This window comes from Uloborus diversus, chromosome 3 (genome assembly GCF_026930045.1).
Source record: "Uloborus diversus isolate 005 chromosome 3, Udiv.v.3.1, whole genome shotgun sequence".
Lineage (NCBI taxonomy): Eukaryota > Metazoa > Arthropoda > Arachnida > Araneae > Uloboridae > Uloborus > Uloborus diversus.
In genome coordinates, this window is record NC_072733.1 from 125,803,306 (window position 1) to 125,868,911 (window position 65,606).

The 65,606-nt window shown below is 32.4% G+C and overlaps 1 protein-coding gene across 1 annotated transcript; it reads left to right on the plus strand.

The window, feature by feature from the left end:
* The first annotated feature begins 29,114 nt into the window (after positions 1-29,114).
* LOC129218390 (flavin-containing monooxygenase 5-like) lies at positions 29,115-58,803 on the plus strand. Its single transcript, XM_054852637.1, has 4 exons — positions 29,115-29,215; positions 53,468-53,643; positions 55,323-55,801; positions 57,457-58,803. Exons 2-4 carry the CDS (start codon positions 53,481-53,483, stop codon positions 58,450-58,452), a joined length of 1,638 nt encoding a protein of 545 aa, XP_054708612.1. The 5' UTR covers positions 29,115-29,215; positions 53,468-53,480; the 3' UTR covers positions 58,453-58,803.
* Positions 58,804-65,606: the final 6,803 nt, after the last annotated feature.

Below are 65,606 nucleotides of genomic sequence, written 5' to 3' on the forward strand. Positions count from 1 at the left end.
TAAAAATAATAAAGTTCGAAATATGTGAATAAACCAAAGTTCAAAAAATATTTCAAGTGTAAATATGCATAAAAACAATTGAACTCCTAAATGAATAAAAATAGTTAAAGTTGGAAAAATGATATAATCGTGTATACTTGTAAATAAATAAAAGATACAAAAATAGTTTAAGATTCAAGTGGTTAAGAAAGAGAACATGAAAAAAATAATCATACTCTAAAATATACGAAAAAGAAATCATAATCGTGAAAACATATTCTAAGTGCGAAATGATTGAAATTAGTTAAAGACTAAAAAGTGAGAAAATGGTTAAAGAGTAAAAATGAGAGAAAATAATTGAAAAATGCTAAAATAGTGAAAAATAATCAAAGTACTAAATGACGGGGGAAAACGCTAAAGCTCAAAATACCTGAAATAATGACAAACTTCAAAATAATTGAAAACAAACTAATTCTGAAAACTATGAAGTTCGAAAGACGCGAAAATAATTTAAGTTGTAAAAATAATAAAGTTCGAAATACGTGAAAACAAACTAATTCTGAAAACTGTGAAGTTCGAAAGGCGGAAAAATAAATTAAGCTGTAAAAATGAAAAAAGATGGAAATACGTGAATAAATCAAAGTTTGGGTGTTCGATTCCCGGCCGCGACATTCTGTAAAAATAAAAATAATTAAATTCGTAGAAATAAAAAAAAAAATAAAAATCAACCTCTCAATAGATGGCGCCATGAACGTTAAACACCGCATAAGTTAAAGCATAGCAACAGGTGTTGCCAACCGAAAACTAAAAACTCTGGTTGTCATACCCTAAACAGGTTGCCACTCGAAAACCATTGTATAAGGTTACGGAAAAATATTCTAAGTCCAAAAACTTTTCACGGTAAAAACGACAAAGTCTAAAAATATCCCTGTAACCTTTCACGGTAAAAACGCGAGCAAAAACGAGGAAGGGCGAAAACGTAGCCGAGCGAAAACGAGGAAGGGCGAAATCACGGGAAAAAACCCTCGTCACCTTCTTCAAGATTCATGCGCAACCCCAAGGTCAACCCCAAGGTCGGGAGGAGGTGGAGGGGGGTCGGCAGGGGGTGGAGGGGCAGCCCAAGGTCATCCCCAAGGTCGGAGGGGGAGTGGGAGGGGGCTATGAGCCGCAGAGCCGCCTCCTGGCGCAGAACTGTCCTTTTCCCACTACTTCAACTACCCTCGCTTTTTTGGTTGAGTTTCTCTGAGAAAAGATAAAAACACAAGCGTGGCAGCTATCATTGAATCAGTAGAGCCATTTGTTAAGCCACCCACCACCAATCTTTTTGTAAATTAAAGATGAATGATTTCTTATGCACGCATTGGCATAGGACGAGTCAGACATATAATAAAAAGACATATGCCTCAAATATTTCAGGTGTCTTCAGAAAAAACTTCTTTTATGTAAAGCAGTGGTTTTTAATGGATACGCTGATGCATTACCAACTAACATTGGGAGGAAACAAAAAGTGATTTTCGAAAATGTCTGAGGCTACTGCTTTTTGAAGAAAATGTAGTGGGAACGAGTGTATAGACTAACTTTTTGAGGAATTCTGAGAACAAATCAAGATTAATTCAAATTATGATGAAATACTTCCAATTTGGAGGAACGACTGTTGTATAACTGGGTAGGGAACGCTTATGCATTAATTTGTTCAATTGCAATCAAAACGTCTCAGAACAGCTCCAGAACAGTCGTAGTAACAGGTACTACAGATCTCATCTCGTTAAAATTGAAGGAAGAATGTTTGGGACATCACTATACTTTTTAAACTCAAATCAATTTAGTACAAAGAAAAATGTTTCAATACGAGAGAGAAAGTACGAGAAACCTTGGAATGATTCTCTTATTTTGCTCCACGCAGCCACAGGATGCGACTCCGACTCCACGTCAGCTATCTTAAGAAAGGGAAAATCTTGAGCTTTGAAGTAGCTGCGGGAAAATCTCAAACTGCTTTCTCTGATCTCACAGCTCAGTAGTTTTCAGCTTGATCCATACAGAAAAGGTCACTCAGACTGTAGAAGTCTTGCTGAAACATCTTTTTGGTGGGAGTAACACTTAATTCTCTATATATCTTACGATGCATCCGCTATGATAATTCAGTAACCATAACATCATCTTCAAAATGTAAAGCTTGGAAACTCTTCCATCCACAAGGGCAGTTGTGTCACAGCATCCATTTTATGTTTATCCAAAAGTACAATAGCGGTTTAAGAAAAACATGAATCCGATTAAATGGGGATGTGTTATGAAAGAAGATGAGTGTTATGAAAGAAGAGATCACAACGCTTTTGTCACTTTCCGAAGCTTCCAAAGGAATTCCGCATTTAATTTTTTGTGACAACAAATTAACAGTAATTATGTGAGACTGTAATGTAGATGCCAAAGAAAACGCAGACCTTTAATGTTCCAAGTTTTGCATGCATTGTTTAGGTGAAACATGTAAAATTTCAATTTCTGTGCAGTTTCGACGATTAGGATGATTATATTGAATGTTGCTTTTTTTTTCTAGATATTTACTGACATTAGCATTTTCTTCTTTATATATTTTATATGCTTTTCAAGAAGACATTATTTGTCAGTTTTTAAAATACTAAATAAATGGTGTTCTGCATTTTTTTTTTTAAATTTATTATAAGGTCTTTTTTTCTTCTTTGATCATATGCTCATTCCAAAGCTAGAAATAGCAAGATTTCTTTTAGAAAAGGAATAAAAGCTATTTGATTATTCAATAAATGGAATATATCAATCATTTTGCAGTTCATATTTTAAAAAGAATACCATAAAAATTCTTTATTTTAGTATCCTATTTGTTCTGCTGCATATTACGTAGAAAATATAAATTTTAGCTTTTGGTGAAAAACAAATATTTGAACTTCTTTATTGGTTACTTTAGGGTATATATCGAAACAGTACTACTTTTAGAGCATACAGTTTTTTTTAAAACTGAAAAAACTTCATTTTTGACCGAGTTATAAGGAAAACAAAAAGTACTAGGCGGCCATCTATGATCCGCCATTTTGGATGGAAGCTTACATGGGACCTTTGGGGACTTTTTAGGATTTACTCTACGTGCTATGAGAAACTACTTCTGAAAATATTTCTTAATTATAAATTTGTGGTGCAAAATATCCTAAATTTACTGGGTTAATTTGAACAGCTCCCATATCCGCAAGAATAAATATTAGTGTAGGCTTATCATTTATGTGTTAAAAGAGATGTAGAGATTTATAGTTATTGTTTTGCGGCAATCCGTTTGTAAATTTATTGTCAATTACAAAATTACTAATTATTTATTTTATTATTTTTTATTTTTTTAATTCGTTAATTACTAAATAGTTGGCTTAAAATTTAGTGGTATATAATATTTGCACAGAAAATAAAGACAAAATATTTTCCTTTAGCTAAAGACTGAAGTTAAGAGTAATTTTAAAATTCATCATCATGTTCTGTATGAAGCTTAAACGTAGTATATAACAAGAATACGCTTTACATAATGCAATATTCTTTGTATTGTTTAATATATTCTTAAGATTTTTCTCGCCGATCTATTGATTAGAACATGCTATGAAACTTTAAAATTTGAAGGTGAGCAAAGTTCTGTAATTGAGAAAAATTTTTTTTTCTTAATGACAGCTACTGTGCAATTCAAACTGACAGTATAGGTTAAAAGCCCTTGAATGTAATTAGTATATATGTATATGCTTCATTATAATGAGTTTTTCGGAGAAATATAATGCTCGTCTTGCATTTTTCAATCGTGTTCACATATGCCCCAAGCTTGTTCACATCTGCCCCCCTACAGGGGCACATGTGAACAATTGAAGACGTTTTTTAAAAATTCCATAAAGTACAGAAATAACTTTTTAAAAAATTTGAAAAAAATCCATGGCACAAAGAAAAGACTATTGAATCATGGGGACTCTTTTTGTGTGAGAAATTGAAAATATTTTCTGAGAAATTAAGAAATGAAAAACAAATATTCACATGTGCCCCCTTTTCCCGTACTGTGGGGCCGATTTTGACCTTTTGCCCCACATGCCTGGAAAGGGATATCTATCCCCTGAACCTTCATTCCGCTACAAATAGCCTCCCTCGCATTTTTAAACGTCTTTTAGGTTAAGAAGAGTTGACCTTTTTGTCGCGGCGCGGGGGTACATTTTTCCCGTGCAGGAAATAAGTTCAGACCCCCGAGCAGTTGCATCTCATAAAATAGAGAGTTAGAAATAAACACATTTTGGCGGGAAAGTTTCCCTCCGCTTGTTTTGAGTAAGCGACACTTGGAATTTTCTGTGACACCCGCAGTGGGTCAAAAGGGGTTAGCTTCTTTCGGACATTTCAAACATTTTCCCCCTTTCCGAGTCATAGCTGTAGGATATAACTTCTGAAGTTCTGACATTTTCGAGCCCATAAAATAGAAGACTTGGGAATAACAAAATTCCATTCTGACACTTTGCGACACTCCGTACCCCATAAAGCATAGGGTTTTCCTGGAAGCTGGATCTCCAGATGTTGAACTATGATCCCCAGAGAATGTGCCCCGATCAGGGAACTTTATCCCCCAGTATAAAACAAGGAGTTAAGATTTTTTGAGAGGAGAAGAGATAGTTTTGGAAGGTAGAGGAGACAGAGTTTTGAGGGGAGAAGATCTTTCGAGAGCTCGGCGTTTCTCCGAGACGTTTGTCCGGAGTCATGATAGAAACGCGCTGTGCCTTTGGATGACTTAATGGAGAAAGGACCGAAATCTTGGTACGTACAATACTAGCTCCCACTTCCCACAACTTAATTTAAACCAGTAGGTTAAAGTTTAATTCCTTTGGAGAGCAGAATCATGATGTACTTAATTATTGAAATCTTTAATGTTTTGAATATAAATTTTTAACTCCTAACTAAATATCTAAGCTTAGTTTAGAACTGTATATGTACTATTTTATTTAATAAACTTTCAAGGTGCAAAAATGAATCCAACTATTATTCCTACAGTCCAAAAGTCCACCAAATCATAACACAACGCATTGTACGAACTCCACTATGGGGTATCGGCCCAGCAGTAAATGATGCCGTGACCATTCCGAACGGTTATTGACGACGCGAAATTTATGTTAGTGAACGGCAACAGTAAATGATGCCGTGCAAATTTGAATGTTTATTGATTACGCGATTTTTAATTTAGTCAAAGGCAACATTAAATGATACCGTGACTTTTTCTATTTTGCTAGAGAAATTACTTTGTTTGCATTCATTATAGTTGGATTCATCTTATCACTTTATACTTGTAATATTATATCACTTTTAAATAAGACTCAATTATTTTCTCGGATTTTAAATGGTGTCTATTTCTTTACGTAGTCATGTCTAAAAACAATTTAAGGCTCTTGAAATTTTTTTTTGTTTGAATTTATACTTGCTGATTTTTTTGTGAAATGAAATTATTATTTATCGCTTTAATTTTTCTCTATTATGACGGATCGATATTGAAAATGTATTTTATTTTTGTTCTTTTGAGAAAATTTATTGCGTTATTATTTGTTTATTGAAATATTTTGCCAAAGAAAAAAAAAATTGTAATCATGCAAAATACAAACTCCGAAAATCCTACCGCTGGTGCTAATTCCCTCCCCATTATTTCAAAACTAGCCACCTTTCAGTCCCTTATCCCACAATTCGATAACTCTTCTGCTGTCACACCCCGATATTTTGTACAATTAGTTGATAGTCTTACCACCGCATCCAATTGTTCCGATGAAGAGAAATTGTTTGTTATAAAATCACGAATCCGAGGTGACGCATTAAACCACTTGATAAACTGCCCGGATCTATCTTCTGAGCTTAATTATGATAATTTCGAAACTAAATTCTTAGATTTTTTTGAAATTAAATCCAGTTTAACATCACGACAACAGCTATTTTCATCGTGTAAAATGTACGAAAAGGAGCCAGCTAAGCACTTTGCTGCTAGGGTAGCAACCGCCACATTGAAATTTTTTGGCGACATCGCGTTAGAAAACGATGACGTTAAGAAAATTTATAATAACACAAAATTGTCCAAATTCATTGACGGCTTACGCCCAGAATTCAAACAATCAGTCTTAATGAAAAATCCCACGGAATTCCAGGAAGCGGTCGACTTCGTGGAATTACTACAGTTGAACAGAATTGAAAATGAACACGCAGTAAATAACACAAAAACTCAGACAACAACCTCGCCGACTAACAGCGATTTTGCTACCATCCTGTCCGAACATGCGCGGGCCACGCACGAAATGATCTCATCCTTAACTAAAGATATCCAGGATTTAAAAATATCTTCAAACTTTCGTGAATATCGAAATCAATATCAACCCAGAACAAATAACTTTAGAACTCCACCTAATTATAGGCAAAATTTTTCAGGCAATTACAGATCAGAAAATACACACGGGCAAAATAATTCCCGAAACTTCAGACCTCCACCCACATACGAACAAAACTATGCGCGACATTGCGAAATTTGCAATAGGACGAATCATTACACTAGCGAATGTTATTTCCGAAATCGCACAAGAAATGACATCCCCGTCCTCCCCCCGCAGAATCAGTTCTCCAGCAGATCCCCTTACAACAACTCTTATCTCCCGCGCCAAAGTTTCCATCCTCACTTTCAGTCCCAGACCGAGAATAACAGAGATCAGCAGTGCGCTTTTCCTCCATTTCACCCCTCTACAAATCATCGTCCTTTAAACTAGAAGTGGGGCTCGCAGGAACAAGAGAAAAAAATGAAACGGTTAGCGATCCCCAAACCGAGAAATATAAGCCGTTTCCATGCGTCTTGAATACCCAGAAAATTGACCCAAATATTTCAAATTTTTATTTACCCGTATTACTAATGAAATTTGCAGGCCTCGACACTGTTTGTCTTGCTGATAGTGGAGCTAGTGTCAGCCTCCTTGATGATTTCGTGTACAAGAAAATTAAAAATGATCCTTTAATTAAACCTGTTAGTAAGGACATTTTGATAAAAACCATTTCAGGCGAATCTTTAAAATTTGAGTGTTGTGTTTCCGTACCAATAACAATAGGTGATAAGCATTTTCGACACAATTTTTTTGTTACAAAAAATTTTCCGTCCCAATACAGGGCTATTTTGGGCTATGATTTTCTAAAATTACACAAATTTCACCTTAATTTTCACAATGACACGCTTGCATCCAATACTGTTTCAACGAGACTTTATGATGCTAATTCCACTTCATTTAATAATTTGCCTTCGTCCACAGCCACTTTCAGGAAAAAGCACACGCTGCAACCACATGAAACCAAAATTATTGATTTATCTGTCGATATCCCCGCTAAAGTAGGAGACGACATTTTGTTAACTCCAATTTTACGTAATCCGTTTTTAGAGTTACATTCAGCGGTTGCGAAAATTTCAAAGGATAAAACTGTTTCGGTTGTTATTTCAAACCTTTCTTCGGAGGAAATATCCCTCAACAAAAATACAAAAATGGCAAACATTAATTCGGACATTGAAATACGGGATATGAAAAAAATTAAACAACTAAGGAAGGATGAGTTTAAGGAATCGGATTTTAATTTATCGCATTTAGATAACGAAACAAAAACCAAACTTCTCCAACTGATGTATAAATATGCAGATATTTTTAGTACCAGAATCTACACTATGGGCAGATCAAATATAGAAACTCCAAATCTACACGTAGACCCATGCAAATTACCTTCCACACGCCCTTATTCCGTACCTGAATCTCTTCGATCGGAATTAAAACGGCAATTGAATGAATTAGAAGAATGTGGGGTAATTGAACGTTCATCTTCCCATATAAGTTTCCCACTGATAATGATAAAGAAAAAAAATGAGAGTAATGACTCTGCAAAACAAAAATGGCGATTGGTTGTAGATTTTAGGGAACTGAACAAAAATTTGCGATACCAAAAACATAATTTACTTCTTATTCACACACTTTTGGAAAATTTGAAAGGTTCACCACTATACACATCACTCGATCTCTCAAACAGTTTTTGGCAAATACCTTTAAAACCCGAAGATAGGGACATGACTTCTTTTAGCACAATTTATGGCACATATCGTCATCGCTCTCTACCGCAAGGTATTAATGCCGCACCAGAAATTTTCCAAAGCTATTCCGACAAATTACTATCTCCAATTTCTGACCTCAATATTGCTAATTACATTGATGATTTTTGCTTAGGCGCCGATTCTGTTGATCAAATGCTTTTCAAATTAGATAAATTGTTCTCCCGACTTCGAGAATTCGGATTGACCCTTAATCCTCAAAAATGTCAGTGGATTTTACCTTCCATTAAATTTTTGGACATCAACTGGACCAATATAGCATTTCCCCAACCGATGAAAATCTACGGAAAATACAAGATTTTCCTGTTCCAAACACTGTTCGCAAAGTACGCAGATGGATTGGATTAGTAAATTATTATCGGAAATTCATTCCACATTTTAGTGCTCTTACAGCTCCTTTAACTAATTTAATTCGAAAAGGATCCAAACTGAAATGGACTGAAGAAGCACAATCCGCCTTTGACAAATTAAAATTAAAATTGTCACAACCACCAATTTTGATTCACCCTGACTACAGCAAAACTTTCGTGCTTTCTACTGATGCGTCGGATAACTGCATATCTGCCATGCTAGGTCAGAGAGATAATAGTAACATCATCCACCCGATAGCATATTTTTCTCGTAAACTTACGCCTGCTCAACAGAAGTATCCCATTTTTGAAAAAGAATTCTTCGCTGTCAAAGAATCAGTTAAATCATTCAAGTACTACCTTTTCGGCCGTCCATTTATAATACGCTGCGACAATGAATCAGTTACAAAAGTCTCTAAATTAGAATCACCTGGTAACCGCGTTACACGTTGGCTTCTATATCTGTCAGAATTTATCTACCGCTTTGAACCCATTAAAGGAATAGACAATCAAGTGGCAGATATATTCTCCCGAGACTTTCATGTTAATAGTGTCTCCGTTGATTTCCCTACTAAAGAGCAAATTTCAATTGCTCAACGAGCTGATCAAGACCTTGCCCCCATTTTTGAAAAGCTAGAAAAAGGAGAGCTAGTAGATAAATATTTCATTCAAGACAAGACACTAATGCACATTAGACACATTCCACGGTCAGGTAATCAAACTCAAACCAACCAAATAGTAATTCCAGCAATATATAAGCCGCACGTTTTGTCCGTCGCCCATGGCCCCCATTTCGCACATAAAAAGACTTATGCTCGTCTACAGGATAAATTTTTTTGGAAAGGCATGAATACAGACTGCGAACATTTTGTACAAACTTGTAAAGAGTGTTTTCCATTTAAATCCCCAGCTCGCTACCCTCCCGTCCCTTTAGAAAGAGGTAAAACTTGTTCTCGCGTAATGGAATATGTCTCTTGTGATTTTTTAGGCCCGTTTGCAAGGACAAGGAAAGGCAATATTTATATTGTAACATTCTTAGACCACTTCACTAAATTTGTTAAATTATATGCCGTACCCGACCAACTTGCAACAACAACAGCGGAGAAATTTTTAGATTTTGCCTGTTTGTTTGGTTTTCCCCAATTTTTTCTCACCGATAAGGGCCCTAATTTCACCAGTGATCTTTTCAAAAATATCTGCTCCCGATTAGGAGTAACTAAACTGTTCACAACCGCGCAACACCCTGCCAGTAACGGAATGACAGAAGTCCTGAATAAAAATCTCAAAAAAACACTAAGCATTCTTTCCAGGGAAAATTCCCAATGGGACGACTATATAAACTATTATGAGCTTGCATACAATTCTAGCTATCACAGTGTCACAAAGGAGAAACCCAGCTTCCTGTTGTTAGGATACGATCTAGATTTTCCCAGCTTTGTCTTTGATACCCCAGGGAGACCCTCCTATGCATCTTACGAAGATTTTGTCGCTAATAAGACCCGAAACCTCCAACTAGCATTCTCTAAAGTTTCCCAAAATCTTACTTCCGCCGCTGAGACGCAGGAAAATTACAGACTGAAATTTGCAAAATCACGCGAATTTTATCCAGGGCAATTGGTGTACCTTTATTCAAAAGACCTTGATCGAAAACAAAGCACGCCTAAACGCCGAAACTACTCAGGGCCTTTTCGCATACAAATAAAACATAACGCCGTCAATTACACCATACTCGACCCGAACAACGTCAGATCAAAGCCCCAAAAAGTACATGTCGATAGACTTATACCTTACGTAGACCGAAGATCAGAATTGGAATATCTAAAACAGGTCATGCCGGAAGACCAACAAACAATGCCTAATGCAAATACAAATTTTGAAAAATCGCGTGCAATTTTTGAAGACGAAGAAAATAATGATGAAAATGTTCCGCTAGCTGTTTTACTTCAACTTTGGAATCAAACGTCTTCAAAAGAAATTCCTTTACGATCCGAAAGTTCAGAAAGCGGCTCCTTTTCCGACAGCACAGAAATTTCTGACCTCCCCCACCCCCAAGCGAGAGTCGAATCGGAACCCCTCCAGCAAACGCATAGGTACTATCTGCGATCAGCTGTTCGGGAGAGCACTGACCCCGCGTAGCTAAGAAACGAAAGCTCCTATTACGCATCTTTTCTCTCGAAAAAAAAAGGAAAGAAAAAAAATCTAATTCAAATGAGAACGAAAAAAAAAAAAAAAGAAAAGAAAATTTGAGAGAAAAAAAATTCTGGGATTTTTTTTATAAAAGAGGTTAATAAGAGAATAAAACAAATTATGGGTAAATGAATGTATAGAAAAAAAAAGGAAAATGAATGAAAAAAAAAGAGAATAAAGAGTAGGAAAGTATGCAAATAAGGTGGAAAAAAAGAGGTTCGAAAGGAATTCGAACAAAAAAGTTAATAATGTGTAGGAAAAGTATAGGAATACAGAAAATCTGAGTGTAATAGGAACGAAAAGAAAAGGAATAAGAAACGATCTGAAAGTGTTAGGAATAAGATGAAGGAATGCTATAGGAATAAAGAATAGATAAAAGAGGTAATGAATTGAAGGAAAAAAAAAGTTTATACAGTATGAGAAATGTAGGAATAAGGAAAGAATCAGAAAAATTATAGAAGTTAAGTGTAGGAAAAGTATTGAGATAAAGGAAGGAAGAGAAAGGGTTTATAAATAAATAAACTTTCAAAAAAAATAAAGAGAGAAAGAATCTTTAAAAAAAAAGAAAAGATTGACATGAAGGAGAGAATAAAAAAGAAAAGGAATAGGACAGTTAAAAAGTACAGGAAACTGTGAAGATAAATAATGAATAGGATTGTGAAAGGAGTAAAACGTAGGAAAAAATTAACGAGAAAAAAGGACAGAGGAATGCAGGCAAATAAGGGAACCTTAAAAAGAAAGGTATAGCCACAAAGAAAATGGGAAAATATGACGATCATTCTAGATGTCGTCCAATTTATTTTTCCCTTTGTGTTTTCCCCACCCTTCATTCTTTCCTCCCCCCCCCCGTTAAGTTTCTAAATTATTCGGCTGTGTTGTTAACCAAAAACTGATCACTTTTGGTATGTTGTTAATTGCCTCATATTTTCGGTAACGTTCTTTCATTGAAGTTTTGTTTACTTTTTTTTTAAATATATTTATTCTGCGTATCACAAAGTTTTGTGGGGCTTAGCAGAAAAAATTTAAGGAAAGGAGAAAAAAAAATGAATTTTTTTTTTTTCTTTCCCTTATTAGTTAATTTTATGTTACTCCGACATTTCCCTTCCCTCCTATTACTTTGTAGTTTTCCTCTGAACTTGAACAGTCATAACTGTGCTATGAAAAAAAAAAGGAAAGAAAAAAAAGATAAGGCTCTTAGAGGTATAGACACCACGTACAATTTTTTTTCCTACATTTGTTTCTTTACGTTTAAAATTTCTGTTCTCCAAATCTAGATATTATGCAGAATGATAAAAGAACCAAAAATATTATAGTCTAATATTTTGATATTTTATGAATTTATATGGAATTATAATTTAAAATTTTCTAGAAACTAGAAATTTTATTTAATTACTTTTATGTGTTTTGGGAGCTATTAGTATTTGTATGTATCAATGTTTTTTGTGTCCCTGAAGTATTTTATTTGGTTTTCCGTCGACGACGCCAAGCATTTCAGTCATTATGCTGTTTATACGCTGGTGGCTGTAGAAAGCCACTTATGAGACACAAATTGCGTACATGATTTGACGTCACTAAACCGCTACAGAGACTTTCCAACAAATTTTAATGGCTCCAACTTTCAAAGAAATCGTTGCAAGATTCCATTTGATATCTGTGCATCTGCAAAGTCAGCGCCTCTACAACGAGCAACGCATTTCTCGTGAAACTGGAAAGAAAATCATGACAGCGAATCGCCATTCCCGCATCATGACGTCCATTTTACCAGCCTCAACTCATATGCGGGAGTAAACAGCAAAGCGGCAATCCTGGGACATATCAAGTCAAAGACGGCTGCTGAGGACCCCTCGTTCTTCTAGGAATCCCGAGTTCTCCTCATCGCTGCCATCCCCCCAGGGTCCCCTCACTGGAGAAAGGGAAACCGAAACTAACTCGCTGAGTTCTTCGCGCTCGTGTGTTCTGCGTTTTATGACATCTACATGAGCCTGAACTGCTCAAACCCAATATCTTGTTTGGTGGTTTCTGAACGTGAACCAGAGCATATCAAGATGCGCGAATTTCGAGTCTCCAATATTTCCGTTTATGACTCTGTGCCGTTTACTACAATCCTCCGCGTGTGCCATTCCATAAAATATTATGCTCTTGTAAGTTCACTTATCAAGATGAAGGATATCAGAATCTACAACATATAGTGTTATTTAATTGTTCGTCAACATGGAGGAGAAACTGCGATTTTTCCACAATGCAAAAGAAAAAAAAATGTTTTCCACGTATGCAACGTAACGTTGTGTGTGTTTCACAATACAAAGGAAAACAGTGCTGTTTACATAAACATAAAGAGAAAAGTGCTTTACGAGTCGGATATTCGAAGCAAAGTGCGTATTGTGTGTATACGTGAGAAATACGTTTTCTCACTTCATGAGATACAAAGTTCTCTCACGAACTAGTTCCTACAAATACGGTGTTATGTGTGCGTGCCTTTAATTAATATGGAAAAAAACTATAACCTTTTATTAACCTTCAGAGACTATGTTCACTCCATACACTTTACAGGAAGTGTAAAACAAACTCTGTGGTGTGTGTGCCTATCAACATGGAAAAAAAAACTATTACATCTTTTTCTTCACTTACAAATTTTTTTTCTGTACATGTACTCTTTCTGCAATTAAAAAAAAAAAAAACTTTAAATTTTTTTTCTTGTGATATGTGAATATCAGTCGATTACGGACATCCAGAAGAAACCAACGTGATTAAGATCCCAAATGTATTCTATACATGTATTAATGCATATTTCAGAATACATGCAAGATTTTTTTTAATTATGGCTAAATTTGATGAAAATTTGAATGTATGATACGTCGCTCTTGTTATGATTATTATTCCATTACAATTCACTGTATATTTTATTTATTTTTTTTTTTTTTACATTACTGTAGTTTGTGTATATATGTTACCAAAGAGAGAAAAAAATACTTCACTCATTCTAACATTTTTTTTTCTTTTCTCTGGTTTACACTTTGAACTTGAAATTTTTTTGAAAAATTATATTTTATGCATATTTATTCAATTAATAAGTTTGCCTTTACATCTGCTCTCCAGTTTTTCTTTTCCCGGAGGAGGGGCAGGATTGTGGGGCCGATTTTGACCTTCTGCCCCACATGCCTGGAAAGGGATATCTATCCCCTGAACCTTCATTCCGCTACAAATAGCCTCCCTCGCATTTTTAAACGTCTTTTAGGTTAAGAAGAGTTGACCTTTTTGTCGCGGCGCGGGGGTACATTTTTCCCGTGCAGGAAATAAGTTCAGACCCCCGAGCAGTTGCATCTCATAAAATAGAAAGTTAGAAATAAACACATTTTGGCGGGAAAGTTTCCCTCCGCTTGTTTTGAGTAAGCGAGAATTTTCTGTGACACCCGCAGTGGGTCAAAAGGGGTTAGCTTCTTTCGGACATTTCAAACATTTTCCCCCTTTCCGAGTCATAGCTGTAGGATATAACTTCTGAAGTTCTGACATTTTCGAGCCCATAAAATAGAAGACTTGGGAATAACAAAATTCCATTCTGACACTTTGCGACACTCCGTACCCCATAAAGCATAGGGTTTTCCTGGAAGCTGGATCTCCAGATGTTGAACTATGATCCCCAGAGAATGTGCCCCGATCAGGGAACTTTATCCCCCAGTATAAAACAAGGAGTTAAGATTTTTTGAGAGGAGAAGAGATAGTTTTGGAAGGTAGAGGAGACAGAGTTTTGAGGGGAGAAGATCTTTCGAGAGCTCGGCGTTTCTCCGAGACGTTTGTCCGGAGTCATGATAGAAACGCGCTGTGCCTTTGGATGACTTAATGGAGAAAGGACCGAAATCTTGGTACGTACAATACTAGCTCCCACTTCCCACAACTTAATTTAAACCAGTAGATTAAAGTTTAATTCCTTTGGAGAGCAGAATCATGATGTACTTAATTATTGAAATCTTTAATGTTTTGAATATAAATTTTTAACTCCTAACTAAATATCTAAGCTTAGTTTAGAACTGTATATGTACTATTTTATTTAATAAACTTTCAAGGTGCAAAAATGAATCCAACTATTATTCCTACAGTCCAAAAGTCCACCAAATCATAACACAACGCATTGTACGAACTCCACTATGGGGTATCGGCCCAGCAGTACGTAACAGAGTTGACTTATCTTAAAAATGCTTTGTATTACACATCTACTAAATTTACCGCAATTTGCTTTTGAATGCTCCACATGCAGGATCGGTCAACATAACAACATACGTCATTAGGATTTAGTCACTCCGCATTTCAGTCGTGCGACCTAAAAAAAGTTGAAGTAGTGGTTTTAGTCCTTGCGAGATATTCAATCAGAATTTCTTTAGACTTGGAGGATATTTTATTCATCTTTTGAAGTACACCTTGTATTTTTTTCAAGTCATTTCCATCAAAAATAGTGGAGTAAGAAGCTGCTGTCCATGGGCGGTCGCCATCAGAGCTTGTTGCTGATAGGCATTACTGAAGCCACATGTTTTATGTGTAGGGGAGAGTGTTGTACCTTGGGATACTGCTAATTTTTAAGAGTCTATTTTTAGCAGCCATATTTTTGTAATCTCTAATAGTAACCTTCATCGCTAAATGGTGCCATAGTAAAAATCAGCATCAAATGAGTAAAATTGACAATTCTGTGAGAGGAAGAAAATTTTATGACTCCAAAAGTAAATATTTTCTTCATTTATATATATATATTTTTTTTTTTTTCGTAAATTTAATCAATAGGCCAGTGCCATTAGCTTTGAAAATGGTAAAAAGTCGAAAAAATTTAGAACAGGATAAAACCAGTTAGAAAGGTAAGAAAATCTAACAACATTAATAGGAAAAATAAATTACGGGTGAGCTGAGTTCGGGAAGGGGGGTGTAAGGGGGTTTAAGGAGGGAAACGGTTTATCACGATTTCCGGAAAAACTAGGAGTCTTATCGAAAAAAAACTAAATTACAAAGTTGTTGGCAATAAAAAGATCTACAACTTTTGTACTTGCACTTTTTTCTATAACCTCTAAATATATGCGAAAAATTCAAAAAACCGACTTTTTGCTTTTTTTATTTTTATCTCCCACAACAAAAATTTTTTTTCACTAAATTTAATGAAAGTTACCTTATTATGTCCCAAATACAGTGTAATTTTTTGGATTTAAAATATTCATTTTTTCTCCTTATTTTGATTCAATATTAAAAAAGCATCAGAGTTTTCAATCAAAAAATCTCACGTCAAAATATCTGATTTTTTTAAAAAATCGAAGCAAGTTTTTTTCGTTAGAATCTTTACTTTTTGATGGTATAAAAAACAATGCACAATATTATGGAAGCTTTTCGCAAAAAATGAAGAAAATAAAAAAACTCGAATTTGAAAAAAAAAGAAAAAAAAAAAGTCATAACTATGCAAACATTTTAAGCTCTTTATTAAAATGTACACTTTTATTACTCGAAAAATGAAATTTTCCATGTTACATTGACACAAACTGAAAATAAAAATATACTACAATAATTAAAAATCAAGCTGCAGCATGCGTTTGTTTTACCCTTCTCGTCCACCATTAGACGGTGACTGCAGTGCTCCCTATAGTTTTTTGGAGTTACGAATAGCAAACCACACTGTAGGATGGTATAAATGAGCTACTTCAGCAATTTTGAACTGTGTTACCTTGAATATTATGAAAAATAATCAGTTTTCCAATTGTGTTTGCTGTTAATTTAATAAATAGCTTAAAATTTTACGTAGTGATGATTTTTTTTTTCAACTCGTGTTTTTTTTTTTTTCTTCATTTTTTGCGAAAAGCTTCCGTAGTATTGTATATTGTTTTTTATACCATCAAAAAGTAGAGATTCCAACGAAAAAAACTTGCTCCGATTTTTAAAAAAAATCAAATATTTTGACGTCAGATTTTTTGATTGAAAATTCTGATGCTTCTTTACTACTGAATCAAAATAAGGAGAAAAAATAAATATTTTAAATCCAAAAAATTACACTGTATTTGGAACATAATAAGGTAAATTTTCATTAAATTTAGTGAAAAAAATTTTTTTTTTTGTGGGAGATAAAAATAAAAAACCAAAATGTCGGTTTTTTGAATTTTTCGCATATATTTTGAGGTTATAGAAAAAAAGTGCGAATACAAAAGTTGTAGATCTTTTTATTACCGACAACTTTGTGATTTAGTTTTTTTCGATAGGACTCCTAGTTTTTCCGGAAATCGTGATAAACCGTTTCCCGTTCCCCCCCCCCCTTAAACCCCCTACATCCCCCTTCCCGAACTCAGCTCGCACGTAATTTATTTTTCCTATTAATATTATTAGATTTTCTTACCTTTCGAACTGGTTTTATCATGTTCTAAATTTTTTTTGGTCTCAAACATTATTGGCACTGGCCTACAACTGAATTTTATTGTTTTAAAAGAGAAGTACTTTAAGCATTTTGCTTATGAAAAAATAATGATAGTGCATCTAGATTGACCATCTTCTGGTTTTTCTTAAACCATGTGGTGATTGTACCTTCGGACAGCCAAACATTTTGTACCTTAGGACACGTTCCAAGGTACAACATGTGCATGGTTATTAACAATTAAGATATCTTTAGGAACATGGAACAATGTTCTTATCTTATGTATTCTCTTAAACATTTAATTTTAGATATTAATTCATAATTCATTATCATAATTATTCATAATTTAATTCACTACCATGTATTTTTTTTTCTGATGCAAAATTGTTTCAAGTATATGGCTGTTTCCTGAATCATGAAGACTTTCCCATAGTACAACAGGATGTGTCCTAAGGTACATTGGAACAGATTGTTGTATCATGGGACAGCTTGGAACTTTTACTTCAAATGGCTGGCAATATTTATTTTTCAAACTGTCTGAATTTTAAAAATATATTGTATAGAAGTATGTTGGAGTATTTTGATTCGACTTTTATATGAATCAAATTTAAAATCTAATTGACGTTAAGAATCAAAATCTGAAGGTACAACACTCCCACTACATCTCAAAGTAAACACTCTCCCTAATCTACGATATTTCCTTCTCGTAAATAACATATTTCCTAAGAATATGAACGTAATTGTGATCAAAAATTTAAAAAATGCATGTTTTTGAGATGTTAGATTACTATGTCATGTTTTTCAAATCTTTTTTTCATATTAAAAAAATATTATTAATATCATCCCAGAGTTAGGTTTATATAGAGTATAATTAAATAAAGAATATACGCACTAATGTTCAGAAAGATTGGTCAAAAACTCTCTGAGCTAGAATGCTCACCAGTTGAAAAGAAGTTGTTTTGAGGAAAACGCGTTTGAAGAAAGCTGCTGTGAACGTTTTCGTATCTCCACCGTCACGTAAGTGCTAATTAGCATAGGAACTAATTGGAATTTTTCACTGAAATTTCGGCAACATATTCTTGAGCAGTTTTACTAACAATTTATGACATTAAAAAAAGTGAATTTTTCGTGACTCGTCTATGGTTTCCCCCCTTGATTGTGAAGAAAATGACCCTTTTTTTTGTTACAATTGCGTGTATTACAGCCATTAAATGGCTGTAACCAGTTATGGTATAAGTGGCTTAAATGTCTTATAGCCACAAAAATAGTCGAAATGGAATAATTCTTTTATGCGAAACTTACTAATTATATTTGTCTGGAGATTTTCCCATATCTGTGTTCTCATCAATCGTTGCAAAAAAGGTGAGATTACAACAGCTCCGAAAGATGATTACATATTCTTTTTTTGTATTTTGTTTACCCCTTCTTTATGTCACAACACAGTCAAAACTTGCGTCTCAAGTGCACCGTTATGTAACTAATTCTACATACCGAAAGAAACAAAGAACCCACAATAGCACCATTGACATTCAAGTCATCCAACTGTTACTGGATGCGCGCTTAAGTATTTCTAATCCCCTGGTAAAACAGTTTTTTTCCAAATTTGTGTGCGCTGTGGACTGTTACGATCTGTTTCCGATATCAACTGAAGCATTAGAATTCAAATGAACAGGAAGAAAAATGTACGTGGAGAAAAAACGAAGTTAAGGTCTCTTAATGGGTTTGAATCAAACTCTTCGGTTTCTGGAGAATCATTTCGCCCAGTATTATAGAAATGCAAAATTTAAAATTCTTTTAAAATGTCATGTAATAAAAAACATTCTGCTACAGTCAAATTTCGATGACTCGAAGCGCCAAGGGATCGGTTTAAACCTTCGAGTTATTAGTAATTTGAGTTAGGGGCAGTTCCCCTAGCCTTCTCCAGAGTTTGGGACCAAAAGAAAACTTCGAGATAAAGGAATATTCAAGTTATAAGGCTTTGAGTTATCGTCAGTCAGTTTATTTTTTTCCTAAAGTCCTAATATATACCCATTACATGCATAACCACACGCAAATATATAAACGTACACGGAGGAGAATCACAAGTGAAATCTTATTCGACGAAATGATTGTTGTAAAATTGCTTTTAACTCTTTTGAAATGCACATTCACATTTCTTAAATGACTTTCACCTCACATTCCCCAAGTTTCAAAAGGAACTCGAAATGTTGTTATAGGGTTATACTTTAGTACGGAAACTCACCACCGGGATTTGAACCTAGGTTGTCCGCACGTTTTGGGCGAATACTAACCACTATACTATGGGTACTTGCTTTGCGGGGTGAAATTTTTTGTTTTGCATTCGCTCACTCGTTTCAACAAAGTAATATCTCAAAAAATGTGATTTTTCAGGAGAGCGATTTAAAAAATTAAAAGCAAGGTATCATGAAGTACAATTATATTTCAGGCCAGACTGAACTTTTTGTTTGGCATAAAATCTTTTTCAAGAAAATCTGACGCTTCTTCTCTGTTTCATGAATAGAAGTGTAAAAAGTGTCGGTTCAAAAAGTTGCGCATTATTTATGACGTTCTTGCACTAAATTTCAAAGATTCTGTTTGAAATATCTCAAAATATGTCAATATTGTTACTAGTTGTTCTCCTTGCAATACCAACAATACCGACATAAACGCAAGTAGGGTAGACCGACCAATGAGTGAACACCAGCCAGTGAATGAACAGTGCGTCATTTTTTTAAAAAAAATAAGCTTCCAAAATTTTTTTTCTGAATAAATTCACTACAAAAGTGTTCTTTATTGATATTCTAAGCTATCTGACACCTGATTAGTTACTTTGGATAAGTATTTTTTTCCTGGAAAAAATTTGAAATTTTTACTGCCGTGAATCGTTCTTTCTCTCTTTCAAAATAATAAGGCTGGTTTCGTGCTAGCAATTATTTTGATACATATTATTTTTATCGATAAATTTTATTTTTAACTCTACGAAAGAAAAATTAAGTATACATATTAAGGCTATGGATTTGAATTGTTTCAGTCAATGCAGAAGGCGAAGATTTTCAGGTAGAGGGGTGTTCAGTCACTGGGCACGAAAAATTGCGAAAACCCAGTGAATGAACAATGGCAAAATTTCTTTTGATTTAAAAAGACATTTGAAGTTTCTTTGATATATTTTCATTTTCGTACTTTTTTGTAATGCAGATAGTTTTATATGCTTATTTATTTACGTATTTCATTATACATTTTATAATTTCTTTATTTTTCTCTTTGCAAACAATGCACTTTTTACTGAGTTTTATCTTTTATCTATCTATATCTCTATATTAACCTACCTCTACCTACATCTATCTTTCTATATCTTTATCTCTCTTGATAGATGGACAGGTAGATAGAGAGATAGAGAAATAGAAATATACATACAAAGAGAGAGAATAGATAGGTAGATATGTATGTATGTTTGTATATAGATAAATAGATAGAGGAAGATATAGAGATAGATATATAAAAAATAAGAGGTAAATAAATATATAGGTAGATAAATATAGAGATAGAATAGGTAGGTAGATAGATAGATCGATATATTTATTGATAGATAAATAGATAGGTAGTGGTTAATAGATAGATAGGTAGATAGATAGATAAATAGATTGGTTAGGATAATAGATTGGTAGATATTTAGATGTACAGACAGATAAATAGGTAGATAGTTAGGTAGATAGACAGATAGATAGATTGATATATAGATGGATAGATAAGTAGGTAAGTATATAAATAAGTAGATAGATAGATCGATAGATAAGTTGATAGATAGATAGATATATAGATAGACAAGATATATAAATAGATAGATAGCTATATAGATAGCTAGATACAGATAAGTAGATAGATAGAAAAATAGATAAGTACATTGATAAATAGGTAAATAGACATAGAGATAGACCGATAGATGTGTAGATAGAAAAATAGATAGAAAGGTATTTTGATAGATGGATAGAGACATAAAAAGATAGATATAGATAGATAGATAGATATAGATAGTTATATAAATAGATAGATAGATAAATAGATATAGATAGTTATATAGATAGATAGATCTCAAAGAAACTTAGTTTCTTTTTGAATCAAAATTTAACATGTTCATTCACTGGACCAATTTGTGTTCATTTACTGGTTCGAGGTGTTCATTCACTGGGTCGTTGTGCCATTTTTTCTTTAAACACCTAAAAAAGTCGGAAGCGGTACCATTTAAGTTCCCGCGATTTTTTAGAGATATTTACATAGATCAATTAAAATGTTTTAACTACTACGATCTGTATAGTATAGAATTTAAAATTACTAGGATTTTAAAAAAATGAAATTGTGCTTAACTGTTCATTCACTGGTCGGTCTACACTAGTACGTTCTTGATTAAAATATAAGAATGAAAAATGCTCTTTTTTTTCGTGTGTGCAATATTGTTTTCGGAATGAATAATTCTATCTTTCACTAAAGGACACAGATGTTCCATGCTTAATGGATCAAGCACAACCGAAAATGTGACATTCTTGTAAAGAACATTCCGAAAATACTTGAAAATGCAAATACGACACTTTTGCTCGCTAATGGCGAAATATTAAGTTATAGAAATGCAGGTCTTGTAGAGATATGCTATTCATTCATGGCAGTTCAAAAAATACCTAATACTTGAGATATGAAGTTTTTGAAAGGAGTAAACGTTTTAATGTTTTTTGTTTGTTGCAAAGTCTAGTAGAAAATCTTAAAAGTACAGAAAATGGAAATGTGTTAACTAACTGCTTTACTTCTAGTAATTAAATCTATCTTTCACTAAGCCAGACGTGAACATAATGTACTTTCCTAATGGTTCACTATAATTTGAATACATTATTTTTACTTTCTGCAATGCACATTTTTATGTCTCTATTTTATATTTTCTCCATTAGATCCGAACACATTGCACTTGGTTTAAACAGTGCCAGGTGCACCCGCACAGCTGTGCTTGTGCTATAAAGGTTAAAAAAAAGTCTTTAAGCTAATATAAATTAATTTTCATACTCCGAAATAGAAAAAAAGGTTTATGTTTGGGTGAATAAAATGTGTATACATAATTTTACCTAATATCCAAGCGTATTCCATGAAGTAATAAAAAACCCTGCTCTAACCGTCAAAACTTCCTCTTTCAAAGAAAACTGATCTAAACTGAATACTTTTTAAAACCATTCAAAAACACCGTAGCTAAGAGTTTAAAGTTACAGAATAAAATAATAACTTGCAACTATCCAATCTGAAAGTAGTTTAGCAATTAAAAAAAAAATAATAAATAAAATAAAAAATAACTTATTTTAGTGAAGTACTGAAAATATAAATAAATGAAACAAAGAAAAAAATCAATAAAACGAAAAACTATATTTATAAAAGCAAGCAAAAAAAAAAAAAAAGAGAGAGAGAGAGAGAGAGACACTAATAGTTAGTTCAAATGAATGATTTTCATTGGTCACTCAAGGAAGGATCAGAAGCGAGTGATGATCCCCCTACCCAAAGAATAATGAATTTAGTTCAAAAACTTCGTGCAGTTAGAACAAAATGAATATCCGTGCTTCACCTGATGTCAAAAGAATTTAATTCAAATATGTGCTGTAGTTACAATAAATGAAAATCATCCATCCTCTTCTCTTAAGAAGAAATATTTTCCTTAAAATACATACGCCTGTTGAATATCGATCAACTAAAAACTGCATATGTATTCTACGAAAAAAAAAATCGGGGCTTTTATTTACCTGTTTCATTCACTGCGACTCCAATTCCGGTGAAGGACAATTCCACAAAAATGACAGCTTTTACGAAAATATTTTTTTTTCACTAAGTTTATTGGCATAATTTTATAAACTATTAACTGCGACGCTTGGCGCTGCATGGTCTGCCTGGATATATTATTGTCAAGTGACGCATGTTCAACATTAAGACTTAAATAAACGAGGAGAAATTTAGGAAAAATTTCCCTTCACAATAATGCCAACACCTATTAAAACTTGATTAACTATTAAAACGTCATTGCAGTCAGGACATCGGTCCCTAAAAATTGTCTGTCGAATAAGGACATCAGCCCGTAAAAAAAAATGCGGACAGCAGTTTTAAAATAAAGTCAGCGCTCCTTTAAAATCCATATCCCTACCAAAATGTACTCCATACTACGTGGGTTACCTAAATTGTTACACCGTTCCTTGAAGAGAATGGACGTGAGGTCGCGTGACGCACGTCTAAAATTTTCTCTTCAATAAATAAGAAAAAATGTAGCCAAAATTATGACATTAAAATAAAGACAACATTCTTGAAATATCGTTAACACAACCTATGAATATTCGTTAGAAAGAAAGACAACAGATACCAATAAGGGGAACTCCGAAAATTCTCAGTACTAAATCAATATTAGTCTGAAGGGGGGGGGGGGAAACTCGTGAGTGTAAACAAAAATTCCTAAAACCCAGAAGTTGATTGAGGACAATGATTCATAAATAAAATCAACGGTTTAGTTAAAACTTACATCAAAATAAAGACAACAATTCCTGGAGAATCCTCTTAGAATGAGAACAATAGTCCCTAAAGCTCTCCTTTAGAAAAAGAAAAAAAAATCTCCTGAAAGTCCCCATTGGAATAAAGAAATCGGTCACTATATAAACCCCTGAGGGAATAAAGGTAACAATTTTCCGATAATGTCAATTTAAATGTCTCTACCTGGATAGGGAAAGTAGTTTAAAAAAAAAAAAGATTAACGAAAAACAGGAAACAAAATATTAGGATTGAAAAAACAGCACCAAAAAATTACTTTTCAACAAAAACAATTTTCCCAAATAAATCACTTTTGAATAAAGACGTCAGTTCTTCAAATCAACATCAACTTAAGACTATTTTTAAATAACATTAAAACAGTAAATTTTAGATCCCGATTATATTGAATAAAATAGTAATGAAAATTTCGATTATAAGTTCTAAATAAAATTTTTAGCGACTGTCTCTAACCTGCACAAACAAATAAATAGGCGTTAAATAGCAAAAAATAATCAAAAGACGAAAATTATGAGTACCCCATTATCGGAGAGGCCTAAAAACAGTTGACAGATTTATTTCTCCACACTTGAGCAAAAATGGCAACAACATGGCATTTATTCAGCTAAATTTACTTCATAAAAAATCGATATCCGGAGCAGCCGATTTCAAATGTCGAATTTAAAATTTATTTTCCCTTACTAAAAATGCTTATAACTTTTTTCCTGGTTAATTTAGGATAAAAGTTTTAGCGAACATTTTCAAGCTTCACAAACACATAAATAGACGTTAACTTAAAAAAAATTGAAAGAAGGAAATTTTACGTCCCTCATTATCAGAGAAGCATGAAAACAATTGAAGAATTTCATTTGTCCACACTTGAGCAAAAGTGACAATTATTCAAATGTCGAATTTAAAATTGATTTTTCCTTATGCAAACAACATTTTCTTCGTAAATTAAAGCTCTCCGTTCGTTCGAACCGGTAGAAAATTTTCTAAGGAAGTACTTTTCCCGCGCTTCCCAAGGAAACTAAAATCGAGACGATACGATAATTATTTGGAGTAGAAAGATCCATTTTCGGGTTCTAAAAAATTTCAAATTGAAAAATAACTACAGTCGGACCTCCATATATAGAAGTAGCAAATTTCCAGAAAAAAATTCGATACATAGAAACGATCTTATTTTGTCATAAAAATCCCCGAAAATATTAAAATTAAAGCTTATTTTCGTGTGTGAAACCCAATTTCTAATTTATAGAAGCATCGGTTTAAATGAAAGTTTATAATTAAAAAAATAACAGGAATTACATTTTTGCCCTTTCATACATCTTCATTCTTCGATAATTCAACTTGATCCGCAACATTAGGGGATTTTCGTTTTTACAATGTAATCGAGAGAAAAGTAAAAATTCAATCTACTTAACATGAATGATTTTTACTGAAGCAAAAAAGACTAGGAATGATAACCAATAAACAAAAGTTTTAAATTGACCCTGATTTTACAGTGTTATTGGTTACAACTAAGATTTGAAATAAACTTGAGGGAATTTAAGAACTCAAGGATTTATCAACGAACTATCTTACACACCCCTCAATTTCAGATTCTTTATGAGTTTCGTAGCAACCTTTAGTGTGAACATAATTTTCTCCCCTAACCTTCATTTTTCATGAAGCAAACAATCTACAGTGAAAAAAAAAATCCACGATTGTCTCGGAAAAAAAAATCGATATATAGAGATTTTTTCGGTACATAGAAACAATTTTTCTAGGTAATGAACATCGAAATTTGCGAGGATTTCGATATATGGAAAATTTTGATTTGTGGAAGTTCGATACATGGAGGTTCGACTGTATACATCGATTTTTTTTAAAACGCTCTTTAAACCTTCCTGGCATTAACCAACACAAACTGAAAATTTCAACGAAATTGGTGTATTAGCTTCCGAGTTTACCCCGGACATACGCATTTGGAGTTTGTGTTTTACTTAGATAAAGATTAAATTGATTTATTTCTAAGGGGGGGGGGGGGGTCAAAAATTTTAAACTATCTATATCAAGTGACACTTACGTCCCTTTCAACACAACGTTTGTTTAGCGTGAAGAATTTTGTTTTATATTCGGAGCAATATATTATCATTGTACAGTGTGCTTATTAAGTCTTGCGCCGTTAAAGAAAATCTATTTTGAAAAAAAATATTTAAGATTTATACACAACTCTTTTTTATCCCCCTCCCCCCCGCAGAACTTTTGGTTTTAACATACATTGTCAATTATAATATTACTGTTTATATTTATATAAGGACTGTTATGATCAAATTCTATTCCCCCAAAAGGGAAATTTTGATTGAATAGGTCTCGGCGCGAAGTCTAAAATCTTCTAAATCTTCTGACAAGTAACCCTATCCAAGTGTGAAACACCGACTGGAATAAAACTTTGCACATCAATAGGATTTACCCCTAAATACTGGATAATTTGGAGATTAGAGAGTACAATATTTTTCTTTATTTTAAATTTTAATTTAAAAAATTCAAATAATGACTGAAAAATAGAAACACAAACTGAACAAACTAAGGTTGACGTTTTTCAGGGTTTTTCTTAAAATACTATTTATAGGGGTAAACCAGCCTTCGCGATGTCGCCCTGTCCCGGTGAATGATCCAGAAGCTTAAATCTATCGTAAGAAAGTCAGGTTGCATATCAATAGAAAGCTCTATTTTTTAGCTTTTCAATGTTTTTTGAATTTTAATTCTGCTATAATTAGGAGAAGTTACAGTTATTTACACTGCCGTGTGCAGGTAAAGGCTGGTAACGGCAAATTTTTCATTTTTCAGTTTTTTGCATTTTTGCTATCTATTGCACGTTATCTTTATTGTACAAGCTCGCGTTTTTGGTTTCCGCTGAAAATAAAAAGGCGGGAGAAAAAGTCTAATTCCAACATTTTCCTATTGTTGGTATTAAATCCAGCTCACATTTCTTCAAATACATCGAAAACTCTTTTCTGCAGATACTGTTGTTTACCAGCACACGGCAGTACACAAACTTTAACGTGTAAGAACACACTTTTCTTTCTTTTTTAGCACATTCAGTTTTTTTTACAGGCCTATTTAGAACAATTTTTAAAATGGAATCTAAAAATTAACAGGGTTTCTTATCTTGTAGTAACATGTGTCCTTCATGCCAAATTTCATTGAAATCGGAAACGGTGAGTTTAAGAAGGTGACTTATCTGACATGAAATTGTTCATAGGCAACTATGAGCAATTTCATAGCCGCGCGACAGAGTAAGATTGCGAGGGACGGTTTACCCTATAAATAGTAATTTCAAAAAAAAAAATCCTAAAACAAGTCAACTTAGTTATTTTAAATTTTTTAATCATAGTTTGAATTTTCGTAATTGAAATTTAAAATGAAAGAATAAATTGTATATCCTCTAATATCCCAATTATTCAATATTTAAAAGTAATTTTCACCCCGTTAAAGGTGTCCGTTGCCGGAAAAACCCAACATAGGATCAATATTTTTAAGTGTTCTATAGATGCGCAAAGTTTTATTCCAATCGGTGCTTCACACTTGGCATACCTGTAAGAACTATGAAAATTGCACACGTAGAAATATATTAGAGCGTTGTGAAAGAAACTTTTTACGATAAGTATCAAAATAAACGAGCTGATGTGTGCATCACATGACTTCCTTTTGCGTCAATTGAATGGTAATAGCGCCTTAGAGTAAGGAAGGAAACATTTTAAATATTTTCACCCTAGTTGGTTGCGAACCGAAGCAAAAAAAAAAAAAAACGTTTTACACAGATTAATTTTCCCAATATTGGCAATTTTAATGTGATTCAGCGGTTGATTCTCTAAATATCGCCAATAGTGGCAAAATTGAAACAAGAGTTAAAAAAAAAAGAAAATCGACAAATTTGTCACCAAGTTGGCGACAAAATTTGGTGACCAAAAGCCTGGTGATATATCGCCAAGTGTACTCCAAATTATAACACCACTTGAGTTTGCATTGAAATTAACAATGATTTTTCTTCAAAAAAGTGTAAAAGACCACTTTTGGAACATTCGAATGGGGGGAGGGGACCAACCAAAAGGGAAGTTGAACAATTAGACCCCACTAGAAGTCTACTTACCAAATTTCAACTTTCTACGGCATACTGTTTTTGAGTTATGATATATGCACGTGTGGTCGGGTCGGGGGGGAAGGAATATTCATTTGGGGGTGAGTAAAAGGAAAATTAAGGTCGATTTTTGAGTGAAATTTTTTTTCGTGAATACAATATTTCCGTTACTATGTAAAAGGGAGTAAAAAGAATGTTTAAATATGATGTAGTTTTGTTTTGAATAAATTTTCTTCATCACTGCAACACTTTATAAATATTCTATGTTTTCAAAAGGGTAAAAACGAACAACTCGATGAAATATTGCATTTAAAAAAAAGTTTCATTTCCACCTTTTACAAATTATGGTCAAACGAAAAGTTCTTGATATTGTACATTGTATGCACGCATTGCATAACTTCCGTTGTACATTAAAATTCATTAAAAAGCATGAAATTGCGTTTTAGAAGCGTAACTCACGTTTATTAGCAGAACTTTTTTTTCTGTTTTAACAGTCATTTTGGGTACACAACTATGATCTTTAAAGTGTAGCAAATATTTGAAACAATTGTAAATATTTTGAAAAATAGAAGAAGCACTTAGTAGAAGTTTCCGTTAATAAGCAAATACTGGTAAAATATGTTTCTGCATTCCTTGCAATACGAATGTTTCGGAAATGGGTTTTCGTTTTATCCTTAAAAATGCAAATCATGAAAATAACACAACTGTTGCTGAAATTTAAAGAATTTTTAAATAATTACATTTTTCGCTAAAAATCACCTGGTCGTTATAGAAAATTGTGTACAAAAAGAGATAAATAAATAAGTCAAAATAAACATTTTATGCTCCTAATTTCTCATAGCGCTTTTCGTAAATGCCTTGAGAGCAATAAAATTCCTTTTTCCACTATAAAAAAAAATAAATAAAAATAATAAAATGAACAAAAATTGCAAAATCTTTTACCTTTTCAATAACTTAGAGAATATTTATCAAAAATGTATACTTAACATTCAAATCACCAACGTTTTACATCAATTCCAAAACCTTAAATTTTAGAAACAGAATCAAACTTTTAGAATTTGCATAAAACACAAGTTTATATTTAGGAGAAAGCATTTTCAATTTGTATGTTCGTCACAGCTATTGTTCGTGATTTATAATAGATATGAGTGTACAACATTTTAAAAACATAGTTTGGAAATAAATTTTCTCTGCCTTAAATGTAAATAGAGAAATGATCTAAATAAAACATAATTGTTTTATCATTTCCAAGACTATAAATTTTTGAGAAAAGAAACACATAAAGAAAAAAAAAGAAAAGAAAACTTAGACTGAAATTAGTTTTTGTTTTATACTACACGTGATCCAGACTAGTTCTGGAAAATGCCGCAAGACGTCGCTGCCTTGACCGATTCCAAATAGGTTAGAAAAGAAAATCCGCGCGTCTGCTCCGAAAGAGCGACTTTCATAAAACTCTGATGTTCTTTCAACAACTTGAAGATCAACAATGGCTCTGGGATTGGCTTTATCATCTGCCTAATTTAAAGGAAATCGCTCTTGTAAGTAGGAATTTACTTTTATTTTTCTTGTATTTAAAAAGGATCTGTTTTAGTTCTTGATTTTGTTTCCTATTTTCCCATTCGTTTATATTCCGTTATATTTAATTCACAACAAAATTGAACTTAAAAAAAAATCTTTGAGATTTTCCAATAATTGTTCCAATTCATTTGTTCACTGATTTTATTTATTTATTTTTATTCATTTGTTCACTGATTTTATTTATTATTTTTTCCCGTTACTTAAGTTCCTCAAGATTTGTAATCGGAATTTTTTTATTGATTCTTCTTCATAATAAGGTGGAAAAGATGGAACAATTTTAATTATTCTATGGCTCTTCGCAACTTTTTCTACGAGCAATCTATCTGTAACAAAATTTACTCGTCTCGTGGTTTTTACGTGTGTATCGTATATTTAAAAACTTATTTTGATATTTCATCGTTTAAATAGCAGAAAGTCATTTTTTAAAGTATATAAATTGACAGCTCTTTACTTTAAAAGCCCTGCCATACTCAACCATACCTTCAATTTCAATCAGGAAAGAGTTTCACAGGTAGCGTGTTGTTTGTAGTTCATAAAATTGAAAAAAGAAAAAAAAAACAAGTATAATATAAAGAAATTTGACTTCATTGTTAAAGAGTACGAAGTAGTGCTTGAACCTTGTTTCGAGATTCATCGTGCTAGGCGTATGTTCTAACATAATTTGTATAGATTCAGAATACATATTTTGACCTTGAACTATTTTTAATGTTTCGTTAGAAGCGACGCTATAAAAATATTAAGCGATCAGAGGGCTTGTAAGTGAAAAGTGTAAGGTTTTTTTTTTTTAACTGTGCTTTTTCATAGGATAACTTCGGGGAGGGGGGGGGGGCAGGCGTTGATGCAGTAACATACTTCATTTTAGAAAACTATCAAAATTTAATATGAACATATTAATACATTCATTAGTTAAATTAGAATCAATAAATATTTTGATATTTATGAATGAGCCAAAAATGCACATATCTATGAAATAAATTGGACAATAAACGCCCCAAACATGAGTCAAATAATTAAAAATGCACAACATTTTTTTTTATCTTAAACGTACTTTTTTGTATAAAATCATTTTTAGTGGTTTTAATCATGTAGTCAGCGTTAAAGTTTCAGATAGACCGTTCATATTCAAATTATAATCTTTAGACATTTGTAGACATTGAGCAGTATGGAATATGGAGTTATAATTAGTTATGTTACCAAAAGTATTTTGTGTCTGAGATTTTTTCAAATTTCCCCTAAACAAAGTTCGTTAAAAAAAAAAAAAGAAGCGGATAAGAGTAATTCCTATGATTAATTTATTTGGGATTGGGGGGGGGGGGTGACATATTTTGTGAAAGCTGTTTTTTTTTTGTATGTAATTTTATTTATTTATTTATTTATTTATTTATTTTTTTTTGCACAATGTAGATGAACTTTTTCTTTTCTTTAACTGTTTTTTTTCGTTAGAAATTAAGGAGTTTATTCTTATTTATTTATTCTAAATAATGGTGTAATTTTTATGGTTGAATTTATTCTAAATGATATAGTTTTTATCATTGAATAGTAGCGTTTAAAAAGACACTAACATTTAAATAGTGGCTATGATTTTTTAGGTGTGCTAAATTTTTTCACTTCCAAAAATAGAAATCTGGTTCAATGCGGACATATTATTAATATATGTTAAATTATGCACATCAAAAAATATTTTATTTTTCTATTTATGAATAATGCACTAAACAAATTTTCGTGACTTGTTTTTTTTTTTTGTTTGTCAGTCAAAGGAAGTGTATTGGTATTGCTATTATTACTATCGATAGATAAGAGAGACATAATAAGTACATATAGTAGCTTGGAGATGCTTAGACAATCAAATGAAAACTATTTTGTATATAAGAGTTGTCAAGTGCCTACTTTAATTGATTTTAAGAGAGTAGAAAGAGAGAAACTATTGAAAATCTAGGAGTAATTACATTTTGTAATATATATTAACTAAGTTAATTAGGTTAAAGAAGTTGCGTGTTTTGTTAGTTTGGTTTTGTTTGATCCTAAACATTAGAACAAAAGTCCGAAACTTTTTTCATTAGAGGGTACATTTAAGGGCGGGTCTCACTTATTTTTATTCATTAACTTTAAGGTGAATTAATTATAGGGAACCATAATTTATTTTATAAGAGATACTCTTAATATTTTTAAGTAAAATAAATAATAAACAATGCATAATAAATCCAAATGTATGAATAAAATTAATTAAAAATGTGAATCTCAAAATCAATACGATTTTCATTTACTATACGCATTTCATTAACCACTGTCTCGTAATAAGGAGGTAGGATGATATTCCTGTTAGTGAAGTACTATTTCTTTTCAGAGGGAGTTCGGTGAAAAGGAAAGGTATTATTGCCACAGACATAAGTTGCAACACTTTCTCATTACCGCTGAGAAGGTAAACCAACTCAATTTAGGACCAATAACCCTTCCCCCTTAAAGCGAAATCTCCAAGTAGTAAACAACCTCGAGCTCAAACATAATCTTACCACAACCGTATTGTGTGGGAAATTAGGTTAGCTAAGATTTAACACGAAAAGAATAAGATATCGGTCGTATTTCGCTTTGTCTGATGTAGCTTGCATCAATGTTGGATGCCATTTCTACTTTTGTGAAACTAGTAATTAAAAATGAGCAAACTCCTGCACAACGTTTTTTTAAACTGAAATATTTTAATCGACGCCATTCAACGACGGGCACACGTAAGAGGATCGGCGGGCGCAATGGTGCCCGCGATCTTAGAGTTGGGGATCCCAGCATTAGAGCAACGTGAATAAATAAACATAAAATTCGATTAATTCGTTTTATAGAGTAAAGTCTTCCAATATGGCGGTATCTCCATAAATTGGATTCATTTGCTCTTTTTATTTCATTTTATTTATTTAATTTAATTTGTTATTATTTTTTCCTTGCATTCGACATCTACGATGAATCTTGGACCTAGTTTTCAAAGAGTTAATGCATTTTCTTGAGACCAGAAATAGTTGTCTAAGTAATTGCGGAGATTAAGTACAGGTAAACGGCAGTATGTGCAGAAATGTTTTCAAAATATTTGAAGAAACTCGTTTAGGATTCAATATACTAACACTAGGAAAATGTTGGAAATAAACGATTTTTTTTCGCGTCTTTTTTCTTTAACGGAAACCAAATAAGCAAGCTTGTACAGTGAAGCTAACGTACAATCGATGGCAAAAAAAGGGGAAAAAAATGCAGTTACTGCCCTATACCTGTCCACGGTGTTTCTGTTTGCTCATTTCACTGATCAGAAATCTGTTTACAGTGCTGCAGTAATCAGATTGCACCGTTCTTATACGTTGAAAAGTATAACTTAATAAGTTATTATTTATCAATGTTAAGGGTGCTCTTCACTGAGAGTCTGAAAGATTCGGATCTAATGTTAACCTACCAGGAAAGTTGGAGCTTGTTTTACGAATTCCTGTGAAGTTTTCGGATCAATTTTTTTTTCTGAGTATTTTTCAAGACTATGTCTGTGTATTTTAGTTTTTACTTTTTTGATGTGTCCATTCTCCGATTTTTTAAAATTCGAGAAAAAATGAATTTCTTCGAAAACGAGGTACTGTTGGACATTTCGCTCTGTAAAACATCTAGAACTCGTGCTATCGAAATTTTAAGAACGCCCTAACACGCAAAATATTTCCAGCTCTCTTTTGAGATCTTGTTTGAAATAAAGCGACCATTTTTTAAACAAATATCGGGTTCTAACTATTGAAAAAAATTTCAAAATACGTTCACTCTTTGCATTCACTCCTCCCCTCATAGTAAAAGCCCCTTTTTTGAGGGAAGAGCGCTAATGGGGTGTAAGATTTATTACCCTCTCATTAGTTTCCCTCAATGACCTTCGCTGGACGTTCTCCTCTTTTTTCCTAAGGCTTTCTTGAAGAATCAAGTGCTTTTGAAAGTGATTTCATGTAGATGCGTGCTATTAGCTGTTAAATTAGCAACATCTGCTTTTTTTTTTTTTTTTTTTTCAAATTTGTGGTTTGAAAAGAAATAGATTGGAAAGGAATATTTCTGAGTCAAATTGTTTATTAACTATATAATGAACATTGTTACAATGCTTTCGAATGCGAAAAGTTGACATTTTTCCCTTCCAGCAGAAAAATATTTTTATATATAGATTAAATCGTATTCCAGATACTAGGTATTTTGCATCGTTTTACATGTGTTTTATGTTACTACAAATGTACACACATAAAGTGCTTTTCACAGCTCAACAAACGTTTTTGAAAATTATTTGTGTCTTTAAGAGCCAGACTCGTCAAATTTCATTAGAAGGTAGATACACATTGAACATGTAATTCATAATATACAGTAAAATTCATCGAATTTCAGAATCGGGACTAGAAATTTATTTGGTTGAAACAAGTATTCCGTTGCATTAGTATACGTTGTAATAGGATTTTACTGTATTTCTCTTTAGAAAACTTCCTAAGGAAGAAAACGATGCATAATTTGACCCCAAATAGAATCGTGAAAAGTTTCTTATGGGGTCGCAATAATACTCCTTATTTTAAGACATGTACGATATTATACAGTTTTTAAAACATTACGTGAGAATGTGGATGAAATTAAAAACAAAATTTCATCCAAATACAAAATTTCCAGATTACTAATACCGACATTTAAGATTGATAAGAAAACAAAAATACAGAAGGCTTTCTGATGTCTTCAGAAACTTTTCACAATAGAAATAGTTTTTTTTTTTTCATTTATCTTTTTAAGAATTTGGAAGCTGTATTTTTGGAGAATAAAAATACTTTTTAAAAACATTTATTCAGTTGCGGAAAACATTCCGTACACCAACATACTCATTAAATACATAGGAAATCATGAAAAATATATTAGTAATTTAATATGATTCGGTTAATGTAAAAAACACACCATGCTAGAATTACTAAGCATTGTATGTATTAGTTTTTATGACGTTTTCAGCCTTAAGGTGTGAGCAATATAGAATGGGGGTTACAAGTTTTCACTGCTTTCTATTTTCATTCTCAGAAGCTAGATCAGTATTTTAATATAATGTAGAAAAAAAATAATTACGGGCATTAATGGTTTTCAGGTCACAAAAGCACCCCCCCCCCCTCCTTCCTTAAAAAAAACATCATTAAAGATCGTCTTAAATTTCGTTTTTATGACTTTGATTTCGAAAAATATCGGGAAGGGAGTTTGCGAAAAGTCCTTCTTTGACCATAAAAAAAAGTCGTCTAAAATTGCATTTTTGGAACTTTGATTTCAAAAACCTGCATGTCCCAGAACGTTACTAAAGATGGCCTACAATCATGTTTATAACACTTTGAAATTTTTGCCTACCCCCCCCCCCCCCCCCGCCCAACATCACACTAAGACTGCGTTTTTAGACTATTTCGAAAAATTCCGGGGAAAGCTTTTCCAAATACTAATACTACCAAAGATCGTTTAAAACTGCATTTTGAAAATTTTATTTTCGGGAAAATTAAAGGCATCCCAAACAGAGTGCTTGGAAAAATAGGCAGTATTTCTGAGTAAATAGTATGCTTACGATAAAGATCATATTAATTAAATATAGAAATGGTTCCCTCTCTTAAACAAGAAGCTAAATCCTTTCTCTTGTTGTATTTACATATTACTAGGAGTCAATAGAATAGAAAATGTGGGATCTCAAAAAAGATTTTTGTTCAGTACGAATGATAAAATTACTAATAAGCATTTGATTAGAACATTCATTTTATTCTGTGACTGAAGACACGATACTATAATTTCTCAGCACAGAAGTGCGTAACACAGAACTTTAAAAAAAAAAGTTTGTCTTGGTTTTTCTTTTCTTTTTTTTTTTTTTTTAATTGTGAAATACCCTTACTTGTACTTATAATTGCTTTCCTAAATGTAAGCTGTTCATTTTCATTTTTGTCGTAACTTTATGTATTTCCTGCAAATCTGTTTCTTGCCCTTTTTTTATTTTTTATTATTGATTCATTAAATGCAAGATGCATGAAAACGAGACAGAGCGATAAAAACTTTAAAATCTGGCAGAGCGAGGCGTTGAGATTTTTTTCACCTAAGTATTTCGAGATTTTTTTTTCAGGCAGATATATATCTAGGTAATATTTTCGTACCTCCTGAGAAAAAGGACAACCCTTAATATTTATTACATGACAACTAACGAGGATCAGATGACAAGACTTATTAGAAAATTTTAATAAAAACTTAATGTGTTGAAGCAGAAGCACTATATACACTATATGACCAAAAGTATTGGGACACTTTCAAAAATTCACATTTTTAGGGATTTCTCGAGAAATAATAGACCAATTGCTTTATAATTTGTTTCGCATAAAATGTATACTCTAGTTGTCATTTTCCAATAAAAATTAAGTCTGCTATTCATTTAGGGATCAACAACAAATTGAGGAAATTAAAAAAAAGGTTTTTGATCATTTTTCATTGTAAATTTCTGGGAATAAGCTATAATTTTCAGAAATGAGTTAAAAATCTATCAAAAACTTATTTTTATATTTTTGTGAAATTATCTCTTATACCCATGGAAATATAAGCATTTCTTTCAAAAATGCAAATTTTTTTTGAAGGTTTTCGCCTCATATCACGCAGAGTATTTCGTCAAACGTTACTAAACTTTTAGAATATTTGCAGCATTTTAGAGAGACATAATAATAAAATTTGAAGTTAAAATATGGCAAAATTGATGAAATATGAACAATTAAAGCAATTAATTTTTCACTGCGCATGCACGGAAGATAGCAATTTATAACGTTCATAATCCAAAGCTCAGATACTTCCTACAATCCATGAAAAAAATTTCACCGCAATTTCTTTAAAATTTAAAAAGTTATCAGCGATCTAATGAGCCGAATTTCTATAATTCTAGGATATGCGACGAATGGACAGGGGTCGTTCGCAAACTGGCAACACTTTCCTGCCATCGTTACAGAGTGATTCATGATAAGAACGTATATTTTGTTGCTGGTCCCCTAAATGAATAGCAGACTTAATTGTTATTGGATTTGACGTCTGGAGTATACTTTTCATGTGAAAAAATTACAGAGCAGAGAGCAATTGGTCTTTTATTTCTCGAGAAATCCGTAAAATTGTGAATTTTTGAAAGTGTCCCAATACTTTTGGTCATAGAGTGTATGTAATATCTCATGTATTTTGCCGAATTTAGTAACTGGGAATTTGAGACTCTAAAAGTGCTAGGTTTAGCTTTATTCCAAAATTTCTGCGTAAGATAGTTTACAAACATTGAGAGTGGGTGAATGGGTGATTTGTGCCTTTGAGTTTGGAGCAGGGTGAGCACCCCTGCATACAAAAAAAGATCACAGAAAAATCTTTAATTTTTCAAATTCAGGAAATCCTTCTCCGTAGCCGTCCGCGACTTTGCCGTTGTTATGCTCAATTTGAAAGAACTTTCACCATAACAACCCCTTGAGAAATGCTATCGTAGCCTTCTCATCTGCATATAGTAATTAGATAAATAAATATTTTTTCAAAAAGAAAAGGATTCAAAGATAAAGATTGGGGGAATTTTCTGGTCACCAGTGGTGAGAAAAGGCAATTATAGTAGCCACATTTTTTGTAGTCGCCACTCCATTTGTAAAACAGGTAACTAACCAACAAAGTACCATTTAATTTACCACTAAAATATAAATATTATCAGTTCAAATAAAGGTTAATGTAACTAATTAGTGGCATTAATGTTAATTGTACAATCAAGTATTAACTATGCAAAGAGGATCCAGTTTCATTTTTAAGAAGAATGTTTTCTGACAACTCGGATGGGGTTGGGGAGAGTGGCAAACAGGCAGCGGAAGCGAAACAATTTCGCCAACCGATAACTGGTATTTTTAGTCCCCACTTTTATTCGGCACTTGATTTTTCAAATATATTAAGTAGGATCATCCATTTTTAAAGAAAATTTTTTGGTTAGAATTTAGAGTTCATTTCGTTAAAATTCAGTGTGGTCATGCAGTCTATCTTTTTTTTCCTTCCTTTTTTGAAATCATCAATTTTCAATAACGAACATTTTTCTAAAAATAATACGAATTTATGAATTTATTTACTGCAAATATTCATTCATTCGTTAATTTTTCCTAGATGAGATCTGAAACCGTATTAATGGAGGGAAAAAAATCTTCGTTTCAAAATTAATTTTAGTGCGAATATAAATAAATTAATATCACAAGTAGGATTGCAAAATGCGCGGCAATGTAAAATGCCGCGCCTTTTACATTGGGTTATTTTTCTTTTACTATGTAGTCAAGACTCAAGAGGGAAAGAACTAAAATTTCCTTGGAAGGGTCTGTAAAAAGCTGCGGTTTCATTTCACCGACAGCTATACCTAGCGACCCTTTATACTGAGAGATGCGACACAGGTGTACTGCGCGCTGATTGGTCACTGGCAAAAACCGTCCAACGCTCAAGTTCCCGTCCATAGGATTTGCATTGCGCGCAACACGCGCTCAAAGAAAAAAGGTGGATTCCTTTTAAAATACGGAAAACTATGCAATTTAATTTTTGGTTTTACATTCTTTGACGTGTTGGTTACCTATATCTTGCGTCCACTAAGGAGAAAATTTCCCCAGGAATTTGTGAAAAATTGTTTTGTTTTGCCAGGCTTACGTTCGAGGTTTTGTTTTTTGTATCCTAAGCGATATTTTCGACTTTGATGGCAAACCAATACATTTAGGATGTACTTTAATGTGTTAACTTACTTTCTTTCGAATTTCATAGTGTTTTCTTTCCTGTAATATTAGTTTTAATGCTGGATTTTCCGATTCATGAAAAAAGCATGCTTTGGCGACATTCGGGATTTAAACACGCGCCAATCAGGTTACTGTATTCAATGTTAAAAAGTTTGTATTTACAAACAAACAAAGCTGGATAATTGAAGGGTTCTCTTTTACGTGATTTATATAATAAAGTTATTGCTTTAAAACCATTAGCAAGTGTACGTTTGCCTTTTTTTTTTTTTAAATTTTTAAATCTGATGGCGTGAACTTTTGAATCAATTGGCTTCTACATTCTAAAAACATTTTAGTTCTTTTTATTTCCTCCTCTTTTCGCAGGGTTTGCTGCTATATTAGTACATATAAATCCGACGTTTATTTTAAAATTATCATGATATCTGATAATTTCGATATTTGTTTTTGGAAACACGATATGCAGTATCCTATATGAACATTACTTAGTTTCTCAGTTCTCGAGGCCATGTAGCATGGTGGATAAGGGACGCGCTTAGAGGTAGGGAGGGCGTCGGTTCGATTAACGATGGAAGCACATCGTTTTCGTCAGCGCATTTTAAACTTTTAGTATTATCACTGCCATAATTAGTTTTATCACCAATTAAAATCCTATAATAATTTTTTATTAAATAAAAATTTGTAAAAAAAATAAAAAAAAAATAAAGATTTTTTTTTAAGTAGAAGTATTTTGAAATGACTTGCACAAATAATGCACTCAATTATTCTTTTTCATAATGAAATTTTAATTGAGCGAAGAAACGATTTTCGTCGTAATTCAGTTCTACGGATTTCTTCCTCATACGATATTAAAAGCTAATGTGCTTGAATTCAAAATGATCTTGTAAAAAACAAGTTGAAACTTAAGTAGTTGAAACTTAATTCATCACTGAAATTTATTTAAAATATCATAAATAGATATTAATGAATTTTTAATGTGTTAAATGTGTTGGGGTGGTAAACATAACCTCGCAATATTGTGAAGGATACGCAGCGCTGCCGTGTTAGGTTTGCCTCAATATTATTATTAAAATTTTTTTAAACCTTTAACAAGATTTGATTTGCGTAGTGTTTAAAATATATTTCATTCATTAGTCTGTATCAAAGCAAAATGTATGGCAAAAAAAGAAAAAAAAATCAAAATTCAGCTGTTTTAGATTTAACTACTCTCTTAACTAAATTTATTGAGCAGATTGCTTGTTTATTGTAATTAAATGCCTTAGGTTACTGGCTTTTCAAGTACCTTTCAATTTTTTTAAGGAACGAATCATGCAATTTGTCGGGAGTAAGGGGCCCCAACAAAACGGGGGGGGGGGGGGCTAAGCTATAGCTTGTTTAGCTTATAGGTAAATCCGGCCCAGCCGAAGATTTATTTCGAAGGACTAAAGAGCAATATTGTGAAATACCACTTGTCCCAAATATATCAATCCTTGAAAAAAAAAAAAAAATACGATATGATACATAAACGGCAAAATTAAGCGTGGAATATTCATTCTTGACCGCATGAAACTGGCTGCTCTGCGCCAAACAAGCGATAACGCGCCAGGCGCGGACGCCCTCGCCAATTCGAGTTGGACGGTTTTTTCGACTCGGAAGTATGCGCAGAAACGCTATTTCAGCCTGTGTCGCATCTCTTAGTATAAAGGGTCGCTAGCTATACCTCCCTTGACTTGCACAGCAGGGGGAGCGTCCGGTCTGTCCCCCTGCGAAATGTGACAGGTCACATGATCTTCACTTCATCGGTCACCGTTCGTTCTATTGGTTGTTGAAGTGTCAATCACTTCACTGATGTACACTGCTTTCGTTTAAAGAAAAGGCCCATTTTCAAGCGAGATCGTTTTTCTTCCCCACTGAAGAGCAGCCTTAAGTACGAGCTTTCTCAGATTTTTTTTTTTCAATTTCAAGGATTAAGAGTGGAACTCAGATTGGATAGAACGCGAAATATGGAGAAGGGCGCGCTTAAGAGCAAAATACGCTATATGGGATGAAGCAGAAAGGAGAAATGAAGATGAAAATAGTGTTTTGTGTAAAAAATGCCTCGGATAGGCTCATAGAGAGTGCGCAGGCGATCGGAAACAGAAAATCATTTGATTTATGTGAAAATAATTGATTTTTGAAATGCAAAACCTTGTTTTCTAATGTTGTTTTTGCGGTTCCTCATAATAAGGGACTTCCCGTCTAAACAAACCTTTCCCAATTTTTGAAAAAAATCAAATTTACAGCCAGATTTTTTCGTTCAAGTGTCTAAACTCAAATGATCCTAAGTCCAGAATCTTGAATTTCATTTTACGCTCAGACTTATTATTTTTTTCTTAATCTTGCCTATTTTAAGTGTCAAAATCAAAAGAAAGGGAAACACGGGAAAAGATGACGACCTTAGCAGTTTTTATTTTTTACGAGAACCAAAAAATGTCTGATATTTTGTTATCTGAAAACTGAAATTCTTGAGACGAATCTTACTTTATAAAACTTCGTGATTAACATGAAAATGATTTTAAAATTTCCCGGCTTGCCAAGTCATTTTTGGAAATGAAATTATTCGTCATCCTGCCCCTCATACAAGGCAAATAATATGATACAAATATATTTAATAGCGAATCATTAGGGAGTATAACTGAAATTTTTTATAATGCCTAATGATATGACGGATGCCTAATGATAATGAATTATGATGCCTCAGTTCCTTAGCAGTAAACGATGCTAAGGAACTGAGAATTCACGATAACTGATACATTTAAATGTTGCACAAATTATTACCGAGGGCATGACTGGAAAAAAAATTTAGTGGTTCGAAAAATGCAACGCTTGCAAATGATGAGTGATATGCTCTTGAAATATTACCATGGTGATATATTTTTTTCTGTAATAGATGCCGAGATCGTCATCTCGCCCCATGTAGCAGAGATTTACCAACTGTCATTTTACTCAAATAGACTGAACTTCAGTTTGCTATGCGGTACATTGTATAAATAAGTTGTTCCAAACCTCATTTAAAATAATTAACGAAAATGAATGCGACTTATATTGAACTGATGAAACTATTTTTTACCATTGATAAAAATCAGATTCGCTGGGCCATCAAACAAGTAACACTTGAAAACGGGAAAAATCTCCCTACTGACGTTTTGATTTGATCAGTTAGGTCTCTTGCACTTGTTTTCTTGTCAATGCATGATCCATTTATAGAGCTATAATCTATTATCTAAAAATATAAATACGATATTCTTCATCTTATCCCACATCGTCATCTTGTCCCGGGTTCTCCCACCTCATATTCGGTGCTTTTACCGTATGTTTTGAAATGTTGTTTTAGTGCTGTAATAAAGATTATTTTTAATGTAGTGAAACTGCTATTAATAATTTAGTCCAAAAAGGAATCAATGAGTCATGGAAAAGAAGTCCTTGCAATTTTGTTTATTTCATTATATGTTAGAAAAATGTTTCAGATCATAGTTTAGAAGTCTGAAAAATTAATGATGAAGAATTCATCGTAAAGAATAAAACTAAAATTAAATGTAATAATTCGTAGTTAATGTGGTTATTCTTGAAAATTTCCTGATTTTTTTTTTTTTTTTTTTTTTTTTTACTACTGTAATGGCTGTTAAACAATTTATCTTACTAAAAAGCAAATATGGGGGAAAGTGAAGAGGAGTGATAATTTTTCCCCTTTTAATGTCAAATCGACAAGGGTGAGGAAAACTGACCAACGTGACAAATAATTATGCATAAAATCTGCTTGACAATAGGGAAGTTGCAACCTATTAAATGTTCATATTTTGGCTATTGCATATTGTTAATTGACCCTCAAAACTGAAAAATTCACCATCGCCGAATTTTAAAACACCGTGGTTGATTTTTAATGAATTTTTAAAAATCCACGCGCAAAAGTGCGCTCTTCTGAAACGTCACTATCCTACGTCACAGGGCGCGAATGGGCAGCCTTCCGCCGAAGATCCCTTGTTTTCGCTAGGGACATTTTGAGCGCGCTGATATTTTTATTTTTTAGAAATTCAATAATCCTTTTGAACACACTATGGAGGCCGGATTCGTTAAAGCACAATCTAAATAATCTTCCTCAAATAATATCAATGGTGATATTCGAATATTTCCGAGAGGATGAGAGGTTTAATGTTCCAAAAACGCGAGGAGATAAGCCTTTTACGTTTCATCTTCGAAGTCGAATGCACGTTCTTCGATTTCTCCCATGATATGGGAACCGGTTCGCTAGCGTTTCTCTCCTATCGGACGTCACTTCCTATGCCATCTGACGTCACAGGCGCTTGAACTTTAAAAATTAATTTAAAAAAACTACTTATCGTATCGCAAAAATTTTTTCACCTATGATGTTCATACATGTTACTCTATCATATAAAAATAAAATTGAAAAATCGAAAACTTCCCTATTGCTAAGGAACAAGTGATTTATGCAAATTTGTACCTTAACCACCTGGCCAATGGAAATAAATTCATGTTCAGATGGCCTGGTAGACCAAGACTCGTTATCTGTATAAAAGACAGTGCATACACACTCAAGATTCGTACGAAAATTCACGCTGTTTGGTTTCTAACAAAAATAGTGCTGGATGTTAAAAAAGGTTTTTCTCTGAAATTCTGTTTGGTTCTTGAAATACTTAAGAGTAAAATGTCAGCAAGACATTATTTAAATATCTACGATCGGGGACGAGCGTTTGGACGACTGGAAGCAGGTCAAAGTGTCACCACTGCAATGGGTGTATCAAAAAGTGGCATCTTTCGATTAAAGAAGGCCGCTGGAGGTGGAGTTGCTTTGCAAAAGCATTCCGGGGGTCGTGGTAGGAGCACCACACTTTCAGAGGGTCGCTATGTAGCCCACGTGGCAAAAAGGAACAGAAATTTCACTCCTGGACAGATAGCTGCAAATCTAACAACCATTACCGGTACGCATGTTTCTGCAAGAACCATCTCACGACGAGTAAATAATGTCGGTGTGTATGCACGGAAGCCAGTACGTTGCATCCAAGTTCAACCACGCCGTCGTCAAAAGAGATTACGCTGGTGTAAGGAACATGTTGGTGGGATCGTCAATATTGGTCTAGAGTGATGTTCTCTGACGAATCTCGTTTCAGTGTGACAGGTGAGTCTGGTCACCAACTACTGTGGAGAGAGCGTGGAAGAGGTTATGCACAAAAATTTGTTTGTGAACGTGATCGGTACGGCCCAGACGTCATGGTGTGGGCACGCATCATGCTCAATGACAGAACACCGCTTCACATTTTTGAATAAGAAAGCGATGCTTCACAAATGTATTGCACAGATGATATGCTGGACCATGTTCGTCTTTTTAGGGGAGCTGTAGGTCCAGACTTTCTCTTTACGCATGACGATACACGGCCACACTGGAGCATTGAAGTGTCAGACGGACTGTAAAGTGAAAACATTCTCCGTATGCAGTGGCCTGTTTACTTTCCCGAGTTAAATTTAATTGAACTTGCCTGGGAGGCTCTTGGCAGACGTGTTGCGCTAAGAGCCGTCCCTCCCAAAACAGTACAAGAACTCAAACTCGCATTGAGAGACGAGAGGGAAAACATCCCCTAAGCACTCCTCAATAATTAGTGGGAAGTATGGAAAACAGATGTAAATTGTGCATTAGTATCCCTGGTAATCATACATCATATTAAGGTTCTCATGTCTCCATCATTTTGACCTAGATCATTTTTTGTGGCTATATGAAAATCATCTAAGTAGAATTATTTTTTTATTTTTAAGTTTTTACTTCTTTAATGCAGTAATATCTGTATTATTTTGTACTTATAATAAAGGCACATCCTCCCTACTAACTATATATTTCGTTCTGTTTGTTTAATCATTATCTATTCTTAACTATTCCAAAAAATGTAATTGTTCCTCAGCAATTGTCAAGCAGTGTAAAAAGGTTTCAGGTTATATGGCGGTCAAAATTTGCAAATTATTCCGCAAAAAAAAAATAAAGAAAAAAAAAGTTTGTTATACGAATAGATTATTCATTTATAGATTTTACAATAAGCCAGGGGAAAAAAGGAGCACAAAGGGACTAAATAATTTAGCGTAAGTTACCAGACATTCAGGTGAAGTCTTAATTTGATCAAGCTTTGCAAATTAAATCTAAAATTATTTATTTTTTTGCCCCTTTTGCCACGAATATATAACTTTTTTATAAATTTTAATTTTGAAAACGGCCAGGCAAAAAAAAAGTTGCCTAGCATGACTAAATATTTGTGTCTGTAATTACAAGCCTGTCAAAACTATGCACCTCATAGTGGTCAACGTTTTAAATTGATCCAAGAAATTATATTTTTCTAAAGCTACTTAATGTGAGACTTGCTATGGAGATACTGCTTCATACAGAAACTTAAGAACATTGGATTTTTATTCACGAGCGATCCCTAATTTCAAAACTAAGATTAAAGTCGGCGTGATACGTCTATACACATGTTTTTGAATCGTATACTGCAATGATGTATTTGTCTAATGTAAATAGTCTCTGACACATCTTTTTCAAAAGCAATTCCATCAGAAATACCCTTTAAACTTTGCCAAAAAAAAAAAAAAAAAAAAAAAATATTAACGATAAAGTTTAGAATGAAAAAAAAAGGTTCAACAATCAATTACATCTCGCGATATCAAAGAAAAAAGAACTTATGTGTTAAAAAAGAGCAATTTAAATTTACTGAATAAAAATCAATCAAGCAAATAATCCTTTACATTTGTAAAAGTTCAGTTTGTGGAGAATTTTTTCTCGAATCTTACTTTGATGACAAAAATAAAAGTAATACCCATGTTAAAACTTTACAAACGTAAGTTGAAGTAATATATATATATATATATATATATATATATATATATATATATATATATATATATATATATATATATATATATATATATATATATATATGAGTATTCAATTTTATCAAAAATAAAAAAAAATACAACTTTTTTATTTTGAACGAAGGGAACAAAACTTTTACTTGCTGAATCATCTTGAAATGATTTAGTGTTAATTATTACCTTCGTCAATGTTAAGTCTAAGGGAATATTGGATTTAATTTGCATTCATATGTTTTCTTCTATTTCTTAAAACAGATAAACTGTAAACGTTTTCAGAATATCTGCATTTTTAAATATTTTTCCTTAAAATAAATTTCAGCGTTGTTGGGTTTCTAAAGAAGAATGCACGAGTTTTAGCCGTTGACCAAACGATAAAATTTTTTCGAGTGGTTCATAAAACTACTTTAAAGTAACTGAATTTAGAAAACACTTTTGTGTACGTGTACTACATCAAAAGCACTTTTTTTTTAAAGTTTCTTCTAGGAAAATCTGATCGATAGATCAGGGTTTATAGCTAATATTTTATTTCTTCATAAATAGTGTTAAGTTTTATTTATTTACTGTAGCTGCGTGCCCGGCGTTGCACGGGCTACTTAAAAAAATGAAAGAGATGTCCAATTGATGTTTTTGTATTACTCTGACATCAGTTTGGAAAGCGCTAAGGAATAAATAAATACGCGTAATGCAAGGTTTGCAAAACACCAGTAGAGCATATTTTTGGCAAAAATCTCTTTAACGTTAATCATAGTTATCAATGATACAAGTTATGAGCATTTTCAATTAGCACAAAAGATGAAAATATATGGATTATCAACTATAATCTTTGATTACGTTAAAATGAATTACATCTGACACATAATGTGTATTTGATTACGTGAAACTAAAGCACCAAGTATTAGTAAATACCAATAAGCATTAATTTAGTACCAACTCATCAGATTCTAATTTAACTTTAGTTAAAACCCTTAAAAACAATATTTTTTGTTCAACTTTGTTTCACTTAAAGAAATCCAAACAATCTTAATTTAACATGTTCTTTTAACGATACAAACTGTATTTCAAAAATAGAAACAGAATGGAAAAAGAGAGTTATTATAATTTGAAAACTCACCCATGTGACGGGAAAAAGTCCAACAAATAAACATAATTAGTCGCACATCCTAAATGTACCAAAATATGAGGCCGGTCAATGATAAACTTACACTACGATCAATAAACATAGCTAAAGAAACAACTTTCATATGCTGAAAAGAGCTAAGAACGTTGAATGTAAAAAATAAGAAAAAGGACAGACGATAAAATAAAGGCTATGTCCGAATAGAGATACCAATTTTAAATTAATTTAAAATGAAATTCTATATGGAAACGTTGTTTTAAGATTTGGACATCAGCCAAAAAAATCTCTTTTAAAACAATTATTAGAATTTTACTTGCTCACCCATATGCAAAATGGCAACAGGAAAGAAATAAGAATTCCTGAATAACGTTATGTTAATTAACGTTTTAATTAATATCTCCGCTAATTAAAGTCGCACAATTACGAGATTGGTCCTATTGTTTTTCCTTTGGAGAATTTCGAATTGATCGGTATCTCGTTTAACTCTCGATTCGCAGCGGTTCCCGAGAAGATCGATCTTCAGACAGACAGACGGACGGACGCGAACAGATTTTAATATTATATTGGATTTACAAGTTTGGGGATTGTCGAAATTCATTTTTGGGCCCTCTTTCTCTATCACGGAAGTTGTAAAACATTTATCACTAGTGGCACCCGTACGGCTTTGCCCGTAGTAGAAAATTAAAAGGTCATTTGGTTCGCCTGTATATTTACAGATATAGGATGATGAATTTCTCGCCAATTGGCTACGTTCATTCGCTCTCCCATTCCACGTCATGATAATTTCGTAATTTACTCGTCCATCTTAGGATAATTTTGCTCCGGAAATTGTTCTTAAAATTGAAATAGAAAAAGAACAAAATCAAATTTTCGAAAAATCGCTTTGAGGTGCACACCCCCATGCTACAAACTAACTTTGTGCCAAATTTCATGAAAATCGGCCGAACGGTCTAGGCGCTATGCGCGTCACAGAGATCCTGACAGACAGAGAGACTTTCAGCTTTATTATTAGTAAAGATGAACTGTTCAAAATTGAGCGTGTTATGGAGATGGATAGCCATACACTTTCAGACACAACTCCTCATCTACTAACCCTATGATCAAATATTTTTATCATTTACTAGCAATGTTTTGTAAACAACTTCAAGAAAGATATTTCTGCAGGAATGATGGGATATCCGTACTAATTTTGAAGCTGAAAAGTAAATTCAACATTAGTAACGGAATCATTGACATGCATGAAAAGTTTCCTTAGACATTGTAACCGCTTTTCCCTTCCCTTACCATAATGACTGTTTTGAGTCAAATTAAACAACTCTTGTAGAAGGAGAAAATGTCTGTAACACGCGTGTGACCTACGCTTGAACGAAACCGTTTAATATGCCCTTCGTGATGGTGGATTTATAATCTTTGACTCACAACAGCAAAGGTTGATCAGGATGCACCTCTGTGAATTAATATTCGATGCTGTGAGTCTTGCTGGAGGGAGACATGAATCTGAGAAGGCATGGGAACTGCTGAAGATTGTGTTATTTGTTAGATTAATGGTACATTATAGGTATGTGCGGAAAACCTGGCCTTTGTTTAATTCTCACGTTACTTAACTTAGCTCAACTAGTTCTTACAACCAGGGTTTGATTGCTAACGAAAGACATGTGGGAGCGCTGTAGTCTTCAGAACTTATTTTCATGCAAAAATAATGTGAACTGGGGCTCGATTGCAACAAAAGACGTGTAGGAGCGGTATTGTAGCCTTAAGAACATATTTTCATATAAAAATTTATCTGAACGTCAGTAGGGAGATAAGGCCGGTTGAACGCCAGCCGGCACAGCTGCGCAGCCAGCTGCGCCGTCCCTCCCCACCGCCTCTGACCTCCCCACCGCCTCCCAGGGCCGCCGCGAGGGTTTTCGCGCGCCCGCGTTTTCGCACTTTGTCGTTTTTTACTTTTAGGGAATGGCAACACTTTGTAGAAGATTAGGAGGTTTCTTACTTTTTGGATGGCAACACCAAAGTTTTTAGTTTTCGAGTGGCAACATTTGTTGCTATAGTAACCAATGTTTTTACTTTTCGATTTTTACTTTTAAGAACATTCGTGGCGCTATCTATCGGGACTTTTAACATTTTTTTCCGGACTTAGAATACTTCTGTGAATTTAATTATTTTTATTTTTATAGAGTGTCGGAGTTGGGAATCGAACATCCAAACTTTGAGTTAGCAAAAACGTATGCTAACCACTATGCTATATTTTCCATTACTCTTTCAGTCTTAATGTGAATCTGTACCATGACAACGAATATTACAATTTAGTTAATTTTAAAATCATCAGTTAATTCACTCTTTAGCACTAATCATGGCATATCATTAACTGAATTTCAGCACATATTTTTAAATTATCATCATTATTATTATTTTTCATAATAACAAAGTTTTTCACTTAAGTAAAGATTTATTTAAATGCAACCCATTCGATCTTTTAGATTTATTTCAATGCTTTGTGGACTTGAAATATATTTTAAACTTTGATTTTCTTTTTTTTTTCATGCATTTCAAACTTTATCTTTTTTTTTACAACTTAGATTCTTTGCACGAATTTCAAAACTTGCAATCAATTTACTCTTAGCATTAATTAACATTTATCATTAAAAATTTTCACGGAATTTTTTTAAATCATCTTAAATATTACTTTTTTTTTACTTTTATACAACAAAATAATTTTCCTAACTTAAAAAAATTTTGAAGAAATAATTTTCTTAACTATTTTTTTTTTTTACTTTCATACAACAAAATATTTTTTCTTGTTAAATTTTCGAAGAAATAATTAACTTCAACATTCTTTCATACATTTTGTACTTAAACGTTTTTTCTCCATCACTATGCACTTTGATTATTTTTTCACAATTTTTAGACTGTCTATTTTCGGGTATTTCAAACTTCGGTTATTTTCGCACATATTAAACTTTGTTGTTTTTCAAGATTTTTTTTTTCTTAAACTATATCATTTTTTTCCCCGACTTAGTTTTTTTTTTTTTTTTTTTTTTTTTAATGCATTTTTGGACTAGAAATATTTTTCACATTCCTACATTTAGGATTTCAATTATTTTTTTTTCTAGTTAGGTCTTAGACTATTTTAAAGCTCTTTTGCTTATTTTTGGCGATTTTTAGACTTTATATATTTTTATATATTTTAATCATTAAATATTTTTGAATCTTTTATTTATCTACAACTATACTCAACTTTATCATTTTTCCCGACTTTAAATATTTTCGTTCATTTAGGAGTTCGATTGTTTTTATGCATATTTACACTTGAAATATTTTTCGAACTTTGATTTATTCATGCCTTTCGCACTTTGATTTATTCATATATTTCAAACTTTATCATTTTACATTTAAAACTATTTTCGCTCCATTTGAACTTCGTAGTTTTTCTAACTTAGTTTATTTTCAATCATTTTTGAGCTTAGATTCTATTCGTTAGGTTGATTTATTTTCTTACTTTGATAGAATATTTTTCACATTTTTGCAAATTTTCAAGCATTTTAGAGTTTGAAGATTATTTTTACCGTTTTAGTCTTAGACTATTTTAACGTCTTTTAATCTTTAACTATTTTCTCACTTTTTAGTCTTTAACTAATTTCAAACATTTCGGACTTAGATTATTTTTTCGCGATTTCAATTTTTTTCGTTTATTTTGGAGTGTGATTATTTTTTTCGCTTGTTTTAACTTTATCGTTTTTTTTCCCATATTTTTGAACTTAGAAATTTTTCATAACTAGTGACAGGATTCGAACCCTTATATTTTTCGAAACATTATCATACATACTAGGTCTTCAATTTTCATTCAACCAAAATTAATTTAAAAACTTGCAACAATTTACTCTTAGTAGTAATTAACACTTATCATTAACATACTTTCATTGAATTTAAAAATAATCTTATATTATTTTTTTTCCAGTAAGCGTATTTGAACTTAACAATACTACATTTAATTTAACACAGGTCGTTTAATTAATTCCGATAATTATTTTTTCATTAATATTTAACTTAATCAATTTATCGAACATTTTATTTGATTCATTAATCTTGTAAACTAATATATTCGGCAGAGTTAATTTTCTTTATACAAGAGACTTTATCATTTTACTTTACAATTTTACTTCATTTTTCAAAGTTGCACAACATCAATTTCAATCAAGTTTGATTCAATTTAGTCCATTAACTAACTTAAAGTAATGTATTTCAGGAGCATTTTAACGTTTTTACTACATGAGAATTTAAAGGAAGATAATATATTTCATCCATGTCCATTTTCAAATCACTATATCTAACATAGTTTTCTCAAAACATTCAATTTGCGAATTTCACATCTGAACTAAGACTTAGAAAGATGTTTTTACAAAATTCAAGTAATTTTACACGCTTCAAATTTATTTTCACATCATATTTAAAGTTAGAAAATCCGCACAAAATGAAATGAAAGTTTGCTTAACGCAATTTTCAACATCGCAATTATTATATTAATACCTTTTAAGAATTTTCGTTAAACTTAGAATTAATTTAACGCTAGTTTATGATCAACATAAACAGATAGGAACAGAAACATACAATCATCAGACGGGAAAAAACCTTAATCAATATTAAATTTATAATGCGAAGAAGAAAATGTTTAAAAATAAAAAATCTAACCTCCATTACAGGAAAATGCTCCTCGGTCACGCACTTGGTGAAGATTTCTACAAACACTGAAAGATGTTACAATTAATGGATTGAATTATTAAAACAACCCAAAAAAAGTAACATCATTCCGGCATTATTTGGATCTTCCCACTACACCGTCTTTCGGCAATTTCTTCCCAGACCATCCACATGTTATCAAACCTAACTAGAACACCTAAATGACGCTTTAGCAAAACATTTATCTCTGATTTCATCTTATCATAGTGAGTCATTTAAATCACGTGGTAAGATTTTAACTCAATACTATCAGCTGTAAAATCACGTGACCATTTTATCGCTGCTACTACATAAAACATTTGTAATCACCACATAGTGTAAACTGAATTAAAGAAGATACATCGATTTAAGTCTTTATTTAAAAATTAATTTCCTAATTAATTTCAAAACCCCTGTCGGTGATTTATTTATTTTTTTATTTTCCGAACTTGAACTGTTTACAATTTTTTTCTATTCTATTCGTTTCTCGCGCACACACACTTAAAGACTAGATTTTTCCTATTCACAATCATTCCACCATAATATTTCGTATTTTCAAAAAGATCATAGTTATTACTTTTTTTAAACTCAGTTGTTTTTCAATTATTATTTCAATGTGGAGATTATTTTCAAAGCATCCTTATTCTTTTAATAGTTTATCAATTAAGCATTGCAATTATTTATTCTTCCAAAAACATAGTGATTTTCACATTTCCAAAAATATTTCTAGCGATTTTATTTATTTTTACAACAGTGAATTCAATTTCTTTTGAAATTTTCGAATGCTTTTGTCATATTAAAACGAATGCAATATTCAAGTTATACATATGTACATGACGTAGTAATCAACCTTGAACGAATAATTTCAAGTCTTAATCGAGTTATTCTCATGTAGTCTATTTCCAAATCGATGCTTTAATTTCTTTTTAAACTTATAAAAAAAAATTCAACTTATAAGAATATTTTTTTCAAAACAGATTTTTGTTTCAAAACAGTATTTTTTTTTCAAGCTTGTAATATTTTTTCTACTTAGAAAATGAAATTAAATATTTTTTTCTTTTCTATCTTGTTTTTTTTTTTTCAATCATATAAAAATAAATTTCCAATCTTACAAAAATTAATTTTCAATCTTTCAAAAATAAATTTCTCCGGAAAAATATTTTTCTCAAAACAAAAATAATATTTTTCTAACATGTTTTTTCTTTTTTCTTTTCAATCTTTTTTCGCAAAACTATTTTTTTTTTTCAAAATTTTTTCAAACATACAAAAATAAATTTCCCCAACTGAATCTTCAAACGCAATAATTTAATTAATTTTAAAACTCGCAATCACTTTACTCTTTGTATTAAAAACGAGTATCACTAATCCATTTACTCTTTGCACTCTTAGTATTAATTAACACACACGCATTACAAATAATAATAATAATGATGTTTAAGATACTTAAAAATCATTTATTCAAGCTTTCAAATATCCAACTATCATGTAATTGTTCAATCGTGTGAGAGAACTTGTAATGACACTTTACCCATCAGTCGAAATTATAAGCCAAAATATCATATTTTTACACTTAATATAACCATACAATTAACATTTGAATTTTAGAAAATTAAAAACTATTACACACTTAGTGACACATTTGACAAAATGGTTTACGAACAGGTGAGTGCCTTTTATCAAATTAAGTTCTTACTACAACCCAGCTTTATTTAATAGACATAATGAAAAGGGAAATGAAGTAAGCTTTAAAAGGAAGTATAGCGGAATATGGTGGAATCTCTATGATAGCAGGAAATCAAGTGCTTAGAATCATCTATTGGCATAAAACAAAAGGAAAACTATTAAGGATTTGTGTATTTATCCAGAATTAAGAAATAATGATTATTAAAACCATTTAAAAGTAATTATTAAACGAGCTGAAAGTTAGCCGGACACTCAGGGTAACTTTCAGCCACGTGATAAATGTGCTGACAAACTATTATATAAAAAAATTATTCTAGTTGTGAAACATTAAAACGGATATGTATGATATACTATAAATCTGAATCTCCTCATCTTTGTTAGGTAACATCACAAGTTTTATGTAAATTATTATATTGCACAAAATACTACATGTAGGAAGAATGGAAAAAGAAAATCATCAATGTCCAGATGAAAAAAGCACTTTGTTACTTTTGTAGGAAATAAAACTACAGAAGAAAACAATTTTCAACTTAGTACATATCTTTTTCAGGTATACATTAGTGAAGTTGTTAAAGAAGAATGTAAAAGCATTAACATGTATTATATTCATTGTTGAAATTAATAGCCTCAAAGTTCTACGCTAAAATATCTAGTTCTCGAATAATATTTATCTTAGCCAAAATGCAACATCTTCTGCTCAGATTGGGTGTAACAGGATGATCCATCGCTAATTAAATGCTGCATGAGGAAAAAAGGAAAAGTGTGTGGAGTTCAGATGATAAAATGGCAGGCCGGTTGGGCGCGTCATGCATTTTTTGCTTCATGCTTGGATTACGTACTCTCAGTAATACATAGCTGCCCACCTAGGAGGGAGGGGATCATGATGCAGGCTGCTCCATTGGAATTTTCGAGGGGGGATGTTTTAAGGGGTATTTTTCACTTTTTTTTTGGGGGGGGGTACCCTTGCTCTTAGGATAGTGGCCTGAGTAATAATAGAATTAAAATATTTGTGTATTAGCACTGGATTAGCATTATATTTAAACTATTTAATTTTTTTTTCTTATTTTATGTTTTAGAAATTGTCCTAAAATGAGCAAAGAAACAAAGAAGAAAACTGTTTGTGTAGTTGGTGGAGGGGTATGTGGCATCTGCAGCGTGAAATGTCTGAAAGAAGAAGGTATTGAACCAGTATGCTTCGAAAAAACGGGTTTCTATGGAGGAACGTGGAGGTATCATGAAGAGGATGTAGAAGGTACGTACACAGTCCTTATTAAATCATTCGTTTTGATAAAGTCAAGAAGCAATACTGTGATGAAAAGACTTCTTTTATTGTGAAGTGCATAGTGTACGAAGTCAATTGTTATAAATTTTCTTTTTTCATCATTGCCTGATGAAAATAGATTTGCCAGATTTGCTTGAAAAATTGTGTAATAATAAAGCTTAGACTCAAGAAATTAGTTATAATAACACCTGATTTTAGACATCTAAAATCCAGAAATGATGTACATGGCCTGGATGATTTAATCGCAGAGGAGTCTAGTTTGACTTCGCCTTCATCCTCAATCTTGAATTTAAGCACATATTTACATTGTTTTTCCCTTCTTCTCTTTAACTTTAATTTCTCCAAGCTACTCATAGTGTAGAAATGCATAAGATGAATATTTTGTTTTCTATTAAAGCCAGTAAAGGGAATGAAATTTTTGAGAGTAAATTAATTGGAGTAATAAAACACAATACGTCGAAGAAACTTTGAGCAACAGTGACTTTTATTAATGGTAGTTGAGAAATACATTTGGAAATATTTTATTTTTCTTAAGCTGCGTGGTTTAGTAAAGCAATCAATTTTATTAGCAATTTTATTTTTATCCCTATAATCATATATTAGCTGCTGAAATTTTGTCATTTTGTAGGCATTAATTGTAGGCATTCTTGAGGATTTTGTAATTATTAGATAAAGAGGACATGGAAAGATAACTTCTCGTTAAAGGTCAAAAATTCAGACAATTAGTCTCTGTTGAACGGAGGCAAAATCAACGTAAAAGCACATTTTTGCTATTTCATTCACATTTTTTTAAAATGCTGCAATGTATGTAATGTATGTAAAATGTAAAAATGCATTGTAAAAATGCTGCAATGTATGTAAAACAATGTAAATGGCTGTTGTATTATACAATTAGAAATAGATTTGGGATTTTTTTTAATAGTAAAAAACCTGGAAGTTGATCGTTGTGAGAAATCTGAAGTTCATAACAGTGTTGTGCTTTAAATTTCTGTACGAAATCTCCATGCCATCCATTAGGTAATAATGATTAAAAAACGAAAGAAGACATGCCATGGAATCTTCAATTTGCAATTAAATATTTTTGAACAGAATATCTTAAAGAAAATTGTATCTTGAACGTTTTAGACAAACATATTAAAATAAGTATATGAGTAAAGTCATTTAAGTATGAAGTAATTTTTAAAAAGAAATTTCATTTCAATTTCCTTTTCAAAAACTTACCGAAAGAGAGAATAGGAAGAAAACTTTCAAGATTTCTGCGTGTATTTTCAAGTCATTCTTGAATACTTAACTTCATTCGGAAAGATTTTAAAATGGAAATTTTAGTTTTTGAGGTCATCATTTCTAAGAAAAGAAAAATCTTTTCTTTCTTTTAAATAATAACAATGTATTTAACAGAGAGAATGATTATATTATTTATTTTATTGAATTTTTCAGTTTAAGTATTAAAAAAAAATTCTTAGTGTTCATACTTTACAAAAATAACAATTTAATTTTTGAATTCCTTGCCGTAAGGCTGTGCTTTTGAAAAATACAAAAACAATATTCTGTTATTTATTTGCAAAATACCAAAGATGTGCATAAATAAGTGTTTGATTCTTAAGCTATGATAGCTCTCTAAAATAAATCATGTGATTTTTTTCTCCTAGGTCTGGCGTCTGTAACTACAGCCACGGTCGCAAATAACAGCAAAGAAATGTCTGCAATTAGTGACTTCCCTCCACCGAAAGATCTGCCAAACTACCTCTCCCATAAAAAAATTTACGAAACGATTCAATTTTATGTTAACAAGAACAATATTCTTCCGAATATGTACTTTAACCATGAAGTGTTGAGCGTTCGTCAGACTGAGGATTACGACGAAACCGGGAAATGGACAGTAACCGTGAAAAACTTGTTGACTGGTAAAGTTATGACCGATGTATATGACGCAGTATTTATCTGTACAGGCCAGTTTGCCTATCCAAATATGCCCCAGTTTCCCGGGCAAGAGAAATTTAAAGGCAAAGTCATGCACTCAAAGCAGCTAAAGAGATTTGAAGGGTTCAGAAATCAGAGAGTTATTGTACTTGGTATTGGATGTTCTGGTGTTGACGCAGCGACGGAAACAAGTAATTTTGCTGAGCAGGTAATAATGCTAGTTTATTTCTGAAATTTTTCTTAATCAATATATTTTCATGTTTTATTAGTCATTAGTGCTATAGTAAATATATTTTCAAATTAAAATTATTCAAAAGATTTATCTAATTTTTATCTCTTGTCTCTCTTTTTTTTGGGGGGGGGGAGGGGAGAAGGAGTATATTTTTCCACACTTAAACGTATTGAATGTCGAAGATACTTCTCTCAATCTTGAAAAAACATTAAATAATCTACTAATCGCGGATTTTGTAAGATGATGTATTAAGATGATGTACCAAGTGTATCAAAATATTACAGATTTGGTGAGAAGTTATTACGTTATATGCGTGCTCAGAATAGTATATACCTGTCCAATTAACTTGTAATGTTTAGTACAGTTTGATTAGATTAAAAACGGAGTTAGTTCTCTGCCTTTCAAGGCTCCTTTTAAACACTGATGTGAAGTCAGCCCCCCTCCTCCTCATGCCATGGCCATATTTAGATAATACAAGTAGTGCAATCCGAATTTGAAACTTACGTTATGGGTAGATAGCTAAAGTTGGTTATTGCATGAAAATATAGAAAATTTCGAAAACAAATTTGATAATACTGCACAGAACTTAATTTTGATCATTTTACTATCACAGCACATGAAGTAAAAAATAAAAGAACTAAATACAAATTTAATCTAGGTAAGGTGGGCATGTTTATCCAGTCATTTTCACAACAGAGCTGCGTTGGTTTGTCCTTGACAAGTTTTTGAGTATTAGGTTGTAACTGTGACCATACGCACCTCAGAACAGTTTCAATTTGCAGCGTAGTTGGATATTTTAACTTTGTGTATGATGAGGCTTGAATTTCAAATTCAGATACATGTGAATGTAAACTACGCTAAAAACGTGAAAGAAAAAAAGCAATAATGTCAAAAATAGTATTTACATGCGACCACAAAATATAGTAACTAATAATTTTTTTACCTATTTTTTTTATACAATCAAATCACACTTCTTTCAAAATTCTTTGCATCCCGCTCCTCCTATTGAGAATACATGTTTTAACGCCCTGTTATATTGCAGAAATAACAGTAAAATACTTTACAGTAGGTATAGCTAATATTATGCTCTTATGCCACAGAGTTTCATAATAATGATTATTATTGGTCAAAATATAAGTCAAGATACGTGACACACGTTTCCATGTTATGAACTTTTAACACTTCCCTTGTTCATATAAAACCTGTCAGAATATCATAATTCAAACAAAATGTAAGAGTGGAAAAATACAAATGGAAACATTACCGAACGTTATTACATTTTACATCATTATATTTACTAATTACTAAGACAAAGATGATGGTATTGGCCAATGATAAATCGTCATAATCAAAATAAAATATAAAACTTAATCCATCTATAAATTACCATAACAAGTTTATATGTTTCTGTTGTTTTTACTACTCATTCAATTTGCGAAAAATTGAATTAAATATTCAATGAATTATAGATTAAACTTTGCTTCAGTATGGTTAAAAATGAGTAGTTTATAGTTTAAAACTTGATATGAAATTAAGCGTTAGTACAGTAAAGAAACAACTAAACACAGCGTACCTTAAATTATGTAAATAAAATTTGATCTTAAGCGTTTTATCCATTTTCCTTAATGTAGGTATACCTCAGCAGTCGCAATGGTGGCTGGATATTTCCACGACTTGGCCCGTATGGTCTTCCTTTTGATGCATGCTATTTGAGACGCTGGTCCGATTTTATATTCGGAAGCCTTCCATACAAATGGAGTAGCTGGTATTTTGAAGGAATTCTAGAAAGACTTAAATTTAATCATTCAATGTACAGTCTAAGGCCTCCGTACACTATTTGGGCACAAGATCCCGTTTTAACCGACGCTTTGCCATCAAGGATTCTATCGGGGCATGTTATCGTCAAGAACAATATTAAAACATTTACGGAGAAAGGAGTGATATTTGAAGGTGAGACAAAGGTTACTGAAGCAGATGTAGTAATTTTTGCTACAGGTTATCAGTGGAAGTTCCCTTGCCTTCAAGAAGGAATCATAACGAAAGATGGTGACTGCTTGAATCTTTATAAATGCATGTATCCTGCCCAATTACCGCATCCTACACTGGCAATTTTAGGATTTCTACTTCCATTAGGGCCAGGTTTTCCTTTAGGAGAAGCCCAATGCAGGTGGGCTTCTCTTTTAGTGAATGGAAAAGTGAAATTTCCGACAACAAAAGAAATGTTTGACGATGTTCACAAAACGTACGAAGCAAATTGTAAGCGTTACAAAAGATCCGACAGGTTGACGACTAGGGTTGATTACATTGGCTACATGGATGATATAACATCACAGTTTGGAGCAAAGCCAAATCTTCTGAAAATATTCTTCACAGATCAGAAATTATTTTGGGCTTTATGGATGGGACCCGCATTGCCTTACCAGTACAGGCTGCAAGGGCCACACAAATGGGATGGTGCACGAGAAGCAATTCTCACCTACAAAGAGCGCATGGAAGCTCCTCTAAGGCATGAAAGACATCGGAAAACTAAAGGTAAAATCCAAAAAATACCAATAAAACTGATACTTGCCTTTATTGTCTTTTGGTTTTGGATAACAATCGTTGCTGAAGTCAATACGAATTTGTAGCATCAAATGCAAGTTTAAATGAAAGTTCTTCATTATCTTGTATCTAGTTACTTTGAAAAATGATCTCTAAGTCAGTACAAGTTTATAAAGAGGGTAAGAGGCAATAAAATTCTATGTTTTATGTTAAGATAATTGGAAGAAGTTAAATTTTGTGGAATTTCATTTCGTTTTTCCACGTAATTGATTTTTTATGATTTGTACTCAACAGCAAAAACGTGCACTCGGGTAGTTAATACTTTAAGTAATGCAAACAATTGTATTGTGTTGAATAATTCATTAATTTGCTTTAATTACATATGTATTTTATTTCCTAACAAGTTTATTTTTTAATAAACGAATTAAAAAAATGAATTTATGCTCTGGTTTTTTTCATGACTTTCACTAAAATTAATTATTGTTATATATTTTTATAAGTAAAAAAAAACAGTAAAAATATGTTGTTTAGATTATTACCTCTCTGGAAGTTGACACAACAAAACCACAGACTCAAAAATCAATTTCCTAGCTTTCAATTACAACTGATACAACCAATTTCTAAAACTCATATTTTAGAAACTACTTTTCATTTTTCAATAAGTGATGTTTAATTTAAAAGAGCAGTATACCAATTTTTTTTCCATAAAGTTTCATTGCACTAATTTAAAATGCGTGAGTACATTGCGCAAAATGCTCAATTATAAACGGTCAAAGTTGGAGTCTTTTTAAAAGACTCCAACACCTTACTTCCGAAACTTAATAAAACCTTAGAAAACAATTACACATCATCTAATCCAGTAAGTACATATATTTTTGAAGTACCACACTGTCAATGGGAAATGCTGCACAAATGCGTAAATGCGTTCTTGAAGCATTTGTAGTATTACCGGCAACGATAGTTGATAAACAGCGCTCTTGACATAACACCATAAAAAGAAATCGCATGGCGTGTGGAACAAGTTGGATTGTAGAGAATATTGTTGCAGTGTAAAAAAAGGGTCACACATCAAACATTTGTAACGGACAAAATAAACTCTGTAATTTAAATTTAAGCGGCACTTATTGTGATATATGCAACAGCTTCGGCAATATGATTTTTAAGCTCTCACCCTGTATAATGGAATGGCAATGCAATTTTTATCGCAGTAGTTTATATAATTGGTAACAAGAAAGGATTTCTGCAGTTCAAAACCATGAAAACAAATATTACATTTTCTGATATTGGTTATCTGCAATATACATGATTTTTACTAAAACATAATCAAGTAAAATGAAAATTATGAGTTAAAATAAATCTCAACTTGTGATCGCCACTCAACATGTTCGGAATCTTCAATAAACAATTATTCTGTCTTTTTTTTTTTTTTTGGAAAAGATATTGTTTTTAGGAATTTTTTGTTCACGGAAATCTTACGAGCTCAAACGTAGTTCAATAGCTTATTAAAACACTTAGATGGTACGATTGCTAAAAAAAAAGGAAAAAATTAAATGTATCCTGGAATCTCATATGCATCTCAGTTTTCAGCTCTAAAGTTTTTTTCAACTTCGTGTTACAGCCATATATATTTCTTGGTATTTTGAAGAAAATAACTGTACAAATTTCTAGTGTTGCGTAAAAAGTCACATCCACAACGTGCACAAATTAGCAATTTTTAAATGAACAAAAAAAATTTCAGAAAGTTGATACTCTTACTAAGATACATAATTAATAATTACTTTCACTAAAATATATAAAATTAAAAACCAAAGTTTTAAATTACCCGACAGAAGAGCAAAATAAAGTGAAATCCCGTTACAACGAATACTAGTGCAACAAAATATCCGTTTCAACGAAACAAAATTTTTATTTCAATGTAATTTCTATAACATATTGCTTGAATTCCATTCTACGAAATATTCGTTACAACGAATAAAACTTGGGCTCCTTGAAGTTCGTTGTAACGAGGTTTCTTTGCACACACACATACACACAAATGTCACACCCTCAACAATGGACTGAGTAAAAGTAATAGTATCATTTAGCATAGACAAATATTTATCACTAATGTGGAGAATTGTCTGGTGGTAAACGAAACTTAAAATCACGTTTCCCTCACCTTTCAATCTTAAATGACAAGAAAAAAAAATGAAATGAATTACCCTGTCAAAAATGAATACTCTATTTACGAATGTATCAATCACAAAAAAATTGCTGCAATCGAAATTTCACTGATACTACAATCACCAAAACACGCAATCACGCAATGTGCTGATGAGTAAGTGTTTCTCCTCCAAGTCACTGGTAATTAAGCTTAACAAAAACATCGATAAATACAGATCATGCGTAATGTGGAACATTCCTGTCATTAAAATCACGGCTACTGTTGCGTGACACCATTGAGGTAGGATTTCATAATTAGTATCTAGAAAGTTCTGGAAACCTGTAACAAAACCAACCAGATCTTTTTAGATTCCTACAGTGCACTGGACCTTACAACCATAAACTTGCTCTACCAAACCCTCAGGGATTATAACAGCAAATGATGTGCAGCAAAGGTGAACAAAGGTAGGACAGGTTTGCGTCTTCCGCATCTTCTTAGGGGATCAGGTATAAAGTGAAAGAACTTTCAAGGTTTCCTTTTAGCGAATGACGAATGAAATTGAGAAAATTGTTGCTTTTCGTTTCAGATTTTTCTGCAAACCCTTGAATTGTGTTTCGTCTTTTGGAGAAGTTACTTTACTTAAGCGTTAATATTTCTGCAGCTTATTAAAATCTCATTTGTTTAGAGGACAATTGATTCTGTAAAGCGGCCTAGTTTATAAACCGGCATGCCTACACTTTTTTGAAGTTTAAATACTCTAAAAAGGAAATGAATAAATATCTTAATTTTTAACTTGTCATTTTATGTCATTTATGTCATTATTTTATTACAAGTGCAAAACGAAAAGCGCAGTGAAAACTGATTGAGCACTGTGTTGCGAATACTTAAAGGTTGAAAACCGCTGAATACTCTTAATAAACGTTACTACTGTAGTTTTTAGTTCGTTCAACCTTACAAAAATACAAAGTAAAATGTTGAAAAACTTTTAAAATCATTTTCAATTATAAAAAACCAAGTACATTTCAAAGTATACGTTTTGACAGAAAGATTTGAAAATGCGAAATCTTTTTTGTGAGTGTCAGAACCTTTGATTATGGAAAAACGAGGAACTCGGTATTTTTATAACAGCAATTTATTTTAGAAACATATCGCGTTACGATCATTTGTTTCTTTGTGCCAAATTTAGACAAAATTGGTAAACTTATACTCTACGGCAAAAGATATTTCCACGGTTACTACACATTAGGGTGGAACGAAAAAAGAAGTTTTTGATTTTCAATTTGCCGTAGTGCGGAAAAGTTGCCTTTTCATGCAAACAACATGTAAAAAAAATATGAAAAATATTGAAGCACGTCTTGAGGTGCCGCAAAGAGCATAAAGCTTTGCAACATTGCAATTTTTGCTACATTTTAAATTTTTTTAAAAAATTTCAAATTTCTTTATGCTTCAAATGCTGTCGAAAAGCAATTTTTATGCTCAACAGGTCGCACAATAATTTTTTTAGTTGTTCGGATTATGTCTTGAGGTGCCGCAAGAGCAAAGTAAGTTTCGCTTTTTGCCGAATGCACTGGCATCTAGGAGCTTGAGTCATTGCAGCAGCGAATGGTTAAATGGGGCGGGGCTGGTCAGCAGTGATTTGTGTGAGTGGGGCCAAGCTCAGATCAGGTGTCAATTTCTTTGTCGAGTTGAGTTAGTGAGTAGCGTAAAATTTCGTTAGTTGGTAAGATACTTCATTGTTGTGAGTTGCAATGGCTCAGTCTAAACAAGTGCAGACGAGACAAACGTCAGAATGTCCCATTTTTAGAATCTTTAACGATTTCAATGAAGTTTTACTACCTACTTACGAAGATGTAATGAAATGCTACTTTTCTGTTAGACACGGCCTAAAAAGTGCGGCTGGAAAAGATCTTTCTGTAAGTGAAATATATATGACTTTTTAGTTTCCAGAATAGATTACATTTGGTCAAGAGCTTCTTTGAGACAACAGGAATAGAAGTCTAATGGATTCTTAGATGGTAAAACAAAATAATCAAACGAATTTAAAGACAAAATAGGTCAACAGCTGGAAACCTGTTCTAATCTTACTGTGGTTACTTCCTTACCTATTGAAAATAACATTCTTTTTGAGAACATACAGGACATAAGTACCGTTCACAAATATGTATTGGATATGTGTGTCACTATATCAATACAGTGACAATCTAGTGAGCAATATGTGTGTCACTATATTGCTCACTAGATTTATCTTCAAGGAAACTGGGAAAACTTCCCCACTCCAGATGACTTACATTTGCAAACCGTATATTTCGATTGTACGTGGCAACTAAAACTCCGACTGAAAATCTCAAGACTCCGACATAGTACATTCTTAAAGTATAGTAAAGTATAGTTTCCTTTATGTGGGTGAGGCATTTCGCTAAAATTGTTTGAAACAAATAATAATACTGAAATATATTAATAGTAATTATTATTCATTCATATTTTTTCAAGAAAGGATCCATTTCTTGTACGGATCAAGTGGGCAATGCGTATGCTCCTGTGTGATTAAACATCAAGTTAAAACTTCTCGTACTTACGGCTCTAAACATTTATTTGAACGTATCTTACATTCACGATGTCTCTCTCGTGATTTTAAGATCATTATAGACCGGGTTATATAAAGAAATGGGTATTTTGATGCAACAGAAAATCTCCATTTGGCTATGTTACGCAAAGAGCGTAGAAATGCAACGACGTGTGTTGAATGCAAGAACGCAAAGTAGAGGCGGGGTTAAGAAGTTTAAAGTTCAGCAAATAATTTTTGCTGCCAAATATTACATCGATTTGATCTCATGGGGTGAAAATGAAATAACCGAACCCCGCTTGGTAAAACATTTGTCTAGTGAATCCCTCAAAGTGAAACTTGTAACCCCTAAGCGGCTCTTAAAAAGTATGGTTCAGTCGCAGGAGACGAAAAATTGACTCAAGAGTTATTTGGAAGAAAAAGTTATTTGGTACAAAAAAAAAAAAAAAAAAAAAACGTCAAAGAAGTAAACACAAACATCATACAGGTATAACCATTTATTTACAATCATTAAGAATACTTTGAATGGTAAAAATGGAATTGTTAAAGTCTTTTATAGTATACTAGTGATACCCGCACGCTTTGCCCGTTGTAGAAAAATTAAAAGGTCATTTGGTTTGCTTGTATATTTACAAATAATGTAAGAAGAATTTCTCGCCAATTGGCTTGCCCATGGTACGGTTCCACGTTATGACAACTTAGTAATTTACTCGCCCATCTTATAAATTTGCTCGGGTAAATATGATTAAAATTGGAATAGAGAAGAACAAAATCGAATTTTCGAAAAATCGCTTCGAGGTGTGCTCCCCCATGCTACAAACTAAGTTTGTGCCAAATTTCATGAAAATCGGCCGAACGGTCTAGGCGCTATGCGTGTCACAGAGATCCAGACAGAGATCTAGATCTCCAGACAGACTTTCAGCTTTATTATTAGTAAAGATGATTTTTTTTTAACTGTAATTTATAATTAGTATTTTTTTTCCTAATGTAATGCTTAAAAAATGTATTTACTGCCATATTTTGTGCCGTTATATACAGTAGGAAAGCATAAAAAGGAATTTCATTGTTAAATGGAAATTTCGGTTATTATCTAATTTTAAGCTCGTTGCGGCACCTAAAGATGTTATAGTAAAGCAATGAAATTTCTTCTTCTTCTTTTTAAACTTAAATGACAACTTTTCCCCCCTACGGCAAAACAAAAAAATTAAAAAAAAAATTTAAGGTCATTTTCGTTCCACCCTACTACACATGTCAGAACTTTCCCGCTTCTAACGAGGGTCAAAACACATGGCCATTGACCTTCTATAGCGATTTCAAAACTGTTCAGCCTTATTAGTTTTCACCACCTAACTCATGTTTCGTACAGCACGTGAGGACAAAGGAAAGACCAGTTTTTCTCGTTGCTCATCCTTCCTGAACAAGCGTATTTGGACAGAAATTTATCAAAGTGATTTTTTTTACACGCATCACGTTTCTATCGGAAATATTTATCAAATGACTGAATGTTGCTAAAAACGTAAGTTTAACATATATGTCAGAATGGGGAAGACAAAAGTGAAATGCAGACCCCCGCTTTATACGGGTTTATATTACGCGGTTTAAGATTTGACAAATTTATTTTATATTACGCGGATGAGTTTTGATTTTATGCAAATGCGGCATTGCAAACTGATAAAATTTTCCCTTTTTCAAAATCTTAACTCAAGAGCCTACAGGTGCGCACAAACAGCTAAACTAATGAGCCAAGCAAATAGTGCTAAACAGTACATTACTGGAAAACATCTACATTAATAATACAAGAAAAAAAGAGTGATTAAACCAGACACATCAGCCGTGGAAGCTTCATCCAATGGCTAAATTTAATTAAAAAAATACGTGAGACCTACTTCTAATACGCCTTTATGAACGCACGTACCAATTATTTTGAGTTATTAGCAAGATATCTGGGTGATTCTCCAAAAACCTGACATTATTCAATCACAATTTTTTTTTAAATAAAAATGTTTAAAAAAATCTGAAAAAAAATCATACTTACTCTTTGTTATTTATATATTAAGGGAAAAATAGAGGGAACTCACTTTAACTATGCTACACCCCTCAAATCAGTGGGTCAAATTTTCCCGCAGCAGAAGAGTAACAAGCAGTAAGTTTCATCAAAGGTTATCAAAAATTAATTATAGTAATAAAGAAATAACTGCAACCTAAATCAAAAAGTATGTTATTTCATGACAAAATAAAATCCATGTAAAACTTCCCTTAACGGACACTCCCTAATAACGAACATTTCTTCGAGTCCCGGTTCCTTTATATAGGTTTTACCATGTTATTCACTCTGAATATCTTACAATTCGAATTACGGACAATCATTTTAATTAAAAAAAAATATTTTTTTCAATTGCTATACTAAAATTCTAAACAAGCAAATTAAAAACAATTTTCACATTTACTTCTATTTTTTATCATTTCAAATTCTCTAATTTAGAAACGTATTTACCTAATTCTATAAAGTTGTGCTCTAATTATCTAAGTCAGAA

Excerpts from the sequence above, each read along its gene's own strand:
- LOC129218390 (XM_054852637.1), top strand. The coding sequence starts at position 53,481 with ATGAGCAAAGAAACAAAGAAGAAAACTGTTTGTGTAGTTGGTGGAGGG. Across the intron at positions 53,644-55,322 it reads TCATGAAGAGGATGTAGAAG|GTCTGGCGTCTGTAACTACA; the intron begins GTACGTACACAG and ends TTTTTCTCCTAG. Across the intron at positions 55,802-57,456 it reads CAAGTAATTTTGCTGAGCAG|GTATACCTCAGCAGTCGCAA; the intron begins GTAATAATGCTA and ends TCCTTAATGTAG.